At 44.6% G+C, this 71628-nt stretch overlaps 5 protein-coding genes across 5 annotated transcripts in view; 3 read left to right on the forward strand and 2 right to left on the reverse strand.

Moving 5' to 3' along the window:
• Positions 1-15429: 15429 nt before the first annotated feature.
• Positions 15430-34058, reverse strand: LOC306780213 (E3 ubiquitin-protein ligase TRIM21-like; the record flags this gene model as incomplete). Its single annotated transcript, XM_079272489.1, has 2 exons — positions 15430-16491; positions 33477-34058. The coding sequence occupies 2 exons, from the start codon at positions 34056-34058 to the stop codon at positions 15430-15432; spliced, it is 1644 nt and encodes a 547-aa protein (XP_079128615.1).
• Positions 34059-37706: 3648 nt separating this feature from the next.
• On the reverse strand, positions 37707-45237 carry LOC306780096 (uncharacterized protein; the record flags this gene model as incomplete). Its single annotated transcript, XM_079272305.1, has 4 exons — positions 37707-37999; positions 42148-42151; positions 42571-42773; positions 45207-45237. 4 exons carry the CDS (start codon positions 45235-45237, stop codon positions 37782-37784), a joined length of 456 nt encoding a protein of 151 aa, XP_079128431.1. The 3' UTR covers positions 37707-37781.
• A 9-nt stretch (positions 45238-45246) lies between these two features.
• On the forward strand, positions 45247-49322 carry LOC306779713 (uncharacterized protein). The gene is made up of 4 exons (XM_079271694.1): positions 45247-45809; positions 46216-46514; positions 46843-46912; positions 47049-49322. The coding sequence occupies exons 1-4, from the start codon at positions 45392-45394 to the stop codon at positions 48641-48643; spliced, it is 2382 nt and encodes a 793-aa protein (XP_079127820.1). The 5' UTR covers positions 45247-45391; the 3' UTR covers positions 48644-49322.
• Positions 49323-49577: 255 nt separating this feature from the next.
• On the forward strand, positions 49578-54122 carry LOC306779360 (uncharacterized protein). The gene is made up of 4 exons (XM_079271235.1): positions 49578-49696; positions 51352-51682; positions 52085-52147; positions 52476-54122. Exons 1-4 carry the CDS (start codon positions 49682-49684, stop codon positions 53897-53899), a joined length of 1833 nt encoding a protein of 610 aa, XP_079127361.1. The 5' UTR covers positions 49578-49681; the 3' UTR covers positions 53900-54122.
• An 8531-nt stretch (positions 54123-62653) lies between these two features.
• LOC306779799 (uncharacterized protein) overlaps positions 62654-71628 on the forward strand; it is a 9002-nt gene continuing 27 nt past the window's right edge. Inside the window, exons 1-8 of the mRNA XM_079271809.1 lie at positions 62654-62855; positions 64761-64859; positions 65626-65809; positions 66953-67023; positions 68220-68375; positions 68478-68766; positions 69131-69876; positions 70348-71628. The exon at positions 70348-71628 is cut by the window's right edge and continues 27 nt beyond it. Coding sequence (XP_079127935.1) covers positions 62700-62855; positions 64761-64859; positions 65626-65809; positions 66953-67023; positions 68220-68375; positions 68478-68766; positions 69131-69876; positions 70348-70614 — 1968 coding nt within the window. The 5' untranslated portion in view covers positions 62654-62699 and the 3' untranslated portion in view covers positions 70615-71628. The remainder of the gene's footprint in view (positions 62856-64760; positions 64860-65625; positions 65810-66952; positions 67024-68219; positions 68376-68477; positions 68767-69130; positions 69877-70347) is intronic.

A 71628-nucleotide genomic window follows, 5' to 3' on the forward strand; every position in this document is an offset into this window, starting at 1 on the left:
AGCTCATTAAGTTTGCTCAGTTTGCATCATGTGGCTGCAATACGACATGTCGGTCACATGATAACAGGTGGTCGTATATAGGGGGAGAATGTAACCTTCTGTCTCCTCCGCTTCCCCTCGGCACTTGGTACTACAGGCAGTGGTGTATAGTAACGAAGTAGAAATACTTCGTTACTGTACTTAAGTAGTTTTTTTTGGGTATCTGTACTTTACTTTACTACTTATATTTCTGTTGACTTTTACTTTTACTTCACTACATTTTACAAATGAAAACTGATACTTTTACTCCGATACATTTCCCCTGAAACCTTCGTTACTCGCTACAAAATCAAATCTATCTTTAGAAACAAAATGAATCATGAGACCAGCGTCGGAGACTGTGGTGGAACACAGACTGCAAGCAAGCAGCTTTGGTGAATCAGTGGTCCTAGCTTGCAAGTTAAATCATTGGTTAAACACGTTAATGCACTATAGAGTGGTCTCGCCGACGTCACGATCTCCTTAGTTACGAGGTCTGTCCACCATGTTGGAGTACATACAGATCCTACATGGCGGCGAGTAAACAAGGAAGTGCGGCGAAAATACCATACTTTGAATCACTGGATAGTGCATCAAAGGTTCGCTACCTGGCCAAATTGAAGGTTATTGGTCATTTGGATCCCTATACGATGAGTGCAGATCGTTTCAGTGCCGATCCTACTTATCTTCCATCGGTAAACTACGCCAACATCTACACGTATCTCGTGAACACCCCCAGTCCTTACACAAGTAGAATATGGGATGTGTAGTTCTATAAAATGGTATAGAATTTGCAGGGTTGAGAAGTCCGGCAGTCCAGTATAATATCTCACTTTTTCATCATTATTTTCGAAAAATTCTGAATCAAACATGGATCGTTCATCGGAAAGTTCCTTTTTCAAATTCAGATTTTCCGAGAGTAGGCGCCGCATCTCAGCTTGCATTGCTGCAATCGTGGCCCCACCGAGGTCTGTCTGGTTGTCTTGGTTATTCTTATCCTCGTCCTCATCCTCTGCTGCTGGTGGGCTGTCATATGCATGATCCGACGTTAAACTCATATCAAGCAATGCTGAGGCTGCATCTATGTGTTTCGCCTGTTGTACACGCTCGACGGTCTCTGGTACCGACTGCTGTCACGGGCCGATGAAGCTTCGGTAACCTTCTCATGTCCAAGTTTTAGAGACGGAGACCAGTCTGGATTATCGGCATCTTGGAGAGTAGAGGGTTTACCTGAAACAGTTTGTAATAAACATTGAAATACAAGTTTACCGAAGTAGTCTTATCGGATTAATTTATATTTCCTTTCTTAAATACTGTTCACAAACGAATTAGTAAATAAAATCACTGACCACTTATAAAGTGATCCGCACATACTCTAGTGTACGCCAAATTCCATTCCTTTATATCTCGAGAGATGCGTGACAGCCATTTCTCGCGACGTTGCTTGGATAGTTCCTTCGTGTCATTTCCTTGATGTGTAATGACCGCTGGCAAACGAAAGAATGATTTCTTGTCTGTCAGCTCTGCTGCCACAACCAAAGACAGCACAAATGTTCACCATGATCGATAGGTTATGCGACTCAGCCGTGCATGCCAGTGGCTTTGTGTGTACTCCAACATGGCCGACAGCTAAAACTGTGACGTCACACGAGACCACTCTATATCAATGCATGAAATAATGCAACAAGCTGTAGATGAACAACAAACGTGTTTTGTAGACCCAGACAGGCAGAACCTCACTGCACCGACTGTCTCCTAAAAATTACGTTCCCCCAAAACTAAAATGCATTCTCAATTACTAATAATAATAATTACTAGTAATCAGGGAGAAAATACGTTTTTAGTCAAACGTAATTGAGAATGCATTTTAGTGTTGGGGGAACGTCATTTTTAGGAGACAGGACTGCACCATTAGACCACCATTACATTTTTCCTCTCGCGCACCCCCTAGTGGACAAACTATAGAATAATGACTCTCTTACTGAACATATCTTTGTCTTTTCTCGTCAGCTGCAGATACTGACATGTCTGCAGTGAACTAATATCGGATTAGAGGCCTTCATGGTTCTTACCATGCTTTGATAGATTTTTCCTTCATAATGTACTCAACCTGATGTACTGATATGTTCTGTTCATTAACAGTCAAAGTGGGAAAAGCAGTATTATACTGTAGTTTTTACAGTCGGGTTGCGTCTCCCATTGACTAGAATTTTAGACTTCTTTGAAGCCGAAGCCTGAACAGATCTGTCATTTTGGAAAGAATGTAACATTATCATGATACATTCATCTTGATGTCTGTGATGTAAAACTAAAAAGGGAGATTGATGCCATGCTTTTTGTTGTACTTATTATAAACCAAGGCCAAAATGACAAGGAGAGTGTGCCAGCCTCATGCAGAAGCTACAGTGGCCGCACAGAGCAACATGCCATGTCACACAAACTGGTACTAGGATATGATGCTGTGGACATTGACTCATACAAGTGTGTCTTACCTTGGCTGCGGTGGACGTTGAAGCTTGCCAGGTGAATGACATCATCATCACTGCCTCCATCTGCCATTGTGAAACTAAGCTTACCCTGAATCAGCCCATACACAGAGTCACTGCTCAATCAATACCATCTACACAAACGCACAAACACACACACACAGACAGAGTTAAAGTTCTGGTAATCCCCTTGAATTCCAACAGATGATTACACTTCAAAACATGTGACTTGTCATAACATAAGCGGTAATAAAGAACTTATATGCGACTATCCAATGGCCTGCTCACCTGGCATGTTAACAGAAGAGAACTAAACAATGAGGAAGCTTAACATAAAACATACATCTAAAGCATGAGGACCAGGGTAAAGGGGTTATGGTCACCATCTAGATACAACATTAGCTATCTTGTATGCGTTAGCCAACCCAATAGGAACGTGTAGAAATATCCACTCCGTCATCTTCACTTGCTAACCCAGCCCTAGTTAGATCTGATCAAAGTTGGCATGAAATCAATGTAAATCTTCAATGTTGTTAAAACAGCACACGCGAACACTGCGAGGAGCTGTCAAATGTTGCAATGCAAGCTACACAAACTGACATTTTACCCATCATCTTGACATCACTCGTGACACTGTAACATTAGCTTAAAATTCGAGCTACTGTGGTTAAAAACAAACATGTCAGAACAGCAGTGGATCATTTCCGCGAGGACACACAGCACAAACTGCTCTCCGCTAAGCTAATATTAATTAGCTTGGCTTGCTAGCTAGCTAGTAGGTTAAGTAGTTAGCTCACTTCTGCCGTGATTTCCGTCCATAACATTGCTTCAAACAACCCGCATACAGTCTAATATCCAGGCAGGAATAACACACATGCAGACATGTACATTACCGCAGCTTCGTGTTGGACAGCCAATACAAAACGTCTTCTTTGGGGGGACTATCGACCTGTCTCGGTTTTGAGCATTGTATCAAAGATTATAGAGAAAATAGTATACGAACAAGTCAATCACTATTTAAGTGATAGTAAACTCTTATATGAGTTCCAATCTGGATTTAGATCACAATACTCCACAGATACTTGCTTGATCCACTTATTGGACTATGTCAAACATGAGCAAGACAAAGGCAACTACACAGGTATGACTCTTCTAGATCTACAAAAAGCCTTTGATACTGTGGATCACAAAATTCTCCTACTCAAATTAGAAGCCTTAGCATTTAATGAACCAACCATAGCCTGGTTCAAATCCTACCTTGATGGAAGGCTGCAGGTAGTAGATGTAGGGGGCACCCTGTCTACTCCAGCTATAGTTACATGCGGGGTTCCCCAGGGGTCAATCCTGGGTCCCCTTCTATTTCTCATATATGTCAATGATATGCCCTCAGCAGTTAACTGCAAGCTGCTGTTGTATGCTGATGATTCTGCTTTGTTGGTAGCTGGCAAAAATGTAGCAGAAATCCAGCAAACCCTGTCCTCTCAACTTGAGTCGGTGAGAGAATGGTTGATAGACAACAAACTGTCTCTCCACTTAGGAAAGACTGAATCGATCTTGTTCGGATCCAAAAGACGACTCCTGGTTAATGACACTATCGATGTAGCCTGTGCTGGTACTGTTATCAGCAGTAAATCCTGTGTTAAATACATTGGTCTGGAGCTAGATCAGACCTTATCGGGTGATCACATAGCTGATAAAGTCATCAGCAAATCTAGTGCAAAATTGAAATTCCTATATAGGCAGGCCAAACATTTAGATCTTCAAACAAAAAGGCTACTCACATCAGCTCTAATCCAGTGTCATATGGACTATGCCAGCTCTTCTTGGTACTCTGGCCTGACCAAGACAAATCAGGGGAGGTTACAGATTATGCAGAACAAAATCATACGTTTCCTCCTTAATGCTCATCCTAGGACACACATAGGTCCTACTCAATTCAGACAGGTCAATATGCTGCCCATGAATCTTAGAGTTCAACAACTCAAACTCAACCATATGTTCAATATTGTCAATAACCAGGCCCCTGAATATTTATCAGGTTCATTTAAACTAAATTCTTCCAACCACAATACTAGGTCCAGCACCTTGTCCTTCGTCATTCCACATGTAAAGTCCTTCGGATCTACTTCTTTTGAGTTCACGGGTGCAAAGCTGTGGAACAGCCTCCCTAGTCACATCAAGGCCAGCGATTCTAAACCGGTTTTTAAAATCAGGGTTAAGCAATTTTTTTACCATGAAATGGCCCTTCAAGATAACAACCAATTTATTTATTATTAGTATCATTTTTTTCATTTTTTATTAAGTCGTCATGTTTGTCTGTGATTTTTCCCTTCTGTGGGCCACAATGGAAACAAGTGTTTTTCGCTTTTTTGTGTTACCCTGTATTTTTTAATGTATTTATTTGTATTATTTGTATTTTTATATTTATACATGTATTTACATTGTTTTATACAAATAAATCAAATCAAAAAAGACTGACAAACCGTGAAAATCGAAACAAACTGCCAAAACAAGAACAGCAGCTACGTCACGCGTACAACACAACACGTACAGGCGCGGGGCTTCTGGGAAAAGTAGTCCCTTGAGGTTGAGGATCTCTTCGGCATTGCAGGCACGAATGCACCGTGGACAGAGGATAGATTCTGTTTACATGTACACACATTTTGAGTTGCTGTGGTCCCACGTGAAGGAGAGAGAAAACAAACAATATATATATAATATATACATTTGTATTGTATATATACACACAATATAATGGTTTAACTGAAAAAATAATAGGTATAGACCACTGTCTATCTGCCCTCAGCCCGTCTGTCTCTCTGTATGCCTGCCTACAGCAGCCTGATGATGTATAAATGTATGGGATCATCAGTATTTTCTGTAAAAAAAAAACTAACAACAGGAGAACAAGTTTATGTATAGGGACACTGGGAAAACTGCCCCTTGTCTTTGATACGTTTAACTTTTTTTCAGGATGTTATGAAGTGAGATTGAGGATGCACCGGGTTGAAAACACCTCCTCCACACACACAGACACACACGCACACACACACACAACAGGACAAAGAGGTTGCATGAATGACATAGTCTCTTATTATGGTACTGCTGTGCATGTCTTTCAAGCCCCATCCCTCCACTATGCAATCACTGTAACATACCGGGGGAACACAAGCTACCAACGCGAGTCGAGGGTGAGTGAATGAACCGATAACAGTGTGTAAAATGATCAGAACCAACTGGGAATCATTTGCTCTGTACAGCCGTTTCTTTGAATTGATAAATACAAATTGTGATATTAAAAAGTTCATGTTTGTGTGTGTGTTTTTGTGAAGCAGATAAGTGAGGTCTGAGGGTCTTGAAGGGTCCTTAGTGTGCTTCATGGAGGGCTACAAAGGACCAGCTCTGTTAGTTATGTTAAAAGAAATAGCCCACTTCAAAGTCAGCGAGTATACATTTTGGAAATTACCTGCGAGTCGAGAAAATACATTTTCATGTTTCATTTTTTTTTTCTTCTCCACACTGTTATTATCAGAGGTGGAATGTATAACTATGTGCATTTACTCAAGTGCAGTACAATTTTGAGGTACTTTACTTGAGTATTTATTCAATTTTATACAATTTTTATACATTTTGGAGACAAATGTACTTTTTGTTTCTCCAGCTCATTTATGTAACTACAGAATAGTTCAGAATATTAAAACAAAATATAAATCAAATTAACTATTAACATAAAATAGATTAAGCTAACCAGCCGTATGCAATGTGATTAAAACTAGTCCTGACTTTATCATCTGCAACATTAAAGTACACATGATTATATCACTAATTCTGTAATATAATATAGAATCTGGAATGTGCCATACAACATTAAATATTTTATAGGTTCCTTGTTTTTGATGCTTTTAAATATAATGTATATGTTTATTCAATGAAATACGTTATTCACATTAACAAGGGACACATAATACAGAAAATAGAAAGAATTGAGTTAAAATATTAATCCTTTACAGCAATTTGAGCCATAAAAAGTATATTTAAAAACTGATTTAGTTAGTAAAGTTTGGATTCATTTTTTTTGTGATAAAGAAAAGAATAAAAAATATTCATTAAGACAGACTGAAAAAAGACAGGAGAAAAGATGCAATGTTTATCACATACCCTTTTAATATATTTATTTAGATATTTTTCATAGTTCTAAATTAATGTACGTGTTTGTTCTTAAGTGTACACATTTGTTACATTTTTAAAAACGTGTTGTCATGAGTTGTCCTGTGCTCGCTGTACTGTTTTTGTTCTAAAATAAAACTGGTTAGAATGTAGACTAGAAAAACCTACTTTGGGATAATTTAGAAATGACTGAATATGACACAAACGTCCTGCTCTGGAAGTTGTTTTTAACTTTTAATAACTTTTTGGTTTTACATATTTTGAAATGACAACAACCTAAATTCTCTATCTTTTTTTTTTTACAAACACTTTAGATTATAATCCAATGTTAGACATTTACTTAAACTCTTAAACTTTTATTTGTATAGCCCAATATCACAAATGTCCTTGGACATATTAAAATTACATAAAACAGTCAATCCAACTTTAAGATTTATATAGTTGTATATCCCTGGGATGGTGGAGATTTTGAGAAAGCATGTACACAGTGAACTCAGAACCTAGAAAATGCAGATTGAAATGGTACTGCTTAACACTCTTCAACAATCAACCGACAACAAATTTAAACTTCTTCCACAATGCTCGCTCAGAACAGCTGTGTTTTCAGACTTTTATCGAAGGTTTTATTTCCTTTTTTTAATGAAATATTGCATATCTTCTTCATCTAAAAGCTCTTTAAATTAACCAATCTCAGAGGGATTTATTTTTATTATTTAACTGCTCAAGTTCATTTCCACACTACGGCTATTTCCTGTGATGAGGTGTCACACGTAAGCAACTACATGCTAAACAGGTTGGGAACGACACATACAAAGCCTATAGTTTTCAATGTCTGTACTCCACCACATTTAAAATCTACACTTGGACCTATGCCACTTACTTTAAACCTTTAAATAAGATAATGGTTTGAGTTATGTCACTAAGATATAACACAAAATTTAGGATTGTCTTCAGGGGAAAATATTGATCCGTTTCTAGGTAAGTAGCTTTTAGATGGCTTGTTATTTATGTCATCTGACTTTCAAGATGTGAAAGAAAGGCAGAATAGTTGAGATTGTTCACACATGAATGCTTACATTTGGTTACATTGCTATTTGCTGTGTCATTGAAAATACAATCATTAAATAACAGTGTATTTATAAGCAACTTATATCGTTTAAAATAATGTCAGCAGGGTCTGTTGGCCCTTGGGCATTTTCACATGATCAAATCTGGCCCTCTTTGAAAAAGGTTTGGACACCCCTGGTTTAGAGAAAACAAATACATGAGAGACTTGGTGTGCACGTCAGGTAACACCCCACCTTTAGCTATTAGACAGGTGATGTAGGTGCTGTTTCAGTGAATGTTGATACAAATCCAAATCCATTGATAAGATGCATTCACTAATAAATGTTTTAGCTAAAATGAGAAGAGTATTTGACAGCCTTGATAAATCTGTGCCCTTGAGGACTTTTAGTGTTTATTCAATGAAATAGTGTTTCAACTCGTCCAGGCCCCGGGCCCGGCCCGCCGCCCGGTCTGCATTGCACCCGACCCCGATGCTTGTCCCTGAGGCTGGTGGGTCCACAGGGTGGCTGCTCCATGTTGTTTCTTCGAGCTGAGCCCCATGGGCGAGGGCCCGGCCGCCGCTGACGAACTCCCTTCCTGGGTCTGGCTCCGGGAGGGTGCCCCGGTTTCCCTGGTCCGGGCGAGGTGGCTGAAGTCTGTGGGCTGCTATTTATAATGTTTGAACCGCTCTTAGTCTGGGCTCTCCCCTGAGACCTGTTTGCCTTGGGAGACCCTACCAGGGTCCCCGCACAACATATAGCTCCCAGGATCACTGAGCCACGCAAACTCCTCCACCACGTTAAGGTGGCGGTTCACGGAGGAGTATCAGTGTGTGCCTATGTGTGTGTCTGTGTGTGTGTGTGTGTGTGTGCGGGGGGGAGGGGGGGGGGGATAGGGTAGAAGTGTGTAGATAGGGTATAAGTGTGTGTGTGTGTGTAGACAGGGTAGAAGTGGGGATAGGATAGAAGTGGGGATGGGTGAAGAGAAGAGAAAGGATGTTGATTCACTCTTTTCTACTTCCTCTCTCTCTTCTCCATCAATTTCTTTTCTTTCTTTTGCCTTTTCAATTCCTCCTTTTCTCTCTTCTCGTTCTCATTCTTCTTGTTCTTCTCCCTCTCTTTCTCCTCTTTCCTGTCCTTCATCAGGCTCTTTTCGACCTCTTTCCTGGCCTTCTTCTCCTCCTTCTTAAACTGCGCCTTCTCTTTGTCAGTTTGTTGGGCGAGCTCTTGAAGGCGGAGGTTATGTACCTGGAGGTCAGCGCTTTGCTGTTTCAGGAGATTGATCTCTTCCTGCTTTTGGTTGCGCCACTCCTCCTCCTCCATCTCTCTGCTCTGTCTCTGCAGCTCCTGCTCTCTCTGGAAGCTCTCCTCCTTTGCAGCAAACTCGCATCTCATCCGATCTTCCAGAGCCGTGAGTTTTATTTTCCACTCCGCCTCGGTCCGGATGAGATCGCTGTCTTTCCGCGTGGTGGAGCTCTCCTGGTCCAGGAAGGTCTGCTTCACCTTCATGTCGAAGTTCTCTTCCTGGGTTTTGAGCGCAGTCACAGTCTCCTGCTCTCTTACAATCATCTTTAAATCCAAGTCCATCACATTCTTTTTATTCATGCCAAATATGACATGATGTGCCCTGGTCAAACAGTTCTTCCTGAAGGTGTTGTTCTCCTCTGTCACAGACTCAACAACCTGTTTGAACTTGGCACTCCACTGGAAGTTGATGGACTGGATCTCATTCTGCTTTTCAAGCAGACTTTGATGCAGACAATTGATAATTGTGTCCTTCTCTGTGTTCTTGTCCGCCTGTGCCATCTTCCTCAGCTCTCTCTCTGACCTGAGAGCCTTCATCATTTTCTCTCTCTCGAGCTCCCAACTGAGCTCCTTGGCGGCAATCTGCTGCTTCAAGGCAGCATTTTCTGAAGCCAGCTGGTTGTCTGGTTTCTTGTCCGCCCGTGCCATCTTCCTCAGCTCTCTCTCTGACCTGAGAGCCTTCATTATCTTCTGTTTTTCCAGCTCGAAACTGAGCTGTTTGGCAGCGATCTCCTCCTTCAAGGCAGCCATTTCTGACGCCAACTGGTTGTCTGGTCTTTGAACGTCCATTTGAGCTGTTCTCAGGTCCTGCATATTTAGACAATGGTAATGCTCAATTGTTGTTTCAGTACTTGCCTGTACTAGCTGTTGTAGTTTGAGTAGTTATGGCTCTGTTTACACAAGAGGTCTCTCTGGATGGATGTCCGATGATAACTAAGTCTCCCAGAGGATTTCAGGGTATACCTCCTCTTACATCAAAGGAACATTCCGTGACATCACAAAAGAACATTCATTCTGACAAACATTCCGTGATATCACCAGGATTCATTCTGACAAACCATGATGTCATCAAATGTTCTAGAATGTCAATGACTGCAATGTTCCGAATTGTGGTCACATGACTACACTTGGTCACATGACTTCTCCAGACTAAAAAACCTGCAAAATAGAATTACAAAAAGGGTTGCTTAGTTACAGAAAATATATTGTATTGTTTGTCTTCCTCTATAATCTTCCTCTATAACTTTTCAAACTTAATGACAACGCTGCAGGCCATTTCTCTCTCATACACACACACACACACATCAAATCTGCTTCAAAATGAACACTTACAAATCAAAGTTTACTAGATTATGGGTCAATAAATGTGGTCAACACACGTCTCTCACTCTGTTCACTAATTAATTGAGATAAAAAATAAAGAATAAATAAATAAAATAAATTTCTTCAGTAGCTTTGGAGAAGGATCAGCAGACAGTTATTATGGTTGTGATTATCTGCTCTCTAAAATAGTATTTCAGCAATTAAGGTGATTAGACAAATCGAGAACAATGAGAATCAATAATGATTACGCAACGTTTTGGGGTAAATCACTCGTCTTGGAAGCTTTATCATACTGTTGGAGAAATACATCACATCATGCAGAGTGACAGAAAGCCATTCTGTTGCCGAGAAGAGAATGGCAATGACTTCAGGTCACAGTGAGGTCATGAGGGGGTCGAGATAATGTATCATCCTACGGATGGTCATCTTTCATCTCAAGGCTCCAGGTAAAGTTGACTTCTGCTCTGAAGTCACACTGCCATCATAACAAGCTTTTAAACTGAGCGTGAAGGTTCATTTTTAACAAAAACAATTGTAGCTCAAGGTAGCTTTACTGGCTTTCTCCCGGCCATTAAACCGCATCTCACCGTCGTAATCAGCTCATTAAGTTTGCTCAGTTTGCATCATGTGGCTGCAATACGACATGTCGGTCACATGATAACAGGTGGTCGTATATAGGGGGAGAATGTAACCTTCTGTCTCCTCCGCTTCCCCTCGGCACTTGGTACTACAGGCAGTGGTGTACAGTAACGAAGTAGAAATACTTCGTTACTGTACTTAAGTAGTTTTTTTTGGGTATCTGTACTTTACTGTACTACTTATATTTCTGTTGACTTTTACTTTTACTTCACTACATTTTACAAATGAAAACTGATACTTTTACTCCGATACATTTCCCCTGAAACCTTCGTTACTCGCTACAAAATCAAATCTATCTTTAGAAACAAAATGAATCATGAGACCAGCGTCGGAGACTGTGGTGGAACACAGACTGCAAGCAAGCAGCTTTGGTGAATCAGTGGTCCTAGCAGCAAGTTAAATCATTGGTTAAACACGTTAATGCACTATAGAGTGGTCTCGCCGACGTCACGATCTCCTTAGTTACGAGGTCTGTCCGCCATGTTGGAGTACATACAGATCCTACATGGCGGCGAGTAAACAAGGAAGTGCGGCGAAAATACCATACTTTGAATCACTGGATAGTGCATCAAAGGTTCGCTACCTGGCCAAATTAAAGGTTATTGGTAACTTGGATCCCTATACGATGAGTGCAGATGGTTTCAGTGCCGATCCTACTTATCTTCCATCGGTAAACTACGCCAACATCTACACGTATCTCGTGAACACCCCCAGTCCTTACACAAGTAGAATATGGGATGTGTAGTTCTATAAAATGGTATAGTATTTGCAGGGTTGAGAAGTCCGGCAGTCCAGTATAATATCTCACTTTTTCATCATTATTTTCGAAAAATTCTGAATCAAACATGGATCGTTCATCGGAAAGTTCCTTTTTCAAATTCAGATTTTCCGAGAGTAGGCTCCGCATCTCAGCTTGCATTGCTGCAATCGTGGCCCCACCGAGGTCTGTCTGGTTGTCTTGGTTATTCTTATCCTCGTCCTCATCCTCTGCTGCTGGTGGGCTGTCATATGCATGATCCGACGTTAAACTCATATCAAGCAATGCTGAGGCTGCATCTATGTGTTTCGCCTGTTGTACACGCTCGACGGTCTCTGGTACCGACTGCTGTCACGGGCCGATGAAGCTTCGGTAACCTTCTCATGTCCAAGTTTTAGAGACGGAGACCAGTCTGGATTATCGGCATCTTGGAGAGTAGAGGGTTTACCTGAAACAGTTTGTAATAAACATTGAAATACAAGTTTACCGAAGTAGTCTTATCGGATTAATTTATATTTCCTTTCTTAAATACTGTTCACAAACGAATTAGTAAATAAAATCACTGACCACTTATAAAGTGATCCGCACATACTCTAGTCGTACGCCAAATTAGAGTCTACAAGACCCGGCTGGGATCAGGTGATCAACAGCAGGCTTGATGAACTCTTATTTTAGTTCATGTGCCTTTGTCTCATTTCTGTCCTTGTGCTGCAGCAACAACCGCATTTATTTCTATTTTCTTAATCTCAGGAGTCGTCGTTAACGTTTCTCCTTCGGGCTCGTGGCTTTGACTTTTTAGTTTTTAATCAAAGAACCAGATGTATTTTCTTCACACTGTTCTGCTCTGTGGTACTGTCTCCTGAGTCGTGAGCCACTCTGACGCTGGTGAGGGTAGGGTTCTACAGAGACTCTTTCATTTAATGTAACAAATCTATATTATTGGTGATTTACGGTGTAAACATTATTGATTCTTCACATTCTGATCAATGGGTTTTTTCTATTTGTCTGTAAATGTTTTTCTACTCCAACACACAGACATGATGAATAGTACATTATAGGACTACTATAAGGACTACTGCATTCATTGTTTTAGCAAGGTACCTCATCTTGATCATGTTTTTTATTGTCTTTTGTTTCAGCTGAATGAGGAGTTCAGAAGAATAACCACAGTTCATCTGGAGCGAACCTTTTTGTCGAAATTAGAAATTGGACAATTGCACCACCAACTTTCTGGAGATACTTGGGACAAAGGGCGGAGTTGCAGGAACCAAAGACCCATGCTGGATTCACCCAGCCTGGTAAAGTTTAGATATCATATATTTATATTATATAAAATTATGTTGGGCTCATATACACTGAGAATAGATACATAATGACGCATTTGAACACATTCAATATTTTTGTTAGTTTCCCCCACTATTGTCCTTTTTTGAGAACGCATCAGACTTGAAAATGAACATTAGTAAATTTGAATTTCAAAGATGTCATTGAAGAGGACTATGCTCAACATGTCATGAAGATCCTTGTCATCCATGGAAATGCAACACAGAAAGGCTTCACTCCTGACAATGGCATCGAGGGAAAAGAGGTTCTTGATGACTGTCAAAGTGTGGCAAAGGCTTGCCTTCTGCTCATGGGCTTCATCTGTGTATCTAAGTGTTGTCAAGCAATACCCATCGTTTCTAATTAAAAGTGTTTGTTAAATGACTAAGCGTTTGTGTCCTTAAATTTGTTATTGGCAGCACTGATTTAGAAATGTTTTGTCTGGCAATGCCAACCAGATTATATATGTTGGTATTGGTGTGTGTCTGTCAGCAGTGACCTCTTTCACAGTTCACAAGTAAAGCTGCTGCAGTTTAAAAGAAGATGTTTCATGTTTTGTAGAAGCCTTATGTTAAGACAATTTTATTAAATAACAGTAGCCCAGTTTAGAAAATGCAACATTCATATTTGAATAGTTGTGTAGAGAAGTAGTAGATAAAAGATATATTGTGTAAATATTACTTAATATTTCTCAACAGAAAAAGTAAAGAAAAGCTCGTTAAATATACATGAAACACCTAATTGATTTCTACTGGGGTTTTGTAATTAGATCCAAAGGTAGCCTGAGTAAAGATTACTATAAAAGGCTAAGTACATTTTATGTCTTAAGGGAGAAATTTGCAAGTAAAAGTTACTTGCATATTTTGGATAAAAACCAATTCTTACTAGTAAGTAAACTTAACTTGAGAATATCTGAGGAAAAATTACTCACAATTCCTGCGTGCAAATTGTTACCTAGCTTTTTTCAAGTAAATGTTACTTTTTTTTCAGTGTACAATACCTCAAAATTGTAGTTAAATACAGTACTTGATTACATCTAAATAAAGACAAATCCAGTTAAAACGTTACTTGTTTTTATTGTATTGAGGATGATGTGGAGAGAAAGATCTCCTCACAATGAAAGTGGAGCAGGCCAGCACACGTGGACTGATAGCTTTTCAGTCACACGGCGCTAAAAACGCTACCGAAACTGGTTTACAGTTAAAAGGATTTAATCCCACTGATGCAAGTATGATTACAGTTAAACATTGGAGTACATACTCCTATGAAATATTACAATATTAACCCACTTTGGAAAAAACTACCTCTGGTCCCAGGACACAGCTGTCCCAGGGAACCACACGCTAAAAGAGGCAGAAAAACACTTCTATCCCCGCCCACATATTCGTTCGCGACTCCTCCTCTCCCGTCTATCTCAATTTCTATTGGCTAACTTCTCTACACACTTCTGTAAACACCTATCTCCACATCTCTCTCTCCCTGAGCAGCTAACACATTCAAATTCTGTCAGTTATGGCTTTATCCCTTCTATGCTAATCCTTCAGTATGAAAGTTAAACTTCTGCAACTTGGCAGAAGCTTCATGTCTTTTAGCTACTAATCCTACATCACTTTATGTTTATCTTAATGATGCATATCGAATACACTTATGATTATGACTAATTATGAATTCTTAATTATGAATTATTAAACACTTTTATTATATCTACTGAACATACCGTTCTTTGCTCAAATTTCTTACAATGAGCAGAGAGGACTTTATGAAATACAAATAACATGATACAAAACGTTTATTCTCTGATCACAGCAGCTGAATGTTTCATGATCAGATTTTGTTGATTCATTTTTAGCCAATATGAATCAAAAATTCATCTTTAATTTACCTCTGAAAACATACCAGACAGAGATCCCTTGATTATTCTTTTAATTTGAAAATGATTAAAACTAAAACCCTTAAAACACCTTTTTTTAACAAAAAAATAAGTGGTACATGACTTTATCCAATAATTTGTTCCAGTATTCATAAGTTATTATATATACACTAATCAAACAATAAAACATGTTAATTTGGCACCCAGATATTTAAGGAATGTTTAAATGCTTCTTATTCCTGAGTACATTGTTTTTGATGATTCAACAGTCTTGAAGGCAGGTTATGCAGTTATTAGAATGAATTAGATGACATTAGATAATATCAATCAGTGGCTTCATGTCTGTGTGTTGGAGTAGAAAAACATTTACAGACAAATAGAAAAAACCCATTGATCAGAATGTGAAGAATCAATAATGTTTACACCGTAAATCACCAATAATATAGATTTGTTACATTAAATGAAAGAGTCTCTGTAGAACATCAAGTGTTTGTTCTACTCAGTGTGATTGACAGGAGAGATGATCAGAGGAGCAGAGTTTTTGCCACCATAATTATTACATGGACTAAAGAATGGGTAGAGTTTCTCAGTGAAGCAGCAGCCAGTAAAGGAGTAGATAAGAGCTGCAGCATCAACGTCATAGAAGGAGACCAGACCCTCCTCATAGTCCACAAACACCCCCACCTTCTGAGGCCGAGACTTCAGAGAGAGACAGACTGAAGGGTCATCACGAGCTTTGTACTCATTCTCATTCCTCAACCACATCGTCCAGTAACCTTTCTGAGGAGTCGGTGTGATGATTCCCTTCCTGTTGATCGACTCTCTGGCCACTCCTATTGTCCACTGAGTCTTCCCTTTAACCTGAACCTCGTAGTAAAATCTTCCTGAAGAGAATCTCTGCTTTGCTAAGACACTAATAAAACAATCAAATCTCTCTGGATTGTCTGGGAGATTATTCCCTACATCACCATGTTTAACTTGTTTTCCATCACCAGACAGAATAAGATGGCAATGTGCTGTATCAAGATCAAGTGTCACATCCACTGCAGACTGCTGGACCCTCTTCAGCTCGGCCTCTGGCAGCTTCTTCATCTGTTTACTGATCGTTTCCACCAGCCGATTCACAGCTCTCACCACAGTCCCCTCATATGAAGGTGGACTGACTCTGACTCCTGTCCAGTTTTTGGTGGGTGGAGCAGTGTTCAGGGTCCTGAAGCTCTGGAGGAGGTGGAGGAGGTCTTCAGAGCGTGAGAGCTGCTCCACCTCAGTGCTTCTCTTCTTCAGCTCAGAGATTTCCTGTTCCAGCTCTTCGATGAAGCCTTCAGCCTGTTTCTCTGTCTTACTCTGCTTCTCTTTGATCGTGTCGATGAGCTCGTTCATTCTTCTCTCGACAGACTCCATCAGAGCGGTGAAGACCTGAACACCATCTGCTATCTCTCTGTCTGCATCCTCCTCACTGAGCTCCACTGAGTGTTTGATCTCCTGAATCTTCAGTCGTCTCTTCTGGATCATCTGCTGAATTTCAGTCTCAGTCTTCCCCAGCTCGGCCTTCTTTCCTTCTGTCAAGAAGAGTTGACCTCTCAGCGCTGCCTCGGCAACATGTCGACACATTCAAGGGAGAGAGAGTCAGGCTATGAGCACAAAGCATATATTCAAAGTTGAAGTATAATCAAACAGATAACATGAATGAATAATATAACGAAATGTTCTAATCAATTGTGTAACAAATGTTTAACTGCATAGAAGTGATTTAAACAAATGTAATGAATGTTTCTGTGTGTTCTGTGTGAGGTTGGAGCTGAAATGAAATGTATTGGGCAAGAATGACATTGCTGTAATCAAGACCAGATGTTGGGTGTAGTCAAAGGAAAGTTCTGGAAACTGATGCAATAGTTGAGTCATACCGGCAATGTTCGGCTTAACGCCCTTTCCAGAGGGAGGGGGGATGAGTAATGGACCAAACAGGTGGGGGCTGATCACAGCCCATATGAGGAATATAAGGACATGCTTGCAAAGAGCAAAGCTGGGATTTCATCGCGGATGCCGTACCAAGCGCATCGGAAGAAGATACTAAAGCCTGCAGCTGATGTATTGAGGACTTCGTCTCTGTTCACGGAAAAGAGACCTCTGTTCGTGGACATTGAGATTAAAAGACGAAGGTTCTAACTCTCCCCACCGCTCGCCTCTTAACATCTGGACGACTGAGAAAGCCGCAGCTGCCTGAGAAAGACTTTGTACTGAGTTTTGAGAACAGCTGAACGGGCTCCGTTGCGGAGCGGGAGGACCGAGGGTCTGGCCAGACCTTCGCTCCTAACAACTCTAAAAGAACTCTTTCAATCGCACCATTGGACATCCAGCTCCAACCGAACCGTCTCGGCGACTAAAACTAATGAGTATAATCGAAGAAGATAATTAAATTGACTAATCATGTGTAGTGACATTTTATGTGAGCTGTAGCTGTAACCCCTGCAAACTAACTAAATATAACCTGCAATAAATATCTAATCTGCATTTAAAGTAAAATCCTCAAGTGCATTAATTTGCTCGAGTAGTAAAGAGTTCCTCGTGACAGTAAAACGTTAAAGCTATTGTATGTCTAACAACTGAGTTCTGAAAGGTTATCCTAGAGACCTAATCCACTTAACAACCCCTTACGGTTTTAGCAAGAATTAATCCTAGCCGTTAAAACCTAACCTGGCATTTACCAAGAGCACGGATCCATAAGAGGGAAGCTGCCATAACCGACGCGACTGGTGTGAGCGCCCGGGGCCAGGACTGGTCTCTCGGCCGAGCGCGCTCTGACCGGAGGAAGCAGGGTAGACGTCGGGAGTAACGGCAGTTAGCGGAGCCAGGCGAGTTCCCTCGCCAGAACACCAGCTCGAGAATCTTTTAATAGAGAGCTGAGTCAGTAATTAGCCCCGTATCGGGCCAGAAGTACCCAGGATCTAACACGTGGCGCCCAACGTGGGGCTCGACGGAAAAGGAGTACGTTGAGTCCAAAAGAAGAACCCCGGCAGCTAAGAGAGGCTGTCGTTCGTGTACGAAAAGACCTGAGGTGAGGCGTTGTGGTAGAAAGCAAAGCTGCCCAAGCCTCGAAGAGTCCGATTGCGAAGACATCCACGAATCGAAGCTGTGTGTGGTATTTACAGGCCAACACAGGAGAATCCGCAGGCGACGGGGAGCATCGACCAGACTCGCCCGACCTGTAGAGGGACCAGAGCCTGATCCCATCCCTTCCTCAACGCGCGACGAGAGGCTTTGGGAGGAAGGCGACTCGAGACAACAAAGACAAAGACAAAGTCCAAGATGGAAGAATCGCCCGGAGGATCCGATAGCGGCGGAGGCGACCCAGCGGTACGAGCCAACGGCCCTGATGGAGGAAGCGCCACCGGACAGCAGAGAGGACCCGACGGCGACGAAGGCAGCCCGCAGACGGCGACGCCTCAGCAGAGCGAGCCAGTGACATCGCCCCTGGACCAGGCAACAGATGACAGCCCGGACCAGCAGAAGGACGACGCTGGACCAAAAGGAGCGACATCGGGAGTACCGACACCGATGCCGTATCCAGGGGCACAACGCAGAAGCGAAGTCCAACATCAGATCGTCCTGAATGGCAGAGGATGGGACACCTGGGACAAATCTGTTCAACAACACCTGATCGAGCTGCATGAAGAAGCAGATAAGGCGAAGGTGGGGGAAAAAGTAAAAGCAATTTGCAAAGATAAAGGGGGTTATCTTGCTCCCCTTGCCCTTGAGTCAGGACTGGTGGTGGCGGTAGTAGAGTGTGAAGGACCGCCGAAAAGCAAACCGAAGATAACAGAATGGCTACGTTGGTGGCTGGAAGTGATGAAAGTCATAAAAGGAAAAATAGTCACCGTAATCAGCCCGTCAAAAGACTACGACTCAGTCGTAAAGATGCTGGCCGCAGAAATTGTAGCGGGGGCAGTGACTATACAGAAGAATGTAAAAGCCACCCCCCGCTACAGAGAAAGTGAAAAAGAGCGAGAAGCCATAGCGGCATGGATAGCCGGACAACCAAGTTACCACACGGCTCCCCACGAAGATCAGCTCAGCGCCCAAGGGACCTCGGTGCACACGGACTCCTCCACGGGGGTGTCCTCGGAATCCGACATAGGGGACAAACAGGATAGCGGCAGCAACGGGGAGATCTCAGAGGAGGACGAACCGAGGGACGACTCAACGCTGGATAGGAGCGCCGAGTACCAACTGCTCCCGCCCTCCATGCAATCCGGGACTCCCGCTGCCGCTGCAGTAAAAAAGGTCCTGCGGGACTACAACGGCCCAGTACCGGGAAGGCACAAAAAAGCTCAGGGTAAGACAAGACACGTTCGCTCCCCGAACCAAGAAGAGCATCTTCAAAAGTTGAAAAAGATGCCCGAGGGGACCAAAAAATATGCGAACCAGACAGGGTTAACTGCATATAACCACTTCGGAGAGCCTTGGGACATAGACAGCCATGGACTGGTTGTCTTAACCAACTCACATCTAAAGCCTCATATCTCCCGGTTCAGAAAGAATCTGGTAAGAGAGGCAGGCAGCCTCTACAAAGAAGAACTTGAGGTGCGCCTCCCGGGATGCAGACAAAGACAGGAGGAGGTGGTGGTTACGAGCGGCGGAGAATCAAGACATTATGCGGTGCTACACGTACCGATCGAAGGATATGAGGATGGCGAAGATCAAGACGCCTATCGGGACAGCATAGAGGAGGCATTAGAAAAAGGTGTCACCCGAGCAAGCGAATTGTCCTTCAAAAGAGTCGTTATATGTAACGACGGCGCCAGGTCCGGCAACCTACCATGGGAGGTAGCAGAAGAAGCGGCAATGAGGATTCTGCACCTCCTGATGAACGCTCCCCACGGGTGGAACAACATCCGCGAGTTGGTGATAGTCACCTCGGTGGCCCAATACCGAGAGAGAAAAGAGAGAATACTGAGACCCCTCTTCAAAACGGAGGGGCCAAACAACTGGAGGGCAGGACCGCCGGAATACAAGGACGAGAACGCCCCAGTTGCGAAAGCAGTTCTGCCACGGCTCCCGCAATCAGTAAGATTGAAGAGAGAAACCAGGACCGAGCAGAGGAGCTACGAGGAATCAACACCCGGTCCCTCAGGACGGGAGGAGCGACGTCCACAGGTCAGCTCAAGCCAGGAAAAACCACAAAAGGAAAGAAGAACTCCAATCCCCTCTCCCCGGACAGTAGCGGTGCAGACAGAAGAGGAAACCCCCGTGCCAACCAAACCTCCACGGGGGATCCCCAGCCCAGCAGAGTCCGTCGGCATGCAGAGAATGCGCTACTCCGGAGGAGGAGAAGCGCCCATGATAAGGTTCGAAGGTCCCGCCGGGACCAGGGAGAGTCCGAGGACTCCACAGAGAACGCCAGAACCAGTTCAGCCGGCCTCGCCGTCAGCAGAACCAGAACGAGAGGCGCAGGAAGAAGCGGCAGATGTGAGTTCAGATGAAGAAGAAACAGCGCCAAGCCTGACCTCCATCGAATACGATGCTCCAGGAGGAATGACCGACCTGAGAATAGGAAGCAGAAAAGGCAAGAAGAACGCGCTGCCCCTAGTTTCAGTGTGCACGGCTTCGCTGAAATTCCCCCGAGACGATCGTTACGGGCCCATGACCACCAAAGACGGAAGAAAAGCCTATGCTCCAGAGGTCGGTCAAACAAGTTATGATGTTCCAGAAATATGGCTGCACGACCTCGAAGAAATGAAAGGAACAATAGTCTACGCGACAAAAAGAGAATGGGCGAATTTTCTAATGACCCCGACCTACGGCTCCCTCGCAACAGCCACGGAGCTGACGGGTAACTTTCGCACAGGCTTTGTGACAATCGTGTACGACGTCATGTTGCGACGCCTGAAGAAAGCAGCCTACAAGCTGGCAGCGGAGGAAAACAAAGCGCGGAGGCAAGACATCTCGGACACCGAGGACGAACAGCCACCTCCAGGGCAGGGCCTCGCACGAAGCAGCTGTCCCACCACCGCTGAAGAAAATGACTGCATAACAAAGATGCGGGCTTCCACCCAGAGCTTTGGTGAGTTCAAAAAGATCAAGGCGATGGTGACAAACCGAGACCCAAAAGAATCGGTGCAAGAATATCTGACGCAGAAATGGCTTATGGTAAAAGCTAGCTCCACAAACGATGAGGCGAAAAGATTGTGGCTGGCTCATGTGACGGACCAACCGATGGGTCCCGAAGAAACCGCGGAACAGCACTACCGAAGATTAGTGTTGGAAGACTGCGAAGACGAGGAGTCACACATCGACAAGGCAAGAAAAAGCTTAGACAAAGGGCAAACTCTCACCCAGGCATGGTACGCCTTGCGACAGGCGATTCCGCCGGACAGAAGTGTGCAAGTCCTTAGGAAGCTGACAAAGGGCCTAATGAATGACATCGATTTTGTGACCCTAAACATCAGCAAAAGTACCACCGAACAAATCCAAGAAACAGTAAGAAAATGGGATTTGAAGAAAAAACACTTGGAAGACAAAAGAGAAAAAGGAAACCAGCCGAAGCCGCCGGCTCCCAGGCCCTCGTATGACAACGCACGGCCCACCGAGGGACCCGGTCCTTCACAGACACAGAGAAGGCAGTCGGGAGGATTCCAGAGGAGTCCACAAAACTACGAGCGTGAGCCAGGATTCCGGAGGGGTTCTCAAGGCTACCAAGGCTACCCGCGAGAGCAAGGACCTCAGAGGGGTCCACAAGGCAATCAGAGGGAGCAGGGAGCTCCAAGGCAAGAAGGTTTCCAGAGGCAGGGCGTTTACCACAGGGCCCAGCCAGATCAACAACAGGAGGGGCCACGGCCCCCACCAGCCAACAAGAGCGGTTTTCTCTCTTCCGAGGATTACAACAAGCTGACGACAGAACAGAAACAGGCCCTTCGTGCCTCCCGCCTAGAAGCTGGGAGCGAAGGGCAGAGAAAGTAATGGCTAAGCGGGCGCGGGTCACAGTGGATCATGCCTATTGGGTGGGGGACGACATATACACCGACGTGGATGGAATCCCCTATCAGGTAGATACTGGTGCAGAAGTGTCGATGACCCGCAAATGCCTTGAAACAAAAGGACACCTGACTGTTCAACTAGCCGACGGAACCATCAAAAAGATTCCGTTTGGCGTCTGGAAAGGAGTTGTATGGGCTCTAGGACCCTACAATTTAATGACAATAACAGACTTAAAAGAGCTGCATAGCAGCCCAGGCAATCGAACCCCAATACAACAGCGACTCAGAGTCCTCGGGGCAAAACTAATCCAGATGGGATCGTTATCACCGGAGTGGTACAAACCAGTGAACATTCCAGAAGTGACCAAGCAACAAATTGAAGACAGCGACCTTTCTCCGGAGGGAAAAGAAACGCTAGAAGACATACTTTCCAAAGCCGGAGTGGCTAGGTTCAAAAATGACTGTGGAGACATGGGTACGAAGTACACCCACACCATAGAAGGGGGTGTACACCCGCCCGTCCGCCAATACCCCCTGAATCCAGGGGCCGTTGCAGAAATGGACCTGATAGTCACGGAGCTCAGCGAACTAGGAGTGGTGCGCGAGGAGCCAAATCCCATCACAAACAGCCCAATACAGGCAGTCAAAAAGCCTGAGTCATCGGGAGGTGGCTGGAGACCTGTTATCAACTTCAAGGCCCTCAACCGCAGGACTGTCGCCAACCGTGCCAGCCTGATCAACCCACAAGGGACGCTGAAGACACTAAGACTGAAAAGGTACAAATCCTGCATAGATCTGGCAAACGGATTTTTCTCGTTGAGGCTAGCCAAAGCCTCCCAGGGCAAGACAGCGTTCACCCACAAAGGTAAAGCGTACGTCTGGGAACGGCTACCGCAAGGCTACAAAAACTCTCCGAATGTTTTCCAGTCGGCCGTAATGGATATACTTGACGGCCTAGAGACAACAATCTACATCGATGATGTATTCATTGCGGATGACACCGAAGAAGAACATCTGCAAAAATTGAGACAAGTCGTAGAACGACTAACAGCAGCAGGCTTGAAATTGAATCTGAAAAAATGCCAATTTGGACGATTCCAAGTGAACTACCTGGGATTCCAGGTCTCCAACGACCTGGGACTCTCGGACGGATTCCGGGATAAAGTGGAGCAGATCGACCCACCAACCTCGCTGAACGAACTACAGAGAGTACTGGGACTCTGCAACTATGTTAGGGACCATGTCCCTAGCTACCAGAAGCATGCAAAACCACTGTATGTAAAACTACGCAAAGAAAAGCCAGAAGATGCCCACAAGAAGTGGGAATGGACCGCAACGGATCAAAACAATTTGGAAAACCTCCAGACAGCCATTAAAGACGCTTTGCGGCTGGAGCCACGAAGCCTTACAACCAAGCTGGTGGCAGAGGTCAGTTGCAACGACGACGACGCAGTGGTAAAAGTGTGCAACGAGGGCGGGGGAATAGTCACTTTGTGGAGCTACACCCTGTCCTCCGTGGAAAAGAAATATCCAGCGGAAGAGAAGGAGTTGGCAGTTCTGGCAAGGTATTGGAGCACCCTGAAAGACCTTGCTCAAGGGCAGGGCATCAGGGTCCTCACGCAAAGCCAGGTCCATCGATTCCTAAGAAAAGCCACGGTAGAGAGCACGAAGGCGACGAACGCGAGGTGGGGACGTTGGGAAGACATCCTGCTGGACCCTGACCTCGAAATCGGCCCTGCACAACCCGTGAGTAAGAAAAAGACGACACAGGACGAGAAGCCAGCCGAACCGATAGAGTGGACTCTATACACCGACGGCTCGCGAAAAGGACAAGACGACAAAGCCTACTGGGGCTTCATTCTCAAGCACAATGAGAAGGAGCGCTTCAGACAACGAGGCCAAATCCCCGGCAGTGCCCAGACCGGGGAGGTGACAGCAATACTGGAAGGTTTGCTCGAGTTGGAGCGAAGAAAGGTGAAAAGAGCTAGAGTCATAACTGATAGTTATTACTGTGCTCAGGCCCTTAATGAAGACCTGTCCATATGGGAAGAAAATGGTTTTGAGAGTGCTAAAAACAAGAAAGTAGCTCACGAAAACCTATGGAGAAAAATAGCCGAATTGCGGCTAACAATGGAGCTCGAAGTGGTGCACCAGAGGGCCCACACGCGAGCAGGAACTCATTGGCAAGGAAACGAAGAAGTGGATCGTTTCGTCCAGATGAGACAAATTGTCTTTGTTGGGATCGAGAAGTGGGAAGATTTGCCCAAAGGACGGGTAGTCCCAGAAGAGAACGTGAAGGAGGTGGTGCAAGCAGTGCATGGAGCACTTGGACATGCAGGCACCGTTCCAACGCGAAGGGAACTGGAAAGGCAGCGACTCTGGATTCCTGAAAAAGAAGTCCGCAGAATCCTTCAAGACTGTGAGTTGTGTGGTCGATACAACGCAGGAAGGAGAGGACAAAGAGTGGGAGGTCTCACCATTAAAAGTACCGTACCCTGGGGTTCTATCTGCATGGATGTGGCAGGACCCTTAGGGGTACCGGGTAAAAGTGGAGAAAAGTACCTGTTGGTGCTTGTGGACTCCATGTCAGGGTATGTAACCACAAAAGCAGTAAGAAAAGCTAATGGCAACAGTGTTGTTAGCATGCTGGACCAAGTCTGTGGCTACTTGGGGTTGCCTAAAGAGCTCAGGACCGACAACGGAACGCATTTTCGCAACGCTAAAGTGGACCAGTGGTGCCAACAGCATGGGGTAATGAGGATTTACTCTCCCCCATACACCCCCCAGGCTAACGGGGTGGTGGAAAGGACCATTGGCTTGGTGAAAAGTTGGATTGGGAAAAATGCCAACTCGAGAGAATGGAGCACTAAGACCCTGGAGATCGCCAAAACCCTGAACGACCGCTACCGAAGTGACAGGCCCTCCCCTGCGGAGGAGCTGATGCGCCGCCCCTTCACATCACAGGAAGTGGGGCGGGGCTCAGAAGACAAAGAGCCCAAGCTTGAGCAAAAAGTGCCACTTCGAGTAGGACAGCGCGTCTGGATCAAGGCTCAGGTCGGTGCTCCTAACTCTGCAGTCAAAGCCAAGTACGATAAATCAGACATAATTGTCAAGATATTGGACAGTAATACTGTTCAACTCAAGAAGAAAGGAATCCAAGGAGTAGGGCAGCTGAAGCCAGTTCCGTACTAGGAGAAAACCAGGAACTCAAAAATGGCCACCCACATACAAGCTTTACCACCCTTTGTCAGAGTGGCCAATGTCAAAGGGGTGGTTAACATGAGAAGGAGTACTACGGGGCTCTGGGCAGGAAGAGCCATGAAGAAGTTGGAGTATGCAAAGAAAGGCTTTCTCTCAGAAGAGAATGAAGTCTTAACATGGAAAGAAATCAAGAATGATTGTGTGGTCTGCCTGCTGCCGACCACCCTTAACCTCACATGGCAGGGACCCGGAAACAAGAAACCACACCGGGTCTCTGGACGAAGAAAGGAATTTGACCGTATGACCAACAAACCAGTGAAGGTTTTGGATGCATATGTGTGCGGTTTTTGTCGTATCGCGCTTTTACCAAGGTTGCACTTCGTCATCCAGTGGGATCTGCGGGGGACAAAGCTGAACCTTAAAGACTGTGTCTGCCAATGGGATGGACACAGGCTGCTCCTCTGTGCGTCTTGCTCTGTACTCCAGCTGAATGGACTGCTGGTGCAAGCTGGAGCAGCCGACGGATGGCAGGTGAGAAAGTTTCTTCAGCCAATACAAACCCTGGCACCCGCCTTGTGGGAAGGTGAGGGTGCTGCCGCTCCTGTTGATCTATCACAAGCAGCGACTGGGGGACCTTCGGCACCATCTATGGGCCTACTCGACGGCGACCCACAAGAAGTAAGTGGAAACCGTAGTGAAGTCCCCATGAGATCCTGGTGGGAGTCAGTGCAAAGGAACTGGCCATACAGCCCAGGCCAGGCCGAAGTTATCAACCCGCCCCTGTCTTCCGTACAGATCCCAGCGGCCTTCAGGGTCTTTCGCAGCCCTGATGACCCAGGGTACACAGCCACCGCAGCAAACCTACCCGATTGCCGCTTGGAGATGGCAACACGAGAGGGGTGGCTGGGGCCCTGGGAATTAACAACCTGGCGCGAGTTAATTGAGGAGGTGTTTTGTGATCCTGATGTGCCAATACGTGAGCTTGCCCCGGTACCAACAGAAGCTGGTGCTCGCGGCACGAATCTCCAGTATTCCACCACAGATCTGGACGCCTTCCACCACACCGGTGCCAGGACCAAGGAAAAGAGTAAGATTTTCACGGTCACCCCAGAGGGATGGCGCAGAAACGGTGCTATGCAAATACCGGGCTCCTGGGCGTCCAGAGCGCCAACGCCTACATGGGAGACCCGCACAATGCGCGTCATGGTGACGCTGAAAACCGTGATGGTTCCATTCGACGGTGTGTACTCCGTCGGGGTGGAGCTGACCAGAGCGGATGAGGCGGAGCCTCCTCCAAACCCACGCACAGACGCAAAAGGTTTGACCGCTTGGGCACGGAAGTCATTTCGCAAACTGCAGCGGGGTGGAAAGCCTCGCAGTAGCAGCACTTAGAAAAGTATAGCTGCTAGAAGAAACGGAACTTGATTGTCAACATGTCGCTGCCAAACCCACCAAACAAAGATTGCAGGGACCTATCAATAGTCTCTCAGTCCCTCCTCGCACAAAGAAGGCCATATCTGCAATTGCCGAACGAAAATGTCTTTTTGGACAAACCCCAACGCGATTTTGCCTACCGAAAAGGCCTCTGTGGATCCGGCGCCTATTTCTGCAGCAATGGCGAATATAGGCGCTCGCTTGACCTGTCAATACCCGGGAAGGCGGAATTGCTGACTGCTTTTCGCACAGGATGGCAACTCCAATATGACAGAGTCAATCGGACCCATCCGTGGCTGCTGCAGCCAGTCCTCCCTTGTCCTGACCAATCCCCCTGGATCCTGAATACCGTGTTCATCTCAGTTATGGGTCTGCGGTTGAAGTTGCGCTGGGGTCCTAACTATGCTGATTATTTGCAAAACGACTATGTTGATCTTTCGCTGGGTGAAAATGTGATCTGGACCACCAGCCCGGTCATGCGGCGTCTCATAGCGCTCCACGTGAAAAACAGCGCGCGCTGTGTAATTGAGAACCAAGACATAGAGTTGCGTATGGTTCATTACCGCCTGCCAGGCCTTGGCCCACCGAACCCGGACCCATGCCTGCCCATGAGGGAATTGCCTCCTTCCAGATTACGGACTACGGGGTTTGGCCGGCTTAACCTTCACGAACCCTTGGCAGCATGGGCTAAAGTAACGGAGCTCCAGACGGACGACGGTCAGCCGTTATACGCATCTCTTGCCAAAGTCCGGATCCTTATCGACCCAGTGGACAGACAGATCTACGCATGGCTGCGGCAAAATAATGCTGTGAACGAGGGTTGCTTTGAACCCCCCCCCTGCTCCCCCTCCTTAATCGTCACCTACTACCAGTGGGTGTGGCGGGGGCTGGACTTAGCCATTGGCAGATACCCATCGGTGCTATATCACCAGCTCCTGAAGGGCAGGATTAGTCAGTGCGATCCTGACTCTCCCCCGCGCCTCAGCTCCGGATGCCTAGCTCCTCTTCCAGAGGTGCTACCGACCAGAGCACTGCAGAACCCGAAACCATGGATCTCCCACTACTTCATGGGAGAGTTCATGAATTTAGGCGATCCTCAACCTTTACCCCCGTCTCATTAAGACGCCCCGGCAAGCGACTGGACCAATCAAGTGAACGACCTCGGAATGGAAAACGATTATGGCTTTGCTTAATGGCTAAAGTAGTAGCAGTATTAACAGGACTATGCCTTGTCCTGGCTATACTGTACTACTATGGTAGTATCCCATGGGCCCTCACTCATGTGAGGGTGTCCTACACTACCACAAAGCAGTTCGACCAGACATGCTGGACGGTCGACTCTGGAACGATCGTTCTCTCTCAACTCGCTGGACAGAAGCGCGCCTCGCCCTGGTTGGACCTTGAGGTTGGATCTAATGCAACCCGTCAAGTCCAAGAAGGGGGTGGGCCGCCACCGAACCTGACAGCTACTATCATCACGTGGATGACTATCTGGGAACAGAAAATCAACGATTCGAAAATCAACGACACGGGTGAAGAAACAGACTGGGCAGGCGAATTCCAGAAAGAAATAGAGAACTCGACATGGAGGATAGATGAAGTATCTACGCTAGGAGCGGAGATGAAGATTACGGTAATGATGAAGAAAGCACAAGAAGAAAAACGGGCACAGTGTAATTGGATCTACCCCGAAAACGGTGTCCCAGGCTGGTACTGTTCATGGGCATGTGTCTCATGGTCAGAGCAAGGGAACGAGGGATACTGGAAACCCGAGGTAACCTATGCAGCGAGCCACCGCAATGATACGTGTTTGATGATTTTACCGGCAGACGGAATGTTCTGGGGACACTACAATCTCACCTGTGAGGCCACACAACCGCGACGTAAACCACAGCGGGTGAAAGTTAAAGTGAGGCCAGAGAGGCCACTAGGTAACACCACCCTAGGAAACTCCACCGACTGCCAGCGGAGCAACCTCACCAGCCGAGCCGTGAATGTCACGCAGCAGAGGGAAGAAGAAGTAGTGGAAGTACAACCTACGGCTTCAGAGACGGTTCCAGAGGAAAAAGAAGAACAGCCGCCGCCGCTATTCAAGTCAAGTGACAGTCTTCGGAGAAATAGAAGCAGGAAATGGACGCAGCATTGTATAAAAAGCAAGCTCCCTCTCCTAGATAAGTGCTTCTGGAATGTGTTCTTTTATTGCGAAGGTCAGAATTACTTCGTAATAACTCCGGTAAACAAACCACAGTATCAGGCTCATAAGTTCATCTATCTACCCGAACCTAATGCCCGGCACGAGGCTTGGCTCAACAACACCCTGCCGTGGATATGGATAACCGAGCTAAAGCATTTCAAAGGAGCCTTCAAGGAGGGATACTCCAGAGCCAGCTACGGCCTTTTGGGACCACGGACAACCGACATGTATGTACAAAAGCTGCCGAAACCCGAGGATTTAATGACAGCCCCAAGAGGGGATTTCCAAAAGATTGACACTTGTGTGACCAACAAAATGTTCATCGCTCTGAATGGGACAGAGTATCTAGCCGACGGCGCCTCCCCGAGATGCACACTCTGGCAAGAGTGGTATCGGGCTTGGGGAACGTGGCTATATGACTGCACAGGCCTGAAGACGAACAAAACGATCAAAGGAACCCTGCAGGCATGGAAAGAGGCCCACACCCGGGACGACGGTTCAACCTGGTGGGGCCTACAGAAGGATGAAGTGTTAGAATGGGTGGTGCCATGTCTAACTCAAACCAACAACTACTGGGTGAAGTATCAGTACCTGGCCACAGTGTACTCGAAAGAAAGAGACATCTGGCCTGGGGTTTGGAGCCGACCAGAACCATATGTGGGCCCGCGGCCCTGGAAGATGGAATGCAATCGAGGAAACACGACCTGCAACATCAGCCTGGCCGGGGGACATTGTGAGTCTGTGCCAGGATGGGAAGACCATTGCCAGACCCACTATGGAACAGAATATGAAACCCACGTGCAAGAAGTAACCTGGGTGAAGGCTAGAGATGGGAAATGGAGACGGTCAGGGCCTCTGACTAGCAGCTGTACCAACTTAATCCTGGGCCATCGCATGAAAGACAGAGTGAACGTGAACGGCCTAATCATTCCCCCAGTAACCAACCCTACAGTCTTTTTAGCTGAGGGCCACGCCTTCAGGAAAAGCCTCTGCGAGGGTAAAGAAGACAAAGGATTTGAATGGGTAGGAGCTAACCGCCTCTACGGGAACGGAACATGCTACGAGCCAGAAGAACACTGGCTGAGTTGCGGGAGCGGCCGACGAGAACACGAGTGCAGTTGGATCGAACTAACGGGCGCCTCCATAGTCGGGACCGCAACCATCGTAGTGGAAGAAGTGGCAGGGAAGATTGGAGAAGGATTCTCGGTCATAAAGGGATGGATGGGGAGTTTGTTCTCCTGGCTTTGGCCTTATTTGTTGATGATAATTGGAATTATCATCTTGGGCCTAATAATCTGTGCCGCCATTAAGGGCGGGGTAGCAGCCACTGTTGCCTCGTGCTTTAAGGGGAAGTTGAAGGAAAAAGGAGAAGTGAAGAAGGGACTCCTCCCACGAAGGAAGGAGGAGTCCACCCACCTATAAAGGGTGAACAACTGGAGCGCCATAGCCATTGCAGACCCGGAACCTGAACCAAGAGCCTCATACTGGAAAAAGAACGAATAAACCTAAGAAAGCCAAGATGACCAACATGACCAACACCACAACCATTGCACCTCCAGGCATGAACGCCACTTCTCCCCCAGGCATGACCACTTTCGGAGTGAGTATGACCAACACCACGACTATTGTACCTCCAGGCATGACCACCTTCGGAATGAGTATAACTGAAGCATTACAGAACTCCTCCGACACAGCACGCAGATGCAGGCCATTTATTCGCTTAACCGACCTGGACTTTTGGGTCCTTGAGATCATATGGTTCTTCTACTGTTGCATGGGCGAATGGTCCATGAATCAGCCGCTAAGAATACTGGCCCTGGCTGTAGGGTGTCTGAAAACAGCGATTGAAAACATCTATCGAGGATCACTGTGGCTTACCCTGACATGGTTCGCTACATACCTCCTGGGGAGAATCCACATCGACTCTACTCGCTGCGGTCTAGTAAAGGGTGGAATGGTGATCATCTGGCTGGTAATCGACGTCGCTGCAGTTTTCTACAACCCCCTGAAGATGGTCTCGGCAATCGTCGAGGCCTTTCTGGCGGTTACAGCCCTGACGTATCTCGTGGTCATGACCATGGCTATGAAAGAAAGAGGAAGAGGGCGTTGGCTCCACAAGATCGGCGCCATTGCTCTTTGGGGCATAGGTTGGGGCATAACTGTCGCCATCTACTGGTTGGGTTCTGAATCATCAATCGGGATAGCAGCCTGGCTCATGCTGTATGAGCCTTTGTTTCCAAGAAGGGTTAGGCCTACAAGCCCAGGCCTAACACCTCCTCCAATGGTGTTGGCATCTCCATGGCTGCATTCTCTGGCTCTGCGGCGCTCTGCAAAGCGCTCCAATACTGAGAGGGGGCCTTAAAAAAGAATGAAAATAAGACCACCCCCTGCTTGCTAAAGCTTGGCTTGTAAAAATGCGCTGAAAAATGTAATGATTAATGAAGTCTTTGTGTTCAACAACATTCAGGAGGAGGTCTGCTGTGTCCGCTGTGGGATTCCTCCGGAGCTAATGTTGCACCTGTGGGAGGTAAACCAAGCCCTATGGTGCACCCAATGCTACCTGGGGCAATTCCCGGTAGGAGCAGCCAGCGGCCTCTTCTGCAAAGGAAGTACCCCTTATATGCCTGCGATGAATGTAGTCGACTGTATGGAATTAGAGGCTAAAGCAAAACCAGTGTGGACTTCCGCTGGAAGAACCCCACCAGAGGTCCTGCTCTATGCTGATGGTGTATACTGCCCAGTATACACAAAAATATGGGCGTATCCTGATGGCATCCGGGTGTCCAGCACCCACCTCACCGACGGCCGCTTCGTCGTCATTGGACCACGCCTGCCCGCCCTGCAGTATCCAGTACCAACTCCAGAAGAAGACGACGACACAGCAAGCATCACGGGTGTGGAACACCGAGACGTGGGTAGCCAGACGATGCTCGCAGGAGTAGTACCAAATCTAATGGGGATGTGGGGATACGACGAAGACTGCGGCGAGCTGGTGGAGGTAATCCCTGAAGGATTGATAGTTCCAGGCGAGGATGAGGACAAAGCAGCAACCAGCCCCGTCCCTACTCCGGCCTCCCTCTCCCCAGACAGCATTCTGAACCAGAATGTGTTGGCCCTGGTCCTGAGCCTGGACGAGCAGATGAAGGATGCCATAGATGACGAGGAAGATGACAACGCCCTCCTGGATTTCCAGCCACCAGGTATGGAAGGCCTGGTGGTGCTCGACAGCTGGCAACACGAATCCGAGCCGGAAGACGACGTTCTCATCATCACCGCCGAGGACGACGATGAGTTCCTAGAGGATTACTTGGGGCACAATGCGGCAGCTTGAGACCTCAAGAAGGGGGTGTCAAGAAGAGTTGACCTCTCAGCGCTGCCTCGGCAACATGTCGACACATTCAAGGGAGAGAGAGTCAGGCTATGAGCACAAAGCATATATTCAAAGTTGAAGTATAATCAAACAGATAACATGAATGAATAATATAACGAAATGTTCTAATCAATTGTGTAACAAATGTTTAACTGCATAGAAGTGATTTAAACAAATGTAATGAATGTTTCTGTGTGTTCTGTGTGAGGTTGGAGCTGAAATGAAATGTATTGGGCAAGAATGACATTGCTGTAATCAAGACCAGATGTTGGGTGTAGTCAAAGGAAAGTTCTGGAAACTGATGCAATAGTTGAGTCATACCGGCAATGTTCGGCTTAACGCCCTTTCCAGAGGGAGGGGGGATGAGTAATGGACCAAACAGGTGGGGGCTGATCACAGCCCATATGAGGAATATAAGGACATGCTTGCAAAGAGCAAAGCTGGGATTTCATCGCGGATGCCGTACCAAGCGCATCGGAAGAAGATACTAAAGCCTGCAGCTGATGTATTGAGGACTTCGTCTCTGTTCACGGAAAAGAGACCTCTGTTCGTGGACATTGAGATTAAAAGACGAAGGTTCTAACTCTCCCCACCGCTCGCCTCTTAACATCTGGACGACTGAGAAAGCCGCAGCTGCCTGAGAAAGACTTTGTACTGAGTTTTGAGAACAGCTGAACGGGCTCCGTTGCGGAGCGGGAGGACCGAGGGTCTGGCCAGACCTTCGCTCCTAACAACTCTAAAAGAACTCTTTCAATCGCACCATTGGACATCCAGCTCCAACCGAACCGTCTCGGCGACTAAAACTAATGAGTATAATCGAAGAAGATAATTAAATTGACTAATCATGTGTAGTGACATTTTATGTGAGCTGTAGCTGTAACCCCTGCAAACTAACTAAATATAACCTGCAATAAATATCTAATCTGCATTTAAAGTAAAATCCTCAAGTGCATTAATTTGCTCGAGTAGTAAAGAGTTCCTCGTGACAGTAAAACGTTAAAGCTATTGTATGTCTAACAACTGAGTTCTGAAAGGTTATCCTAGAGACCTAATCCACTTAACAACCCCTTACGGTTTTAGCAAGAATTAATCCTAGCCGTTAAAACCTAACCTGGCATTTACCAAGAGCACGGATCCATAAGAGGGAAGCTGCCATAACCGACGCGACTGGTGTGAGCGCCCGGGGCCAGGACTGGTCTCTCGGCCGAGCGCGCTCTGACCGGAGGAAGCAGGGTAGACGTCGGGAGTAACGGCAGTTAGCGGAGCCAGGCGAGTTCCCTCGCCAGAACACCAGCTCGAGAATCTTTTAATAGAGAGCTGAGTCAGTAATTAGCCCCGTATCGGGCCAGAAGTACCCAGGATCTAACACTTCATATTCTTCTTTCAGAGGAACAACATCATGGTTCTTGTGGTCTAAAACAGTGCAGAGCATGCAGACACACATCTGGTCGGTCTTACAGAACAGCTCCAGCAGTTTATCGTGCTTCGTACACATCCTGCCTTCCAGGTTCTCCACAGGGTCGATCAGCTGATGTCTTTTCATACCTGATCTTGTCAGATGAGGCTCCAGGTGAGTCTCACAGTAGGAGTCCAGACACACCAGGCAGGACTTCAGGGCCTTCAGTTTGGTTCCAGTGCAGACGTCACAGGGAACTTCTCCTGGTTTGGCAGCTTGTTTCTCTGAGCTGCTGCTGCTGGCTTTCTGTTGAGCTGACTGTCTGAACTGAGCAGCCATCTCAGAGATGAAAGTATTGACCCGCAACTCAGGTCTAGAGTTGAACACCTCTTTACAGTTGGGACACTGAGACGGGAAATTAACGTTCCAGTGTTGAGTGATGCAGGTTTTACAGAAGTTGTGTCCACATGGTATGGTGACTGGATCAGTGAACACATCCAGACAGATGGAGCACAGAAACTGATCAGCAGTCAGCAGACAGTTGGCAGCAGACATATCTACACTCTGAGGACAAGTGTGGAAAAAAACTGTTAAAACATATCTTTTGATTACTTGTTACTTAAATCAAACTATGATTAGTATATAAGAAGAGTCATCCTGAGCCCTCTAAACCGCCGCATTTGGAAGGCTGAAAATAAACCAGTTACCTACGTTTAGAGATGCCCTTCCAACCAGAATCATGTAGACGTGGACAGGTTGTCATTGTTTGCGTTTAAGAGGCACGAAGCTAAATCAATATGCACTTTGTTGTACATTGTTTAGTCTTTCTTCAGTTACACAGATATTGTGATGTATCGTAGATGATTGTCCTGTAATGTATCGAGTGTCACAGAATCTCTGTATAGTGATACCATCGTTATCCTGGGTAACATATCGTGATAGTATCGTGAGTTACTCTGTGATTCCCACTCTTTACTTTACATCACTGTCACGGTTTGAGACTATTTTCCAAAGATCAGACTGAGTTTGTTTGTGTGGTGGATTTGTTAAGACTAAACGAGTGAAGGTGGATCACTCTGCCTTTTGTTCTCTGTGGTTTAACATCACTTTTTAAGGCTGCCTCTGGCTGATCCCTGCATGCTGTCAGTCACTTACATGACTGTATGTTGTATTTGGGAATTAGCTGGTTGTTTGTTTATCAATAAATATATATATATAAATAATAAAACAATGATAAACTAATCTGATGTCTTAAGCATTGCAGTGATAATATCCTAGACCCTCTGGTTCTTGTTAAAATCATAATTTAAATCAGTGAAATCACAATAGAATTCAATTTAAACCCCAAACACACAATGTGATCCTTTAATTATTGTCACATCACATATTAAATAAGATAATAATATGTCTACCCTGCTGTTTATATTAAAGTGAAATTATTTTGAAAGTAGACAGAACATTTTAAATATTGAACAAACACATTTATAACAATTTACTTTAAAGCGTCTGAGGGAGCAGAGCAAAAGAAAAATAACTTTCTCTGTACAAAGATCTTTAGAGTCAAAGAGTCAGTTTGGACAAAGAGGAGGAAGAGAGAGGATGATGATGATGATAGAGAGCAGAGAATCAGACACATTAAATGTGCAGAATAAAAGACAGAAGATAACTGCTCCGGACTGCAGGATCTTATATATAATATTATTTCTACAACCCCCACAGCCTCCGATGGAGCTCAGCTAAACATTTGCTCTGAGTTGAACTTCCTGTCTGAGTAGAGCTGAGGTTTTGAGTTCAAAGGGTAAACGGGTCTGAAACGGGGAATTAGCTTAATGCTAATGCTAGCAGTGACTGTATTCTGTCTAACCTTTAACTAGAGTTCAGTCACTGTGGTTTAGTTTCTACCTCTGATGGTTTTATCTAAAATGACACATTTCTACAGCTTAATATTCTTTATATGATAAAACAAGATGTAAAACAGTCAGATTCTGGTTTGAACTAAACTTGGACTAAATATTTAGTGTGTGTATTTAGTCTGTAGAACAGTTTACTCACCAGAGTTTGTCAGAGACTCTGTTATGTTGTTGAGAAGAAGCTGCTGGATTCACTTGAATGTTTCTTCAGAGAGAAACAGAGAGACTTGTCTCGACTGCAGCTCTGCTGTCGCTGAGACTAACTTTACTTTCAATTCAGGAAACGTGACTTTGAAGTTCCTCTTTCAGTGTTGCTCCTCCTCTCAGTGAGGAAGTGGTGGACTAAGTATTCATCCTTCACAAAAGTACTACTACACACAAAATACTTCACTAAAAGTTAAAGTCTTGAATTGAAAACTTACTTTTATCTGATGTTTCTGGATTAATATTCCTGCTGCATTAATGTGCATGTTGCATGTTTTAACTTCTTTATATCCTGTTGTTGAGTTTAATCTGCATCAATGCATCATATTCTATGAGATCATCATGTTTGTAGCGTCTCTGTCCTGTGAGAACCACGTATCTCTAAAAATAACAGTCTGTTTTCAGCTTTGTGACGATGCATTTTCCAGCTGATCTAAGAGGCTTTTAAAGAGTTTATTTATCTGAAGAAGTAGAATGATTGTATCAACACATAAAGAAACACGTCATCCTTCAGTTTATCACAAACATTCAACATCAGCACATAAAGGAGCACTTCATCCTTCAGTTTATCACAAACATTCATCATCAACACATAAAATAACACTTCATCCTTCAGTTTATCACAAACATTCAACATCAGCACATAAAGGAGCACTTCATCCTTCAGTTCATCACAAACATTCATCATCAACACATAAAATAACACTTCATCCTTCAGTTTATCGCAAACATTCAACATCAACACATAAAGAAACACTTCATCCTTCAGTTAATCACAAACATTCATCATCAGCACATAAAGGAGCACTTCATCCTTCAGTTTATCACAAACATTCATCATCAACACATAAAATAACACTTCATCCTTCAGTTTATCGCAAACATTCAACATCAACACATAAAGAAACACTTCATCCTTCAGTTAATCACAAACATTCATCATCAGCACATAAAGGAACACTTCATCCTTCAGTTTATCACAAACATTCAACATCAGCACATAAAGGAACACTTCATCCTTCAGTTAATCACAAACATTCATCATCAACACATAAAATAACACTTCATCCTTCAGTTTATCGCAAACATTCAACATCAACACATAAAGAAACACTTCATCCTTCAGTTAATCACAAACATTCAACATCAACACATAAAGAAACACTTCATCCTTCAGTTAATCACAAACATTCATCATCAACACATAAAATAACACTTCATCCTTCAGTTTATCGCAAACATTCAACATCAACACATAAAGAAACACTTCATCCTTCAGTTAATCACAAACATTCATCATCAGCACATAAAGGAGCACTTCATCCTTCAGTTTATCACAAACATTCATCATCAACACATAAAATAACACTTCATCCTTCAGTTTATCGCAAACATTCAACATCAACACATAAAGAAACATTTCATCCTTCAGTTAATCACAAACATTCAACATCAACACATAAAGAAACACTTCATCCTTCAGTTTATCGCAAACATTCAACATCAACACATAAAGGAACACTTCATCCTTCAGTTCATCACAAACATTCAACATCAACACATAAAGGAACACTTCATCCTTCAGTTCATCACAAACATTCAACATCAACACATCCAGAGATACGTGGTTTTACCTGGACAGGAAGGGGATGAAAAACTGTCATCTGAAGAGAAACTAAAGGAGTCAGACAAATGTAGTAAAAAGTACAATACTTACCTCTTAGATGTAGTGGAGTATAAAGGTCAGTCCATACAAACTCTTCTTCTTCCTCTGCAGGTGTCTTCCTGATCCAAACATCTGAAGTTTCTGAAACTGACCGGATCTTTTAAACCACAAACACCACCGACCACAAACACACAGATCTTCACAGAACAACAAGCTTTTTCTTTGTGTGTGAAAACTTTTATTCTGAAAAGATGAAATTCAACATATAAAATCAGTCCCTGACAGCTGCGTGATCTGATCCTCTGAAACAGTTCGTTCCTCAGATTGCAGCTTCTTCACAGGAAACACGGAGCTCAAACAAACTTTGCGGTTGTCACATGTAGAAAAAATTAAAACCTCACAGAGGATGGAAAAAATGGCAACGTACACGGATAACAGACACTGAATCCACAGTCTGTAGCGTCTCTTGCGGCTGATGAAGCAGCAGCAGCAACGGCCTTAGTGGGCGTTCTTGGAGCAGCAGAGGTGCAGGAAATTTTTGAAGAACTTCCTGAACTCGGTGTTGAAGACGGTGTAGATGACGGGGTTGAGAGCGCTGTTGACGTAGCCGAGCCACGTCACCACGCTCATCAGGGCCGGTGGGACGTGGCAGTCCTGACAGCGAGCTTGCATCGTGTGGAGGACAAAGAACGGAGTCCAGCAGAACAAGAAGTCACCTGCAGGAGGAGGAGAAGACGAAGAAGAAGACGAAGAAGACGAAGAAGACGCAAAAGAAGAAGAAGAAGAAGAAGAAGAAGAAGAAGAAGAAGAAGAAGAAGAAGAAGAAGAAGAAGAAGAAGAAGAAGAAGAAGAAGAAGAAGAAGAAGAAGAAGAAGAAGAAGAAGAAGAAGAAGAAGAAGAAGAAGAAGAAGAAGAAGAAGAAGAAGAAGAAGAAGAAGAGTTTGTCTTGTAAGAAAGAAACACCAAGAATTTCACTTTTCACCTACTGACCAACTTAATTACATACCAAACGACTAACTTATCTATTAACCCTCCTATCTGACCCTGGATGGATTACAGAGCCCTCCTGGCCTGCAACTACATAATGTCACCCAAAGAGATTACCGAGCACAAACCATGAAGAGACTCAAAATAACCACAAAGACTCATAAAATGACTACAAAAAGACAACAAAAAAACAAAACTACAAAAAGATGAAAAAGAGCTGCATAGACACTCACGACTATGAAAAGACCAAAACAACTACGAATAGATACAAAACAACCTCAAAGAGAAGCAAAACTACAACAAAATACTTAAGTAAACCTTGCTTTGAGATTGTTTCATCTGATAGTTGGAGCTGTTTGGTTTGTGTAAAGCTCTTGGCTTTAAAAAACATTGAACTGATCCTTTTAACCAGCTTTCCAACCCGGCAGTCAGCAAAAGTAAAATGAGTAATACCAGAAATACTTTGTTACGAGAAAAACTCCTAATTCCTGCATTCAAAAATGTAATTAAATGTGCTGAATTCAATGTTCAGATCATTAAAGGACCCGTGAGTAGCATTTCATAAATGTATAATAATCACCTGAAAATAAGAATCGTTGTGTTTTTGTTAGCTTAGAATGAGCCGTTTATATCCTCATACGGAGCGGGTCCTCTCCTCGGATGTTCTACGGTGGCCCAGAATGGACAAACCAGACACTGATGGCTCTTCATGAGGCCATTCACGTTTTCTGCTCACTGTAGTCCTCCTAAACGCTTGGCACAAGTTTCAGTCGGTTGCAATCTGCAACCTCACCGCTAGGCCGCTAACTCCGACACGCTTCACCTTTAGCAGCAAACAACTATCGTCGATGTAAAGATATAATGGAGTAACGTCGACCTGAGCAGAGAATCAATGTCTTTCTCCCTCTGAGTGTGTTGTTATCGGAGCTTCTCTTTCCTTTGTTGACATAACTGGGTCGTGCTTTTAGTGCATGTGAGCGTGCACGACTGGTTAGCTCACGGCCGCCGCTCTGCACTGCGCTCATACGGTGGTAACAGCTGATAACGTCTTTGCCGACAAACGGCGTCATGGTGGAAGCGAAGCGCCCGCCCACCGGTTCCCCCTCAAGTAGACACTGTTAGCTCTGTCAGCGCTGTTAGCACCGTTAGCTGTCGCCATGTTGAGAGCCGGGAGGCAAAAGATAGGCTCGGAACTCCGTACTGAATGTAGTACAAGTACAACAATATTAGCATCAAAAACTACTTAAAGTACCAAAAGTAAAAGTACTCATTATGCCAAATGGCCCATTTCAGAAAAATATATGTAAAAGTTAATGTACAGCAAGTGGGTCAATATTGCGAATAAACCCTGACAGGGTGAGTATTTTATATACAGCTAGTTCAATCTATAATAGCAATTCACAATTTAATAGTTGATTTATATTTCGTATTAACAGAAGTAGAAGTAAAAAATAGCAAAAATCAAGTACAAGTATCTCAAAATTGTACTTCAGAGGCTACTGAATGTTTGCCTGTGTTATATTTATTGTTCAGGTTTGATTTGAGTAAAGGTTTCTTTGAGTTAAATTGTTTTATTTATTAGTTATGAGGCTCACAAAGAGCTCATCGTCATTATCACTTTCATCATAAACCTCACAGATGTCCCTGATTAATTGTGTTCCTGTTATCGGATGTGACGCCTTCACAATTCTAATAAAATACAAACAATTATTTTAACAAATTGCAACATTATTGCAACATTAAAGCAATGAAAACATTGAAGCATAACACAATTATAACACAGTAACATAGTGTAGATCAGGGATTCCCAAAGTGGGGTGCGCGAGCTGCCTCTAGGGGGTGCGCGAGAGGAAAAGTGTAATGGCGGTCTGATGGTGTAATAATATTAAATATTAAAAAAAAATGTAATTTTAATTTAAAAACTGTCAGGTGGGACATCTGAAGCTATCAGTCGTAAAAGAGGAGAGGGACAGAGAGAGAGAGAGGAATCGGAGGCGAGGGGAACCGAGAGGTGCGTTATTGGGGAGAGACCGGGAGAAGAAATCGAGCCAGAGTCAGAGGAAGATGAGACGGCGCAGACTGGGAAAAAAAGAGGAAATATGATGAAAAGTATCTGTGTCTGGGCTTCACTTGGATTGGCAACGCAGATTCCCCAAAGCCACAGTGCGTGGTGTGCAGTGAGGTTCTGGCTAACAGTCTGAAGCTCTTATTTACGTCGCCACCTGAACACCAAGCATGCCAGTGCAAGTCAAAAGCCCCTTACATTCTTTATATCGAAATTGGAGGAGTTACAAAACAGCCAAAAACAACTGCAGTCTCATTCATGTGTTGGTCTATAAATGACGCACTACGGGCTTCATATCTGGTTACAGAATAGCGAGAAAGGGGCTACCGCACACAATCACTGAAGACGTGAGCTTGCCAGCTGCCAGAGAGATGGTGGAATGTATGATTGGAGAGAAAGAAGCAAAAAAGTTGTGCATGATCCCGGTGTCCAACAACACTGTGTCGCGCCGCATCGATGCTTTGTCCGAAGACATCCTGGCTACATTAGGCGCTCATTAATTGTAAATTAAATGTGATAATCTGCCTCTGAGCCTGTGCGTGTGTGCTCGCATCAGTATTGCTCTTTAAAAGTGACGCCTTGTGTCACTGAAAGTTATTGAAACTTTGTTGCAGTGTTTCAGGGCGTTTTCACACCTTCAGTTTGTTTACTTTGTTCTGATTCAGGGATTAATATGATACAATGTTGCAGTTGCTCCTTTGTTCGGTTTGTGTTCACACTGCAACATTTAACAGCGGACTAAATCTTGTAAACAAATGCCACGCGCGAGCAAACTGTTCTCTCATTGGTCCGATTCTTATGCGGCTATGAAGGCTTAAAAGGCTCTGTTGCTTCTTTTTTTTTTTTTTTATTAAGGGGGGGGGGGGGGGTGCGCGAACCCGGTCGGGATGTAGAAGGGGGTGCGCGGCCTAAAAAGTTTGGGAACCGCTGGTGTAGATTATTCTCAAATATTGAGTACTTTTGGTACTTATGTGTATTTTGATCCTTTTACTTGAGAACAATTGTGACTCCATGACTTTTACTCGTACCAGAGTATTTGTACACTGTATTATTGCTACTTTTCCTCATGTCACCATGCCAGCAGAACTTCACCTCACGTCTATTTTTTTACTTGTTTCTCAATGTTTAGTCACACTTTTATGAACACAAATGAATCACAGCTAATGCAGACCGTCCTCTCTTTTAGGTTCAGGTTCATATTGATCCCATGTGAAATTAAAACTCTTAATTCTAAGAAACAATAAACTTTCTCTTTGTTCAAACTCAGCCCAGCACTTCCTCTTATCCCGGTTCTTATTGCTTTTCTCATCACTTTTAATGTCTTCTGTTGGGTTTTCATAGTTGTTATGTTTTTAATATCGGCTTGCTGTTAAAAATAATTCCCTCAGTAACGATCTGGTCATAAGGTCACAAGATGAAAATGTACCTGTTGTGACCATCTAAAAAAAGGAATTGTTGTTAAAAAATGTTTACCTTAAAATCCCATTAAATTAGTAGGCCACAGTAACTTATTGATGTACTTTAATGGGATGAATAATGGATAAATTAATGTTTATTATATATCAAGGGTAACAACCATATAACCTTAAAATGACCAATTAGCCAAATGTACTGGTTTACCTGCATGGTTTTTAAGGTGTAGAACTTCTTACCAACCCCTGACGACCAAATGACATGACCGCCATCCTTTGACTTAGACCTTGAAATATCAGTTTCTGTGATGACTTCCGGGCTTTTAAGTTACTTTTGAGAGATTTTTAACCATTTAAAAACTTGATATAAGCAGATACCATTAAAACCCCCTTAATGTACTGGGCTAGACGACAGACGGATAACAGAGAAAACATCTGTCTAATGTTTTTTTTGTCAGCAGCAGCTAATTAATGTTAATTACTGGGAAAGGCATGCACCCCTTAGAATTTACATAATTTGATCATTAAGGCGTTTTAAAGGGGAAATGTGAAATGTAATGGGTTCGTAAAATATTTCAGATTCACGTGTAAATTGGGAAGAATGTCAAGCACCCCTTAGATAAAGATATTTTTAAAGGTTATTGCTTTTCGAAATGAGTGGACAAATGAAGGGAACGCTGGTCTAAATGAAGGTGTTTGGTGTGATTTCAGGGGTAAATTACGGGTTATTTGGGTAATTTAAAGGTTTTTGGAGTATAACAAATACCCTGAACTCACGTGTAGGCTAATATTTCAACAGACAGCGTGGTGCGGTTGATCTCACCTCGGAGTAGACGAAGAGCGGCAGCACGAGCACCGCGAGCATCAGATCCGCCACCGCGAGACTGACGATGAAGTAGTTGGTGGTGGTCTTCAGCGCCTTCTCGGTGAACACGCTCAGACACACCAGCAGGTTCCCGCAGATGATCACCACGATCAGCAGCACTCCGTCCCCGGTCCGAGCCACAGCAGCGCGGCCACCGAGCTCTCATGAAGGCCGGGCCGGACACCGGTTCCCGCACTTTGGTCTCATCATGTTGTCACAGAGTCAAGACTCTAACGTGGAGCTCCAGAGCGCTCCGGTGCGCACTTTACGCAAACAAACTCCGCGTAAAACCGGATGGAGACCGGTTGAGTTTGGTTTTATCCACAAAATAAAAACACGCATTTACACCGCTAACTCATAGTTGTTAAACAAGTGCTCATAAAGTTCTGTTTGTCCTCTTGAAAAAAACATTTTGTGTCGTGAAGATGACAAAACAGATTTGATCAAAAGCGCAATAAAAATCCTCACATCATGAGAAAGTGGAGGAGGAAGTCCATGTCTCCTCTGTTAAAAGCTCTGTTGAAGAGTGACGACCAAGCGGGGCGTCTCTGCGGTCAAACCGCGGTGAGTGTGTCGGACTGCGGGTGTTTACCTGCAGCCTGCTAAAGGCCACTGGGGCCAAATTAGCCGCTTATCAGCTGCGCTTTACGGTGTCCTTCAGTCCTTGAGCTCCAGCAGGACATAGTCTGTCTATCTGACTGTCTGCCAGTCTGTCTCTCTGTCCGTGTGTGTGTGAGAGTGTGCGTGCGCGTGTGTGAGGTGACGAGCGCCCGCTGCAACAAATATCCACAACTTCATTTAACAGTTAATTAAAGAGGGCAGAGAGGTGCAGTAACAAGAAGCGAATATATATAATACACAATATAATATATTACAATATATAGGCTATACATCTTTAAACGGCATTATTTCACTTTAGAGGTGTAATTAAAGGCATTTAATGGGATTTTTTTTAAATTCCTGGTAGATTAGGATTATGACACATGATTATACACAGTCATGAGTGCTTCACAATAGACATTTGTCTCTGTGCTTTAGTTTCATGTCTGGCGGTTTGTGTGCTCATAATCTGTTCATTCATTTGCAGTGGCAGCTGGTCAATATGGCCATGGGGCATGGCCCCACCATGAGCCACACAAAAAATGGAAAAATAAATGAAATAAAAATTATAATAATCATAAATTGTCAATATTTGTGTTTTTGAACTATGGAATGTACCCAGTAATGTGTGTGAAATATGATATCTGCGCAAAATATATGCTTTTCCTGCTCGTCCTCTCCGCCTGTGTGCTCTCTGCTCGTGCTCTCTGTCTGTGTGCACGACACTCTGAGAACGCGCAGCTTGGGGGGCCTGATCGTTTTGGCCCAAAAGAGGCGGGTCTATGAAGCAGTTTAGCCAACTGCTGATTCAAGATATAAATGAGTGACATACAATTTAGCCAATCAGCGCCCTCAAATAGATTCAGCTGTGGGCCAGAACGATCAGGCCCCCCTCGCTGCGCGTTCTCGTCAGGAGAAGTCTCTACAGGCGAGCACTCCTCCTCCAAGACCCGTTTGAGAGGAGAACTTTGGCGGAGATTCTGCAGCCAAAGAGCTGATATCAGATCAGCCTGACCTCACAATCAGACAGCAGACTCGCGGGAAAGGGAAGCAGTACATGCGAAGCTTCTGTACCAGCTGTACACCAGACAGGTTTGGCTAGCTGGATGACGTCATGCTAATCATTTATTTAGCTTTTTAAAACGGGGACGGATCCAGCACGGACAGTTACGGGAGTGAGGGATGAGGAGGTAAGGAAACATGAGAACACCAGGGTAGGGAGTGAGGGATGAGGAGGTAAGGAAACATGAGAACACCAGGGTAGGGAGTGAGGGATGAGGAGGTAAGGAAACATGAGAACACCAGGACACACATGAGAACTCTGTCAAGCTACATATTGGACAAAGTGAACATCTTTTCTTCTACATAGCTGTCCTCAGTCTCATCTGCTTAACTTGGTCATGGAGGCATCAACATGTAACAGAGATGTTAAATTAACAGTGAAAACTCATCATAGCTTAATTTAACATCAGTATTCATAATTACACTTCATGTTTACTTCTCCTGATCTTTACCTCCTATAACAAGGTCCATAGGGGCATCTCAATAAATAAACATGTTATATTATATAAGTGTTATTTACTGATTTTTTTCGTGTTGGAATACATGTTAAATATTTAACTGCCAAGTAATAATGCGTGTTTGATACTTACATTTTTTTTTGCATGAAATCATACTGGGATGTTTGCTGAAATTGATAGGATGGCCCTACCTAGAACATTTTCCACCAGCCGCCACTGCATTCAGCATAATGAGTACTTTTACTTTGGGTACTTTTTAATATATTTTGATGCTACAAATATATTTACTGAGGTAGCATTTTGAATGCAAGACTTTTGTTTGTAACAGAGTGTTTTTACACTGCATTATTTCTTATTTTACTGAAGTGAAATATCAGAATAATTCCTCCACCATTGGATGTTTTCGCTTATTGTTCTTGGGGCGTCAGTCTGCCTTTATTTTGAAATGCGGATGTGACACCGGAAGCGGAGTACGGAACGTGTTTAGTGACGCACAGTCCGCCATGTAGGACATCTGAAAGTAACGTCGACACGGAAGAAAGGCGGTTGTTGTGTTTCAAGTCCAACGGACTCTTATTTAAGTTACTATTTACGCAAAAAAAATGCCCCGCGAACCGGCGGACACAGCAAGTTGATCTTTAGTGTCTGACCGAGGAAAAATGGAGGCGAGGTTCGGCAGCGAAGTGGCGTCGGTCGTGGAAGTTGCCATCCAGGCGACCGTGTCCGTTTTCAGGGATGTCTGGGCGAAAGAGGCGCCAAACACGCAGTGGGAAGAGGCGACGGTCGGCGAAATCCAGGAGATAGAGAAGAGCCTGGTGGTTCAGATCCACAAGGTGTTCACGGAGTTCTCCTCGGAGCTGTTCGAGGAGAACGAGGCTCTGCGGGCCAAAGTGGAGCAGCTGGAGGACGTGCTGCAGAAGAAAGCCGGGCAGCTGGAGCAGGAGCTGGAAGCCAGAGTGAGTCAGCTCGTCCGGGAGATGGAGCAGCTGGAGAAGGAGCTGAGGCGCATCGGGGAAGGCGGCAACAAGACGCAGGGAGGCCCGACCCACGTCCTGGTGCAGGACTGCTCTCTGATAGGTTAGTCGGTCGATCACTGTGGTGGTCACATGACTCATCAGTCAGTTACGTTGAGTTTAGGAAACATCTGGGGGGAGTGTTAGAATGTTGTGGGCTCAACAAGGTGATGAAGTTTATCTTTTAACTATGTGTGCAACAGTCTGTCACTAACTACTCTATTATGATAAGTCACAATTTACCAGAGACTAAGTCAGATTTTCTAATTGTGTCTGACTTAAAGCCCCAAACCTAAAGACATTTAATTTGCAATAATATGTAATATTTAAATGTAGTAAAACTGCACATTTGAGAAGCTGGAACAACTGACTCTTTGGCAGTTTTGCTCCTCATCGCACAACACATGCTTGGTATCTTGATCATGATGTGACATTATGTCTCTCTCTCTGTCTTTGACGCGTCACATCAGCACCGGTGTTGTCCATCTCCACCGGCCCTGCTGCCCCTCTGGTCAGTGCGAAGGAATCCACGTCAAACCCGGTGACAGCGGGGAGCCCTGAAGCTGTTCCCAGCCCCACAGCTGGATCAGTGACTGTCCCCAAACCAGCGACAGCCCCGACGGTGTTCGGCGACGGCCCCGCTCCCACGGTGCCGGTGGGTGTCGGCCAAGTCGTAGCCCAGCCTCCCGTCTCTGCAGCCTCTACTCCTCAAGGCGCCCCCAGTCCGGACTCCAGCACCGCCATCGGTGTGGACTCGGCACAGGAAAAGGTTGTGTGTTTCTCTGCTGTTTTTAGGTTTTTACTCTGCAGATCGTGATTTGTCTGAATGCAGCAATGTCTCTAAAACTGACCAACCGGAACTATGATATGTCCGTATACTTCAGCTGCATCTCAGTGGGGTTTGTGTCCCACTGTGGTGGAGCTGCAGTGTGTAATACAAGGACAAACAGGCTGATGCCAAACATAAATGTTTCTAAATAACTAGGAAGTATAATTCTGGGAAAACCTTTTGCTGTCGGGCTGCTGATTGAACGTCATTTAATGGAACCAATATTTTTAAATTCAACCTATCATACTTATTTTCTCATGCATCACAGAAATCTGTAGAAGAGGCACCTTCAGGGAGGCCGAGGAGGACTAGGAGAGCAACTTTTAAAATTGAAGAAGGTATGATCAGATTTCAGACAGTTGCTTCTTACAGGAATATGTAGAGGATGCAATCCTCTTGGAAAAAACAAACCATCAACATAAAATCTTTAAATAATAGACTTATTTTGTACATTTTTTTCTCTCCTATTTCCAGTTGCGACTGACGACATCGCCGAAGAGAAACAAATCCAGACGGGTGGAGTGCCGGGAAGGAGGCCTAGCAGAAAAGACGCACAGACAGCGAAGCGGTTCTCCTGCGAGCACTGCGACGTCACGTTTCATTTGAAGGGCGATCTGAAGAAACACGTGAAGGTCCACAAGAAGCCTTTCCCTTGCGAGAAGTGCGGCAGAAGTTTCCTGGAAAAGAAGTCTCTGGAAAACCACCTCTCGCGTCACGAGACGAGCAAAGCGCCCCTGCCCTTCCCCTGCTCCCAGTGCAAGAGGGCGTTCCGGAAGGACCAGTCGCTTCAGAACCATCTCAAGCTTCACCAGCGGGCGAAACCGCCGAAGCCGTTCGCCTGCGACCAGTGCGGGAAGACCTTCCGGATAGAGCGGTCTCTGGAAAACCACCTCCTGCGCCACGAGAAGTGGAAGCAGATGATCCAGTGCCAGCTCTGCGACAAGACCTGCAGGACGTCGGTGCAGCTGAGGTGCCACATGGCCGTGCACTCGGAGGAGCGGCCGTTCAGCTGCGCGACGTGCGGGAAGGAGTTCAAGAGCAAGGACACGCTCCGCTTCCACCAGATCGTTCACTCCAACTCCAAAAAGTATAAGTGCCCCATGTGCGAGGAGACGTTCAAATACGCCCACTCCCTGACCGTGCACAAGAGGAAACACACGGGCATCACGCCGTTCACGTGCACCGTGTGCATCCGGTCGTACCGGACCGGCACGGCTCTGAAAAGGCACAGCGTGGTGCACACGGGGGAGAAACCGTTTACCTGTCACATATGCGGTGCCCGGTTCAGCCTGAACAACAACCTCAAGCGGCACCTCCGCATTCACACGGGGGAGAAACCGCACTCCTGCCAGGAGTGCGGCAAGAGCTTCTCGGACAACACCAAGCTGAAGTCGCACATGCTCATCCATGGCGCCAGGAAGCCGTTCATGTGCGACCTGTGCGGGAAGACCTTCCTCTTCAACTGCAGGCTGCTGATCCACCAGAAGTACGTGCATGCGGACAGGAACCAGGAGGTGGACGGCACGCAGCGGTTATTCCAGACCAGGAAGCGGAACAAGTCGCTGGTGAAGCCGTTCAGCTGCAAGATATGCCTGAGGGGTTTCAGCGCCGCGGGCTCCCTCAAGCTCCACGAGAGGGGCCACTGCGAGCACAAGGAGTTCAACTGCGGCATATGTGGGAAGTCGTTCCACAACAAGTACTCTTTCGGGTACCACCAGAGGAGCCACGCGGGGGAGAAGCCCTTCGTCTGTGACGTGTGCGGCAAGAGGTTCTTCCACACCGGCAGCCTGAAGCAGCACGAGCGCATCCACACGGGGGAGAAGCCGTACAAGTGCGACCAGTGCGGCAAGGCCTTCCGAACGGACGGGAACTTCTACAGGCACCTGCGGATCCACACGGGCGAGAAGCAGTTTGAGTGCTTGTACTGCCACCGGAAGTTCCACCAGTCGAACCAGCTCAAGTCCCACATGCAGATCCACACGGGGGAGAAGCTGTACCCGTGCCAGCAGTGCTCCCGGGGTTTCTCGGACTCGAGGCAGCTGAAGAAGCACAGCTGCGACGGGCCGTAGGCGACGATGTCCCACCAAACGGGAGGACTTTGACAGCGTGTTGTATTAAGGGAAACCAAATTACTTGTGTGTGGATCAGTGCCTTTAGTTTCATCTTCATGATCTATTGTTGGGAGCAGGTAAAATTCATGAAATTAACATGCTAAATTATTGACTGAAGATTTGTATATTTACTTACCTGTGATAGCTTCACAGTGGCAAAGGGATGTTGGTTTGTCCTCATGAACTAAAAGCTTTTATTTTGCGCTCACTAACTCTTAGTTTTCATTAATCTTAGCAGGCTAGGGATTTATCCACAGTAATTAATACAGTAATCGATTGTAAAAGTAGCTGCAGCTCCACTCATTCGGAGTGTTGACAGTGAAGAATAGCAGCATTATTTGTGGTGTTTTTCGTTCAGTTTTTTTCTTTGTCTCAATAACCTCAGCTGTTAAAAACACAGACACTTCTGTCAAACACGTGAAATCCCAAATGTCGAGGTAAGATAATGTAAATGTTTTTAAGGTGACAATTGCAGCAACGATACCAGCTTCATGATTTCAAAAATGTGTTGTATGGCCTTATTTTCAGCAGCTGAAACTATCTTCTCCAGTTGAGTTTGTGTTTAAGTGAAGTTTGAGGGTTTTTTTTATTTTTTTTATCGGTATTTATGTTTTGTTTATTCGTAATATTCAATGAAAGGCCATTAAGATGGAATTATTTTCAAAGAAAATAACTCAAATTATTTTCTAATGTAGAAGTATGTGTATAATGGCATACTATTTTCTCGTTATTGCAATAAAAGAACATTTGCAATCGAAGCAAATTTCAAGAGTTTTATTTTGAAATATGACTACATTTGTGCCACTTCCATTTCCGGAATCAATGGCGCGGCTGTCTATCAGCACTGTTGTTAGGAGTCGGCTGTTAGCGTTGAAGGTAAAAATGTCAGAAAACGTAGTGTTTTATTCAGAAACAAAGTCCATCATTGAGACGGTGATTAAGACTGCTGTTGCTATCGGAAATTCCAAAGAAGAAAAATTAACTACGGAGCCAAATATGAGACGTGGTGAGGTGAGTCAACGTTTAGTATTACTGAGACTGCATGTCGGCATACGAACAACCACAATGGCTGCGGACACCAGTTGAGTGTTGACCGGGTCAGAAACACTGCAGCTGGGGGAGATGGGACCAACAGAAAGAAGTCACGTAGCGTAACAAAGATGGCGACCAATGTTACGTTCCGAGGGGAAACAAAGTTCTTCGTCCCTAATAAGCTGGACATTGCTACTTTAATATTGGTCTTCTTACGTTGTTTTTTTAAATTGTGAATGAATGTTTTTTAGAAATAGTGTCTGGTTTACACGGTCCATCACCGCCGTATGAAGGGTGGACTGTCTGCTCAAGATAACCTGGACTGGATAGTTTGTGCAGCAGTGGTGGGATGTAAGTTAACGTTATCACAGTACTTATCAAGTACTGTACTTCAGTACAATTCTGAAGTACTTTACTTGGATAACAGTCGACGTGTTCTTTTGTTTTTATGCTTTCTCCTTCCACTACGTTTTGGTGGTCAATGTATGTTTTGTTCCACGACATGAGTTATTTCCACATATAAGTTATTAATACAAAATATAAATCATCAAATAAACCATGATTATTATTATTATTATTATTGAGTATTGAGCTAAACACAAGCTGTAGAGTGTTGCAGGAATGAGTCTGTCTAAAACCAAGGAACCTATAAAAGAAGGTGTCATTATGCCAACGTGACAGCAATTGCAAAATGAACATGCTGTCAGGATGACGTAATGACCCTTCTTTCTTTTAAGGTTCCTTGGGTTGGCCTTCAAGAATGCATCACCCCTGCACCACCTTACCAATAATGTGTGTGTGTGTGTGTGTGTGTGTGTGTATATACACATCGGGTAAAATAAGTATTAAACGTGTTAGAAAAATTCACTCGAGACTGGTGTAAAAATCATTCATCATTGGACATTTATTCTTTGCAAAGAAGGAGACAGGGTTGATTCACATACAGAATGTACATCAAGACCGCTCGAAGATCTGTCTCCGATTCTCTGGTATTTATACTCAGCAAACAACATGTAGTGGGCTGGCACAGGGTAACACACACACATTTTGCGTTTCACACAGGCGTCTACGTATCTGGACACTTTAACTATTTGTTCGAGTACAAACGGTCACTTTCTTGTAAGTCATGATCGCAAATCAGCCCTGCGTAAGTATTGACGCTTTCTACACGTTTGCTACCATTCTTATTCAGGACAAACAGCTGACGTGTTCTTTCGGCAATCAACTGCTTCTTAATAGATTCAACATTTGCTGAAGATAGTGTCAGTGAAACACCACTGCCTTGAACACCACAGAGGAGATGAGCTTCTGTTAAATGTATCACATTCTTTAATTATTAAACGCACACTAATGAGTCATTTAGATTTTTCCCAACATGTCACCATTTTTCTCAGGAAATATATATCGCAGGGTGCTATTGACATGACATTTTCACCAGATGTCGGTAACAACCCAAGTAATCCATACATACAAAGAAAACCAAACAAATAAGTTCAGAAATTAAGTTGTGTGTAATAAAATGGAATTTACCCGCTATATATATATTAATGTGTGTGTGTGTGTATATATATATCATTACATCAGTAAATAATTTATAGTGAACAGTGTTGACCGCTTTATCTTAATCCTCACAGACGGATTTCGTGGAAATGTTGGCACGGGAGGCGACGAGAAAGATCGACGCCATTTTCTCCCAGCTGTCCTCAACGCTGCACGACGACAACAAGAGTCTGCAGGCCAGAGCGGGGCGGCTGGAGAGCGAGCTGAAGCTCACGGCTGAAAACTTGGAAAATGCCAAAACGTGGAGGGAAAACGTCCTGAGCGGCTGCCCCGTCCTGTTCGAGCAGACCGGCTTGATCTACACCTTGAAGCCCTTCGGGACATTGAAAAGAAAAACAGATAAATTGACGGAGGAAGTCACAGAAACAGCGCCCGCTGCTGGGATGGAGAGTGGACACGATGCTGGTGAGGAAAGAAAACCCACTACAAATGACTAACTCGATTAAAAGCTCATGTCCTCTTGGGAAAATAACAAGCAAAATGTGAAGTAGACACGGCACTCGGAGGGGAAGTGGGTTCCTTAAAACAGAACAATTCAACACGACTGCATCTGAGATTCACTGAACAGTTCATAATAACAGTGTAGAAATATTCCCTGGACTCTATATTGTACCCCAAACTTTATAAAATGCATCATGGATAGTCCATTAAATGATGTATATATGTTTTAGCACAGGGAAATATTACTTCCATCTAGTTTTAAAGGAAAATGTGTCCCAGACAGCATATTATTATTATTTACAATGTAATTAGTTGACTGACTGATGACTGCGTGTTTGTATTCTTTACTATTCATTCCTTGTTCAGATGTTGGAGAGGCAACGAAGGAGGTGAATTCTGAAGCTGAGTCCTTAACGGCCTGTCGACGAGGTGACATTTTAACTTAATTTCATGTGGAAGTAATTAACATTAATACACAGGAAGAAATGCATATATTCACCCATTCACACACTGATGGCAGGGGCTACCATGCAAGGTGCCACCTGCCATCAGGACTGTCTAATCATTCATACATCATGGTACAGCAAGAAGATGTCTGACCCAAGGACAGTGGAGCCGTGATCGATCCGCTCTACCAATGACCAGTCACCCAGTATTTTAACCAGCAGCTTAATGCCAAAATGTTCCCTTCTATAAAAAGAGTTGCCTCTCTTACTCCTGTGTGACAATTCGTATCTTTCTTTTCTCTCCTGTCTAGAAGCTGCAGAGGGTTACACCACGACAAACACGGCCGAATCCCAAAACGCTGACAGCCAGAACGCACGGGAGGCGCCAGCCAAGAGCAAAGGGAAGTCCTTCGTCTGCGGAGTCTGCAACAAGAGCTTCAACCGGCGCTTTCATCTGGCGAAGCACGCCAACACTCACAGAGAGCAGAGGCCGCTCGCCTGCGACCAGTGCCCGAGGAAATTCCGGAATGCGGCGACCCTCGAGCACCACCTGCTGCGGCACGAGGAGAGGAAGCACGCCGCCTTCGAGTGCCGTCTCTGCAAGAAGACGTTCAAGACCAAAATGTACCTGAAGACCCACCAGCTCGTCCACACGGACGCGAGGTCCTTCGCGTGCCCCGCCTGCGGGAAGGCCTTCAAAACCAAGCAAGCGCTGGGGGCCCACCAGGTCGTGCACACCGTCGAAAAGCCGCACAAGTGCGCCGAGTGCGGCGAGAGTTTCCGGTACGCGTTCACGCTGCAGTGCCACAAAAGCGTCCACACGGGGGAGCACCCTCACAAATGCACGGTGTGCGGCAAAGCGTTCAACAGGAGGAGGTCGCTCCGGACGCACCAGTCCGTCCACAGGGGGAAAATGTTCACGTGCGAGACGTGCGGAGCGGGCTTCACCCTGCAGCACAACCTGAAGAGGCACATTCGCATCCACACGGGCGAGAAACCCTTCAAATGTGACGTGTGTGGGAAGAGCTTCGTTCAGAACAAGCTGAAAGCGCACATGCTCCTTCACGGCGCCGCCAAGTCGTTCATGTGCGACCTGTGCGGCAAGACGTTTCTCTACAACTGCCAGCTGCAGAGACACCAGAAGGTCACCCACGACGAAAGACACGGCCAGGTCATCAGAAAACGAACCCGAGGCAACCGCCGAGTCATCTATCGGCAGGACAAAACCACGGTGGACATGACGCCGTTCAGCTGCCGGACCTGCCGCAAGGGCTTCGACACGGCGGGCTCGCTGAGGAGACACGAGCTCATTCACACGGGGCGGAAGCAGTACAGCTGCGACGCGTGCGGGAAGTCTTTCTTCTACAAAGCCACGTACGACTACCACCAACGGATCCACTCTGGGGAGCGGCCGTTCGGGTGCGACGTGTGCGGGAAGAGGTTCATCATCCGCCAGGCGCTCAAGTCCCACGAGCTGCAGCACTCCGGGGAGAAGCCGCACACGTGCGAGCACTGCGGCAAGGCGTTCAGGATCTACACGAACTACCTGAGGCACCTGCGGGTCCACACGGGGGAGAAGCCCTACGAGTGCGAGGTCTGCGGCGTGAGGTTCAGGCAGCTCGGACACGTCAAGTTTCACATGCAGGTCCACACGGGAGAGAGGCCGTATTCCTGCGGCGGCTGTGGACTTGGGTTTTCGGACTCGAGACTGCTCAAGAGACACAACTGCGGCTGAGGAGTACCAGAACATGTTAGGGAGCGCGCCTGAAGCCGAGCAGCTGGTGAGAATCATGACAACGCAGCAGGGAAAAAAATTCTCACGTGTGTTCCTGTTCCTGAAATGTATGAAAGCTACACAAACATTTAACTAGAACCAAAACCATCTTGAAGAGAATGTTTCCTTTGAAAATGTTTACAGCTCTCACTGCGGGAGCTGTAACTGAACTACAAACCTAAAAATTATGCACTTGAGTAAAGGTTTCATTTCAATGATATGATTCTTTGTTTTTTTCATATTTTCAGTTTTCCTTTAGCATTGGATCATATTTCATGATACGATCGAAACAACAAAGCACAGTAAAGTCTGAATGAAACTAAAGTGCTCTGGATAAAATCTGAGTTTTTTTCTTCTCCAGTAAATGCTTTATAGCTGTCCAGGTAATGACATACCTAGATTTTATTTTGAAAGGAAAAACAAGATGTTGCGCGGAGTCACCTGCCATCACTGTACAATACATGATGTCACACATCATACAAATATTGTGCTTTTTACCTCACTGCATTTATTTGACAGCTGTAGTCTCTGGTTACTTGGTTCCAGCCTCACAAATGTGAAGATGTGCTGCTTTTTTTTTTTTTTTTAATAATTGTAATGATTTTGTTTGTGCACATGAGTTAATAGTTCAAAATGTGCTCCATCTCAAACAACAGTAAAGTCCTGCTTTTTTTACGTTTCTATCTTTTTTTAAAATATTTTAAGTCACAGGTGACATGTTTCTGGATTGAGTATGTAGTGGCCATTTGTCGGCTAAATCAAACTTAAACAAATAATAATCAAACGCCACTGATGCACCGTGGTCGGTATCTTTACGCAGCCAGAAGAGAGTCAAATGTCCAAGCAGGATTCAATTTTGGTGTATTTATTAAATAAAGCAAATAAAACAAGAAAACAAACTAATTAACAAACTCCTGTCGTGCTGTCTCTCCTGTCCTGTGTAGCTGGTAAAAACTATACGCCCACCCCGGTGCAAGCTGGTCCTACCTTGCTACTCGTTTAAATAGCAACAGGTGCCCACAGTAATTACCCAAAAAATAATAGAAACAAACAAATTACTATTAAAGAGAAAAATAATCTTAACATATGAAACATCTACAATAATTAAACAATACTACTTATAAATGAAATAACAAAATACAATATCACATAAATAGCTCCAACATTCCGGCCCCTAATTGTGCATAATATCACAATTATTATTCTCAAACGAGCTATTCCCACAATAAACATGACCTAAAGCTAATCTTCTTCTTGACACCTACAACACAAAGAAAGATGAGAGAGAGAGAGAAAATAGAGGTCGAGAAAACATCAGTCCATGATGTTTAGTCTGCTGCTTCCAAAAGCAGACAGAGCTTCGTCACCGGCCTCTCCAGAATGCTGGTCCTGGTTTGAAGTCGCACAGACCGCACCAGCCCCTTTGTATCTGGTCTTGCCTCCAAAACTTTTCCCATCATCCAAGATCCTCTTGGAGCTGTAGAGTCCGCAACAAGGACAATGTCTCCAGCAGTGAGGCTTCTTCTTGGCCTTGTCCACTTTTGTCTCTCTTGCATTATAGGCAGGTACTCAGAGATCCATCTCTTCCAGAAGAGTTCAGCCATGTACTGTACTTGCTTCCACCTTTTCTTGATGTATAGATCACTTTGAATGAATAGTCCTGGTGGCATGATTGGTTTGCCTTTTAACATTAGAATGTGGTTTGGTGTGAGAGCTTCAAGGTCATCTGGGTCATCTGAGACTTTTGTGATAGGTCTGTCATTTAGAATTGCTTCAACCTCACAGAAAATAGTCTGGAGCCCTTCATCGTCCAGAATTTGCTGTTGCAGAACTGAGGTGAGAACACCTTTCACTGAACGAATCAGGCGCTCCCAGATGCCGCCTTGATGGGAAGCTGCTGGGGTGTTAAAGTTCCATTTTATGCCATCCTGGACCAAAGCCCTTTGAATTTTGTCATGATTCAGAACAGCCAGACTTTCCTTCAGCTCCCGGTTGGCTCCAACAAAGTTTGTGCCATTATCCGACCTGATAGTGGAGACTGCACCTCGTCTACAGATGAACCTTCGTACTGCATTTATACAGGAGTCTGTGTCTAGTGTATATGCCACTTCCAAATGCACAGCACGACTGGTTAGACAGGTGAAAAGCACTCCATATCTCTTCAGAAGACTTCTTCCTCTTTTAACATTGATGGGCCCAAAATAGTCAACTCCAACATTTGTAAACGGAGCTTTATCAGGCAACACTCTCTCCTCCGGCAAGTCTGCCATCTTCTGTTCACCAAGCTTTCCTCTGTTGCGTCTACAAACAACACAGTCAGATATGACTTTCCTGGCAGCGGAGTTTGCATTGATGATCCAGTACTTTTGCCGTGACCTTGACAGCATGTGATTTCTTCCAGCATGTCCCAGCTGATGATGGATATGGCGCAAAATCAGCGTGGATACATGCAGGTCTTTGGACAAAATAACTGGATGTTTGGATTCTGCTGGCAGTGCTGCTTTACTCAGCCGACCACCAACTCTGAGAATTTCATCATCCATTACTGGGTCTAGTTTGTACAGCGGACTTTCTTTGTGGATGTTTTTAAAGCATCCTTTCAGTGAGGCAATTTCAGCTTTGAACTTGTGTCGTTGTACATATTGAATGATTGACTGCTCTGCCTTAGCAAGATCTTCAGGTGTTATTCTTTGTCCTTTGAGTGTGGCTTTAAAGCTTTGAACTTTTCTTTCCACTTCATGCTCCCGATTCTTCAGATCGTCCTTTCTGAGGCCTGCAGAAGCACAAAACTCCTTTCTCTTCTGTCCCAATAACAAGAGACGTTCCTTGACCTTCAGAAACCAAGCCACAGATGTTTTTAGTCTAGTCCAAGATGAAAAATAGTAGATCAGGTGGTTGGTGGCATTTTCCAAATCCTTGATGATAGCATTTACCATTAAGTCCCTTTTGACCTCTGGGTCATCTGCAGAAATCACATCAAGATTCCCATCAAGTTTAGGCCACTCCTTCTTTGACTGATAGAGAAACTCAGGTCCACTTATCCATCTCCTGCCTTTCAGGAAATCCTCAGCTCTCATTCCTCTTGATGCTTCATCTGCTGGATTATCCTTGGAACCCACATATCTCCACTGATCTACATCTGCTGCTTCTCTGATGAAAGAGGTTCCGTTTGCCACAAAAGTGTGGAATCGTCTGGTTTCACTAGAGATATACTTAAGGACTGTTGTGCTGTCCGTCCAGAAGACTGACTTCTCCAGCTTGAGTTGCAACTCCTTCCGAAGCATTTTATCCACACGAACTGCAAGAACTGCGGCTGTGAGTTCCAGTCGAGGAATTGTGGTCTGCTTTAGTGGGGCAACTCTGGCCTTTCCCAAGAGAAATGCAACATGTACTTTATCATCAGTTTCCAATCTCACGTAAGACACAGTTCCATAGCCAACTTGACTGGCATCAGAAAAGTGGTGAAGTTGTGCTGTAGCAGGTTCTCCAAAGTCTCTGGGCTTAATACAGCGGTCCACTTTGAACTCAGACATCCTTTGCAGGTCCTCAAGCCAATTAGACCATTGTTCAGCGAAAGAGTGGGAAATAGTGTCATCCCAACCCAAGTTTCTCCTACAAAGCTCCTGCAGTAACAGCTTGGCTGGCATGCTGAATGGGGCTAGAAATCCCAAAGGGTCATAAAGTGAGCTGACCACTGACAAAATGCCTCTTCTAGTGTTTGGCTGTTGTTGTAGTGATGTCCTGAACTTGAACTTGTCAGTTTCAATGCACCACTCTAGTCCTAGTGCTCGCTCCATTGGAAGTTGGTCTGTATCCAAATCCAGTTCCACCATTTCTTTTGGTCTTTTGTCCTCAGCGATTGACAGCAGCACTGTGCGGCTGTTGCTGATCCATCTTGAAAGATTGAATCCTCCTTTATGACAGAGCGCATTCAAATCTTTGATTATTTGCAGTGCCTCCTCCTCTGACGCCATGGATTTCAGGCAGTCATCCACATAAAAATTATGTTTGACTGTATTTGTCACTTCTGGAGGGAAATGTTGGACATTATCATCTGCAGTTCTCCTCAAAGCATAATTTGCACAACTTGGTGAGGATACAGCTCCAAACAGATGTACTTTCATCCGATACTCCAGTGGAGACTGCGCAGTGTCACCATCAGACCACCAGAGGAAGCGGAGAAAGTTGATGTGCTTTTCTGAGACATGAACTTGATGAAACATGGCTTGGATGTCGGCCATTACTGCAACGGGCTCTTGCCTAAATCGGACGAGGACTCCAATAAGAGTGTTAGTGAGATCAGGTCCCTGCAAGAGCTGGCAGTTCAGTGATGTCCCTTTAAAAGTTGCTCCACAATCAAAAACAACTCTTAGTTTGCCTTTTCTGGGATGATAGACTCCATGATGAGGGATATACCACACCTTTCCATCACTTTGTTCGAGTTGATCAGCAGGTACCATCTCAGCATATCCTTGAGTTATCATGTTGTTTAGGAATGCGGTATATTCCTCCTTAAATGGAACATTCTTGACAAATTTTCTTTTCAGGCTTCGGAGGCGCTGTTCTGCAACACAGCGATTGTTAGGCAAGACAGAATTTTCCTGTCTGAAAGGTAAGTCAATACAGTAATGGTCTCCAGTTAATACTGTTGTGTTGCTCATAACATTCATGAACTTGATGTCTTCTCTGGACATTTCAATCTGCTCCTCTGATGATCTCTCATTAAAGTCATGGTTATACTGTTTAACCAGCATTCCTTGCAGATGTTCCACAGAGATTCGGTTGGCTGTTACAGCAGGGCAGCCACTCTTACTCCTACTGCTCTCGCCGCGAAGTGGACCATTAATGACCCAACCAACTCTGGTTCTGACCGCATAAGGCCCTTCATCCTGGCTGTTTATCAGCTCCCAAGGCTCCATCACTTTTGGAGCATCAGTTCCAATTAGTAGCTCAACACCTGCGTCAATGTCGTGGAGCTTAACATCCTTGAGGTAAGACCATTGATCAAGATCCTCCTCTCGTGGGACGTTGAGTGCAGAAACAGGCATGCTCCTTTGAGTTAAAACATCAGGTAACTCAATGAAATTGTTTGTGCTCATACCAGACACTTCAAGGCCTGACAGAATATGTGCATTTACGATCTTCTTTTGATTCATTGTTCTCAGCAGAATACTAGTCCTTTTACCCTTCAAGTTCAGTTTTCTTGCCAAGTCCTCTGTACAGAATGTGCCGGAACTCCCTGGATCCAAGAAGGCATATGTCTGCACCGTTTTGTTACCTCTCTGGCTCTTGACTTTGACTGCGACAATAGAAAAGATGGAATTATCTTCATAACCAGCCCCGATATGGCCGCAGGTTTGAGACATGGTGGTTGAGACACTTGGAGGGCTCACAGACTGTTGGGCTTGTTGAAAGGTTGTTCTTTTGTCTTGCCACTCTATGTGAAGGACTCCTGGGTGCTTTTGGTGACACACATTGCAATCCAAGCGACTCCTGCAGTCTTTGCTTGTGTGGCCTACTTTCAGGCAACCAAAACAAATACCCTGTTCTTTGATAAAGTTAATTTTATCACGATGTCCTTTAACTTTAAACTGTGAGCATTTATCCAATGAGTGACGACTTTGTTTACAAAACAGACAGTTGTGAAGAGAGGAAGACGTCTTGTTTCCTGTGTACTGAGTGATGACTCCTTCTTTCACTGCAGTAACATTGGTGGCAAAGCTGCTTCCTTTTTTCCTTTGCTTCAAGTAACTAACGTTGGAGACCTTCAAGTTGGTAGGTTGTGAGTCCTGAATGTTGCCAAAAAGTGGATCTGAGGCAATTCTGACTTGTTTTTCAATGAAAGCAACAAGATCCTCAAACAGTGCTCTCCGGCCACGTCGCTCTTGCAGATCACAAGCAACATTTCTCCACCGTTCCCTTAACTTATAAGGAAGTTTCAAGATGATGCTCCTCAGTTTAGATGGTAGGTCCAGTTCCTTCATATGCATCATTTGCTCTGTTAGATTTGAGCATCCTCGAAGAAACAGGGAAAATGATTGCAATGCTTTAAGATCTTCACTTTTAACAGGCGTCCAGCTGAGAAGCTTTTCCATATACGTAGATGCAATTTTGTATTCGTTTCCAAAGTGCTCTGCGAGAAGACTTTTGGCTCTGTGGTATCCCTGATCTGAAGGTAGATGTTGACAACTGCACACCAAGTCTCTTGGCTGCCCCCTGGTGTATTGTTCGAGAAAGTGCAAACAGTCACTCCAATTAGTTGTCTTCTCCTCCACTCCATTTTCAAAAGCTCTGATAAAAGACCTGTACTGAAGAGGGTCTCCATCAAACACAGGAATGTTTCTTACAGGCAGGACAGAGCACAGATTTTGCTGGACCAGCAGAGCAGCGATGTCATTTTGTCTTTGCATCACATTTACAATGTCATTCTGATGGGGTTGAGGTTGCACAAGTCCTGCTTGACTTTCATTCACAGTTTGTGTCGTTTGACCTGGAGAATCAGTCTTTACGAGCATCTCATCAATTTGTGTGTTTGACCTTTGTTTAGGCCTAACAACCTGTGGTTGCATTATAGGATCAGACACAGAAATAACATCCTTTTCTACAGGAACAAAGGTGTAGGCATGGGGATTTAATAGTCTTGCTTCTTTGAACTTGTTCCTTTCAACATAAGAGTTCATTCCGTCTGAACATTTTGAGCCACGCTGGGATGAATTTATTTCCAAGACATGAAGCTTTGCACTTGTAGCTGCCAATTCCGTTTCAAGTTCCAATTGTTCCTTTTCTTTCTTCAACTTTTCTTTTTCCCTCTCCAACTTTTCCTCCTGAGCTTCGATTAGATGTTTCCTTTTTAGAGCAGCAACGCGCTCCATCAGAGCTGCCTTGTCAGCCTCAGCTCTAATGCGTGCAGATGATGTTGATGAAATCCGTGATAGCTGGGAATGTGTCTTTACAGAGTTCATCTTTACACTTAACACATTAGAAGCACTATCTTCAGGGTTTATTTCATCTGCAACACTTTGGTGGTCGAGAGAATCTTTATATGGCTGCACATATGGGTAACCCATTTCAGACAGCCAGCCTTTTACCTTTTCAGTGAAGTCATAGAACATTGTCATTTTTTCTTTGAAGTACAGATTTTGCCTTGTAACTTCATCTTGAGGTAAAGGTAAGCTCACAAAAGATGTATGCATGTCATTTGCATCTTGGTAACACTTGATGAATGTAAAAAGCTCAGCATTCACTGAATTTACATTTTTATTGGAAGTCATTAAACCACTTATGTTTCTCAAACACTTTTTGGCTTGTTTGCATTTTGTGGTCCTCTTTTGCTGGTACATTTCCGTGTAGAACTCCAAGCCTTTAGAAGTCATTTTAATGTCTCTTCTTGCTGACGGCCTTTCAACATCCGTCGCCTGAACGTCAGACATTTTGAACACTTCTTCCAAACTGCTTGTCACACATCAATCAAATCCGTCGGACGTGAATGCAGGTAAAGTGCAGCAAAAAACAGCAAAGGCGCTTACAGGCCGCTCCTCCAATTCACCACACACACACACACACTGAAGTCGGGCTTTTTAATGAATGAAAGCCGCCGATAGTGGTGCGCGGGTGTTGCGCAATGTCCATTTGTAGCGCTTCAACGCAGTCAGGCTTAAACATCCAGAAGCACGTACATCACTGTGAATACAGACTTTTAAACTCCACTCGTTTCACCGTCTTCCTATACGGCAGTCGTACCACGTACCCGTTTCTTCTGAGATGTTTCAGCGCTGTGTTGATCTGGTCCAAAGCAGTTGTCCCGCTGATATTGAATCCAAGAGTGATGAATGAAACAATCCTCTTTGATCATCCATACGAAATCCAAAAACGATCCAACCAGTTGTGGCTGTGGTGGGATCGGTCCTTTGAGTCCAAGAGCTAAGCTTTTACTTTAGTCCAAGGGCGTAGTTTTTACTTTATGTAGTGGCCATTTGTCGGCTAAATCAAACTTAAACAAATAATAATCAAACGCCACTGATGCACCGTGGTCGGTATCTTTACGCAGCCAGAAGAGAGTCAAATGTCCAAGCAGGATTCAATTTTGGTGTATTTATTAAATAAAGCAAATAAAACAAGAAAACAAACTAATTAACAAACTCCTGTCGTGCTGTCTCTCCTGTCCTGTGTAGCTGGTAAAAACTATACGCCCACCCCGGTGCAAGCTGGTCCTACCTTGCTACTCGTTTAAATAGCAACAGGTGCCCACAGTAATTACCCAAAAAATAATAGAAACAAACAAATTACTATTAAAGAGAAAAATAATCTTAACATATGAAACATCTACAATAATTAAACAATACTACTTATAAATGAAATAACAAAATACAATATCACATAAATAGCTCCAACAGAGTACTTTAACTTTTAATACTTTAAGTACATTTAGCGGATTATACTTACATACTATTACTTAAGAAACATTTTTAATGCAGGACAGAGTGGTAGTACGGTGTGGTATTAGTACTATTAGTAATTAAAGTATCTGAATACTTGCTCCACCGCTGATGTCCACTGATGAGTGGTGAATAGGACCTTAGTAAGTCTGCGTGCTCTTATTTTGAAGAACATGAACTCGGAAGAGGAACATCCGTGTTGTGAGCGGCACGAGTTTGTTTGTTTTTCAGCAGAACGACAATATTGCAGCAGTAAATGTTATTTGTTTCATTACGAAAGTATATTACTGAAACTAAATTCATAGCGGACATCCTGACTTGTCAGAATGTCTGATTTGGAGGCACAGGTGGGCTCCATTTTGGAGACAATGGTGAGTACGACTGTGACAGAAATGACCAAAGTTATCGGCGGCTCCGCTTCAACACGGTCAGAAGTGTCGTCATGTACGACCGAGAACACGCACGGGTCCTCGGAGGAGAAGGTACGTTAAACCGTCGGTTACTGTGTGTGTGTGTCCGTGACGTGCTCTCCCGTGTCGGGCTCCCTCCTTCTGTGGCGTCTAAACAGCCAGCTGAACATAGAAATAGAAGAGCTAGCTAGCTGCTCCAGTGAGTTTATATCGCCTACACTTTAATAACCACTCACTATAGTGCTGCTATCCCGGGTTTAGCCCATAATTTGACTAAATTGAAGTTAAACGTGTAGCTCTGGCCAAACAACAACCGGGAAGAATCCATCTTGTTCGCCATTTTGAGTTGGACAGCAGGCCCGGGCCTATCTATCTGCTGTATGTCTAGAAGCGTCTGAGCCACAGGTTTCACTGAACGTTAACTGCTACCTGCAGGTCCAGGGTCAGTTTATCAATAGTTAATGAACAGTTATAGCGAACTGTGACCACGATGACACCGCGGACAGCAGGGGTCCAACCGTGACAATACAACGTCAAATATGTTTTATGTAGTTAGTTAATATCACAAGCCTGCGAAAACAGTACTCGGATACCTGAATGTAGAAATACTCTGTTGCAAGTTAAAGTCCCGCTTTCATAACTTTATTTAAGTAAAAAATACAAAAGTATTAGCATCAAAATATACTTTAAAATGTACCTAAAAGTACTCATTATGCAGAATGATACATTTCAGAAAAATTTATTTTATATTACTTGATTATAATTATTGATGTGTTCAACATTTTAATGTTGAAGCTGATTACTGTGATGCTAGTTTTTATTAACTTACATAGTGCTGGCTAGCTTGTGAATTTCCCCCCATTAAAGTCTAATCATATTTTAAGGTAAAGTAATAAATTATGATTTTTTTTCTGATTTATGTTCAGTTTTGTTAATCTGTATAGTAACCAAAACTATCAAATGAATGTGAAGTAAAGTGCACACTATTTGTCTCTGAGATGTGGTGGACTAGATGTATGAAGTAGCAGAATATGAAAGTAATGTACAAGTACCTCAAAATTGAACTTAAGTACAGTATTTGAGTGAATGTACTAGTTACTTTCCACCACTGACATACAGTTCAGTACAACCAATGGTTGGAGGCTAATATGTACATTTAGTTGAGTACTGTACACAAGTACAATTTAGAGGCAGGAGTACTTTCATTTTATAGTATTTTAAAATACGTTATTCCTCTACTCCTCCACATTTCCGAGGGAAATGTAGCTTTCACTGCGCTGTTACTGTTCAGAGGAATGTCAGCCGTTTTTCATTAAATAGTCTATTAAGTCTATAAAATGTCTTGTAAATCGTTTTGTATAAATTACTTAAAAGGTTATTTAATTATTTACCAATTTAAGTTGTCCATTAGTTTACTCTTGATGGACTTCTGCTCCATAAAATATGATGCGTTGATGCAGATAAAACTATCAGTCGCCAGTCCATCAAATAGTAGAAATGACCTCCACCTCCACCAGCTACAACATTAAAATGCTGTTTACGTGTTAATGCTTTATTAACAACACAAATCCTCAGTGTAATATAATAATATAACGGACTGATAGGGGACAGGCTCCATAATATTACAAAAGTGTCAAATGTACCTTTTGGCACTTTAAGTCCCATTTTGCTGAGAGTACTACGGTAATAGTACTTTCACTTCAATACTCAATCTTGGACATCGCTTGATTGTATTTTAGCATTTAGTACTATTTGTACATACGTATTGCAGAATATAACGTTTAGATTTAATCATGTTTTTCTTAAATTTACTTAAAAAAAAATACATATTTTGACATCCAGTAATAAGAAGCAAACTGGTCCTAATTGATCTCACAGTAAGAAAACAGGAATACTATAATAATAAAGTAGTGTTATTGCACCATGGCCGTGCCATCATGACATCATTGATGAGCAGAGGTGTGTTGTCCCCATCAGGTGATCCAGTTCAGCGTCTTCATGACGTCTCTGGCTCGAGAAGCCGTGGAGAAGATCTGCCAGCTGTTCCTCCAGTGTTCCTCTCTGCTGCAGCTAGAAGTACGTCGCCTCACTGCGCCCGTGTATTCGTGTTTAGGTCATCACAGGAAAACACATCTCATCTGTTGATAACATGAGGAAAAGTCCCAGCAATGTTTTCCTGATGCTGAAGTTAGTTTCTGCTACTTTTCAACCATATCCGTACACGGCATGCAGTAGAATGTTTCACGTTCACTCTCACTATCCAGCAGCATATGTTTTGCAGGAGCTTTCATTACTCTGCGGAAATATGAATCTCAACAACATCAATGGACTTTATTTCTTCCTATAACCTTTTGATGAAGATATCCCAGTGCTGCAGCTGGCAATCATTTTTATTATCTTATCATTTTCTCCGTCGATTGCTTCATTGTTTGCTCCATCATAATTTCCTTAAGTCCCTCAAACAGCTTATTTCTGTACAAAAGCCAAATATATGCGGCTGTCATATAGATTGTGACATTGGAGAAACTGTAACCAGCTTCATATTTAGTGTCTATCGTTTGACTTGACTTGATGTCCCACTGTAGTGGCCACGCCAGTGTTTATTCTGATCTGACCAAATCTGACTTCAAAATATAATAATGACCAAGAGAAGATACCGACATTACTGGCACTCGTTGAAGTAGCACTGTAATGTTTTAACAATACATTTCTGGTTAGAGACGATTCAGCTTGCTCAAGAACATTTTAAATAACCTTTAAGATCTAAAAAATGGTAAAAACCAGAGAACTATAAAGTCGTCCCATTTGTCCTGATTTCTTTTTAAAAAGTCTGTCTCTGTAGGTGACGCAGGGTGTTGTAGAGATGGAGGACCTGAGGAGGAGACTGGAGATGGTGGAGACGGAGCTGAAGCTGGTGCTGGAGGGCAGCGGAGGCCAGAAGGAGGCGGAGGAGCTGACAGAGGAGGGCGGGGGAGGAGGAGGAGAGACTGTCCAGAGCCAGCGATCAGGGAGGAAGAGTCGCAGAGGTGATGAGCTTATCCTTCTTACTGGGTTGCTTTTTCTTCATCAGACTGGGTGGAAAATTGGTTGTGTTGCTTCTAATATATTATGACACATGATGATATTAAAGGAATAGTTAGGGGCGCATCGGGTATTAATTCATAGTCAGCGTATTACAGTACAGTAGCAAAGCAACATACTGCTGTTTACAGATGTGTTTTAGATACCTAAGAAAATCAATATCAATTCAAGTGTACGCTATAATTACAACCAAAGCCACTAGACTCTATTGAAATGCTGTTATCCAGTTATTGTGTTAACTCTTTAAAACACCTCAACAACAACAAACGCTTTATTGTTACCTGTAATGTTTTAGTTACCTGCCTGGGGGACTACAGATGTAAATTAGCATTCTTGCTAACTCAGCCTCTTTACATCTTGTATTTTTATACTGATGTTCATTAACATGCTCTGCCCCCGTCAAATACATGAATATATGATCACAGGGTTAAGCTGCAAGGCCGTATATACAGCAAGAATAATAATAACCCCAGCTTACCCAGCAACAGTAAAGTGACTATGAATATATTCAATTTATATATATTGAATTATAACCCAGTAATATAATGTATATCATTCTGAAATGAACCATTTTGCATAATGAGTATTTTTTACTTTTCATACTTTAAATGTATTTTGATGCTGATACCTAGTACTTCTACTTAAGGACTGTAGTATTTCTACACGGTGGTATTGCTACTTTTACTTTGAATAGGTCTTCCACCAGTGTACAAATGTGAGGAGCAGGAGCTGTATTTAGTGTTTTTCAAAACCTCACAACTTAAAGTTAATTAGAATGAATCGGCCCGTAGATTCTACTGAACTGTTATTGTCCTGTGTTGTTTTATTGAAGCTATTTATTACTGGGAATGATGCATTTGAGTTTCCACATGTCCATGAGCTAATGAAACACAACTCATTGAGATCGTTTGTCTTTGTCACCACAAACACCGACACCGAGTTGACGTTGGAGCAGTTTACTGTTGAAGAGGAGACGCAGTAGTGCGTCTCCACCACCTCTGCTCCCTTCATGCTTTCTCGTGGTCTCTGGCGTACTTTGTCTGATTATGCAGAAATTGCCACAAAAATAACTTTTTGGACTTCAACAGTTGTGGCTAGCGGTGATGCTGGAGTGAAGAGATCGCCCATAATTCACCTGTGGAAGGGCAGAACTTATGAGGTAGAGTCCCGTCTTCTTCTATGTAGATCGGGGGGGGGGGGGGGGGGGGGCGGTTATTGTGGGCCATAAACGACAACAACAAGGAATCACGGGCCAAACAATAGTAAAAGTCGTTTTCAACCAGTTACACTGCAAGAAAATCAGTGTGTCATAGAGAATCTCTTACCCATCATAACATGACTCAAGAGTTTAATGTTTTACTTTACAGTCGTTCACTGGCATGCCCACGTGTTACAAAAAGTGGTTCTGTATCTTCTGCTCTTTAAATATTTAAAATATTAAAAACTCTAATACAGAGCATTGCCACTTAAAATATTGTGATGATATATGTGAATAAGGCACAAATTGCCAAATATAGGTTTCCTTTCAAGGCCTAACTAAGGGCCGTCTTAGAAGATTATGATGTATCTGTAAATATCATTTGTAAATCTAATATTAAGATGTAACAAACAGAACAAGCAGAAATGGTAAAATATTGGTTTCTGTGCCAAGAGGTTAAGATGGAGATAACTCGGCCAAATGTACTCGACATCTGATGTTTAAACTATGATGTGCAGTGTACAGACAGTGCAATGTATTATAAATATGCTCGCGCCATATTCTAGTTCATGTTTATAAAATCACTGCGGGCTGTAGTTTGGCTGCTCCAGATGCAGACGCTCTGACATCCTTTGCCGAGGTCTTTCTTTTCAACTTCCTGTTCCCTTCCACACACTACGCACGTGAAGACTTTTTAATTCTGACGATTGGTTTCTTAAGAAATGTTTCACGAATTAATTAAGTTGAATTGTTTTATTGGTAAACTCTATCGCCAAAAAAATGCAAACACCTGACCGTTACACCCAAATGTGACGTTGTTGGGCATTCATTTGTTGTACTAGAACGGCCTCATCTGAGAGGATTAGTGACGTCCCAGTTCACTCCAAAGGGGTTGGATGGGGTTGAACTGGGAAAACCGGTTCTTTTTAGAGCTGGCTTTGTGCACAGGGGACGCTGTCATGTTGAAACAGAAAATTGTCTTTCTCAAACTGTTGCCACAAAGTTCAGACTCCACTATTCTCTGAAAACCATTTCCCCTCATTGGCATTAAGGTGCAAAAGGACACAAATCTATGTGGACAGAGGCGGCCATAACCTTTTCCCGTAGGCCTCCCGGACACCATGTTTTGACTCTTAAATATGTCCATATTCTCTCAGGACTGTATCCAACCTGTGATAATAAAGGAGGAAGGAGTGGAGGCGTTCGTTGACCAGGCGTTCGCTGACCAGGCGTTCGCTGACCAGGCGTCCTCTGATTCGGGTCAGTACAGAGAGGATCCAGGCCAGGAGGACGATGACGACCCGGACTACCAGGTTGATTTTGCCTGGTCCCAATTCATTTTGTGTTTTTTGAAAAAAGCACGGCAGGTTATGAGGACATGAATAAACAATCTGTGCATTTTGTTTTTCCGTTAGTTGGAGCCAGAAGATCCCGAAAACAGCGACCCAGCATTCACCAGCCGACCGAAACGCGTTGCAAAGCCCCCAAAGTCCCGTCGGGGTCGGGCGAAGAGGGAGAGTCAGAGTCAGGGCCAGCAGCCTCTGAGCTGCAAACACTGCCGGAAAACCTTCAGCTCAACCCTGCAGCTCAAGGCCCACCAGGCCGTCCACGGGGCCAACGCCGAGAAGTCTTTCCACTGCTCCCAGTGCGGCAGAGGCTTCGCGTTCCAGCGAAGCCTCAATGCGCACGTGCTGCTTCACACGGGTGAGTGTGGCCATGCAGCACATGAGGCCTCTGCAGGAAGCACACAGTGACACAAGCATTCATTTGGAGGTCTGTTTCTAGCCTTCTGATGAATGTAAGTCCATTACGTAAGAATGTATGTACAGTGGGTTCATTAACAGGCGGGTGATGAGAGCCATGAGACTCAACCGTGCATTAAAGTGCCTTAAAACAAAACAATTAGCCAAAAAAGCTCTTTGAGTTTGTCAGTGCAAGACACCCCACAGTACATCCAGTCATTTGATTTATATTCATGAAAACTGTTAATTAGTGGAGCTATGTAAGAGCATGCTACCTGTAAAGCATATTCTGTCACGCTTACAATACTCATTGCTCCCATACGCAGGGGAGAGGCCTCACACCTGCGATGTTTGTGGGAAAGGTTTCACCCTGAAGCAGCTGCTGAGGAACCACCAGCGTCTCCACGCCGAGGTCCGCCCGTTTCGCTGCGAGCAGTGCGGCAAGAGCTTCTACCGGGCCCACGGGCTGAAGATGCATCAGATGGTCCACACGGGGGAGCGGGCCTACAACTGCCAGTACTGCAACAAGAGCTTCACGATACAGGGCAACTTGCAGCGCCACCTGCGCATACACACGGGCGAGAAGCCGTTTCGGTGCGACACGTGCGGCAAGAGCTTCAACCAGGCCGACACCCTGAAGGGCCACCAGCGGATCCACACCGGCGAGCGTCCCTACAGCTGCGATACGTGCGGCAAGTGCTTCATCCAGAAGAGCGCCCTGAAGATGCACCAGAAGATGCACTCGGGCGAGAGGAAAGCGCTGGCGTGCGTGGCGTGCGGTGCCGCGGTGGCCTGCGTCGACTCGCTGCGCAAGCACCTGCTGACTCACGCGGCGACCATCCCGTGCACGTGCGTGCTCTGTGGCCGGCGGCTCGGCTCCATCACGGACCTGCGCTCGCACCAGCAGCACCACACGGTGGACCGGCCGCACAGCTGCGGCCTGTGCGGGAAAAGCTTCAAGTCGTCCAGCTACCTGAAGATCCACCTGAAGACGCACAGCGGGGAGAAGCCCTTCTCCTGCCACATCTGCGGTCGCATGTTCACGCAGCACAGCAGCCTCAAGTCGCATCAGGTCGGTTTGCACTGAATAATGTTTTTCACAAGCTTTAGGCAGGCAAGACCTCCAATTTAGTAGCTTTGAAAATGATGGATAAGTCGTTTGTGAGTGGACCGATTAGCTTTTACAAAGACTTTATTTATCATCTGACTTCATGTTAAACTGTTCCCGCTTTATTTTGTTTGTGTAGTTTGGATCATTTTAGACTAAATATTACATCTAAATTAGGAATATATGCAGCAGTGGCGTTTATGTTTACACATACAGAAATCGATGTACTGTGTAGCTTCAGATTTTTATGAACTTACTGCATTTAAGTAACATTTGTAGTCCTGTGAATGTGAGTGAACACACGGTAAGAGTACGAAGCGTTTCTAGCATGAGGCCCAATGTGGTTTATATCAAGACTTTACTATCGTAAGCCCCACATCTGAAAATGATTACAGTGACCGTTTCCCTTCCCTTCAACCTTCCCCCCCCCCAAAGGTGGTCCACACCGGAGAGAAACCGTTCAGCTGCGACACGTGCGGGAAGTGTTTCAGCAACACGGGGAACCTGAACAGACACCAGCGCATCCACACGGGCGAGAAGCCGTTCAGCTGCGACACGTGCGGCCGCAGCTTCAACCAGGGCAACAGCCTGAAAGCCCACCAGCAGATCCACACCGGGGAGAAGCAGTTCATGTGCGACAAGTGCGGGAAGAGCTTCTCCTACTTGAGGAACCTGAAGGACCACAAGTGCTTCTACGTCTGAGGCTGACGCAGCGGGTTGGCGTTGGCTTCCCTGCATCTGTCGAGGAAGACTTTGTTGTGATGATGAAGTTAGGTTTTAAGCAAGGTCACTTTCGTGACAATCTAGTGTCCGCTTGGTGAGACTCGGCGGAGCTGCCGTGCCAGACAGTGAGAGACGAGGTCGGGACACTCTCTGTGATTTATAGAAGTGGACCAACAGCTGCCCGGAGAAATTAAGGAGTCTGTCTGGGCAGTGGGATGGTCAGAGATGTGAACCAGGGCTTTGATGTGTGCCCTAAATTAACACCCGTTTAGTAGAAGTTGAAAAGGGTTTAAGAGGCTTCAGTGAGCACCTTCTTAATGTTTTGTATTTAAGGCATTAATCCGACGTGCATTGAGTGAAATGGGTGCAAGAGATTGTGAAAGAAACCAGTGCTTCTAAATGACAGACGACGCTCGGAACTAAAATATTCGGTGCTCATGTCGCCCTAAATTGAAACCGTGGACACAGGAAAGACGAAGTCCTGTAGAGTGTGACGCTGGGTGCTACAAACAAAGAGTTCTACTTGTTAGCGCCACCATTGTAATGGCAGACTCCTCATTGAAAATCAGTTGTTTCAACTTTCATAGTCCCTTTTAATTCAAGTTTTGGACCTCTGTGGCAGATTGATTTCAAAGTGTACAACGTTTCATTACTTTCCCCGACTTTTATTAGATGTATCATCAACAAACCAGGCACAATTCAAATAAGCAGTATTTTGCAGACAGATGTTAAATTAGTATACCTCTGATTTAGATTGTAAAATCCAAAGTGTGACTGACTTGTTTCACTGCATGAAGCTTTTTTCAGGATTTTTAAACGACACAATTTAAGTTGTAGGACTGGTGTTTATAAAGGTTTAACCTACTTTGGAAACGACGTTGCCTTGTGTGCATTGGAAGATGTGCTGACTGAGAACAATAGCGTTGTTATTTTGTATCTGTAACTTCTCTTGTGGAGTGTGTGTCTGTTAAAACTCAACTTTGTGACTGTGAG

The sequence above is a fragment of the Melanostigma gelatinosum genome, assembly GCF_949748355.1.
Source record: "Melanostigma gelatinosum genome assembly, chromosome: 7".
NCBI lineage: Eukaryota > Metazoa > Chordata > Actinopteri > Perciformes > Zoarcidae > Melanostigma > Melanostigma gelatinosum.

Bases quoted from the DNA above. Each gene is read 5' to 3' on its own strand.
- LOC306779360 (XM_079271235.1), top strand. The intron at 51,683-52,084 runs GTGAGGAAAGAA...TTCCTTGTTCAG, and splicing joins GGAGAGTGGACACGATGCTG to ATGTTGGAGAGGCAACGAAG. The intron at 52,148-52,475 runs GTGACATTTTAA...TCTCCTGTCTAG, and splicing joins CTTAACGGCCTGTCGACGAG to AAGCTGCAGAGGGTTACACC.
- LOC306779713 (XM_079271694.1), top strand. From the start codon at position 45,392: ATGGAGGCGAGGTTCGGCAGCGAAGTGGCGTCGGTCGTGGAAGTTGCC. The intron at 45,810-46,215 runs GTTAGTCGGTCG...GCGTCACATCAG, and splicing joins GCAGGACTGCTCTCTGATAG to CACCGGTGTTGTCCATCTCC. The intron at 46,515-46,842 runs GTTGTGTGTTTC...CATGCATCACAG, and splicing joins TGGACTCGGCACAGGAAAAG to AAATCTGTAGAAGAGGCACC.